The 71871-nt window shown below is 42.0% G+C and overlaps 2 protein-coding genes across 2 annotated transcripts; one reads left to right on the forward strand and one right to left on the reverse strand.

The window, feature by feature from the left end:
* Positions 1-1856: 1856 nt before the first annotated feature.
* Positions 1857-47282, forward strand: atrx (ATRX chromatin remodeler). Its single transcript, XM_047353190.1, has 34 exons — positions 1857-2080; positions 5183-5244; positions 5339-5388; positions 5499-5608; positions 5704-5784; positions 5946-6055; positions 6162-6229; positions 7867-10064; positions 10425-10494; positions 13027-13160; positions 13278-13445; positions 13515-13629; positions 13744-13846; positions 14093-14281; positions 16729-16870; positions 16958-17067; positions 17491-17637; positions 17721-17898; positions 19053-19190; positions 19492-19667; positions 19749-19866; positions 20685-20815; positions 21050-21144; positions 22389-22528; positions 22990-23143; positions 23249-23349; positions 24041-24149; positions 24236-24413; positions 25316-25507; positions 36049-36198; positions 43095-43211; positions 43693-43788; positions 43918-44046; positions 45696-47282. The coding sequence occupies exons 2-34, from the start codon at positions 5188-5190 to the stop codon at positions 45933-45935; spliced, it is 6294 nt and encodes a 2097-aa protein (XP_047209146.1). The 5' UTR covers positions 1857-2080; positions 5183-5187; the 3' UTR covers positions 45936-47282.
* A 3808-nt stretch (positions 47283-51090) lies between these two features.
* fgf16 (fibroblast growth factor 16) lies at positions 51091-59470 on the reverse strand. The gene is made up of 3 exons (XM_047352880.1): positions 58303-59470; positions 55126-55229; positions 51091-52401 (listed from the first exon to the last, which is right to left on the reverse strand). The coding sequence occupies exons 1-3, from the start codon at positions 58604-58606 to the stop codon at positions 52156-52158; spliced, it is 654 nt and encodes a 217-aa protein (XP_047208836.1). The 5' UTR covers positions 58607-59470; the 3' UTR covers positions 51091-52155.
* Between the last annotated feature and the right edge of the window lie 12401 nt (positions 59471-71871).

Below are 71871 nucleotides of genomic sequence, written 5' to 3' on the forward strand. Positions count from 1 at the left end.
CAGCATTTTTAATTCTAATATCTCTTCTCCTAACTGATGTTTTTTTGGTTTTTTGTTGAATACAACAGGATAACCAGGATATATATATATAAGTACAGGGGTTGGACAATGAAACTGAAACACCTGGTTTTAGACCACAATAATTTATTAGGATGGTGTAGGGCCTCCTTTTGCGGCCAATACAGCGTCAATTCGTCTTGGGAATAACATATACAAGTCCTGCACAGTGGTCAGAGGGATTTTAAGCCATTCTTCTTGCAGGATAGTGGCCAGGTCACTACGTGGTACTGGTGGAAGAAAACGTCTCCTGACTCGCTCCTCCAAAACACCCCAAAGTGGCTCAATAATATTTAGATCTGGTGACTGTGCAGGCCATGGGAGATGTTCAACTTCACTTTCATGTTCATCAAACCAATCTTTCACCAGTCTTGCTGTGTGTATTGGTGCATTGTCATCCTGATACACGGCACCGCCTTCAGGATACAATGTTTGAACCATTGGATGCACATGGTCCTCAAGAATGGTTCGGTAGTCCTTGGCAGTGACGCGCCCATCTAGCACACGTATTGGGCCAAGGGAATGCCATGATATGGCAGCCCACACCATCACTGATCCACCCCCATGCTTCACTCTGGGCATGCAACAGTCTGGGTGGTACGCTTCTTTGGGGCTTCTCCACACCGTAACTCTCCCGGATGTGGGGAAAACAGTAAAGGTGGACTCATCAGAGAACAATACATGTTTCACATTGTCCACAGCCCAAGATTTGTGCTCCTTGCACCATTGAAACCAACGTTTGGCATTGGCATGAGTGACCAAAGGTTTGGCTATAGCAGCTCGGCCGTGTATATTGACCCTGTGGAGCTCCCGACGGACAGTTCTGGTGGAAACAGGAGAGTTGAGGTGCACATTTAATTCTGCCGGGATTTGGGCAGCCGTGGTTTTATGTTTTTTGGATACAATCTGAGTTAGCACCTGAACATCCCTTTCAGACAGCTTCCTCTTGCATCCACAGTTAATCCTGTTGGATGTGGTTCGTCCTTCTTGGTGGTATGCTGACATTACCCTGGATACCGTGGCTCTTGATACATCACAAAGACTTGCTGTCTTGGTCACAGATGCGCCAGCAAGACGTGCACCAACAATTTGTCCTCTTTTGAACTCTGGTATGTCACCCATAATGTTGTGTGCATTTCAATATTTTGAGCAAAACTGTGCTCTTACCCTGCTAATTGAACCTTCACACTCTGCTCTTACTGGTGCAATGTGCAATCAATGAAGACTGGCTACCAGGCTGGTCCAATTTAGCCATGAAACCTCCCACATTAAAATGACAGGTGTTTCAGTTCCATTGTCCAACCCCTGTGTGTGTATGTCTATATATATATATATATATAGATATATTTAACCTGAGGTTAAAGTACACACAGGTGGACACTGTATACCTTTCAAGTTACTTCTAAAAGCAATTAGGGCCCTCTGTAGAGGTTCTTAACCAACCAAAAATGACAAAAGACAAATGGATAGGGCGTTTTTAAATAGCGATAGTAATGAAAAATATAAGTGTTAACAGCTTTTCTGTGTTTTCTATGTAATGGTTGAATAGAATTTCTACAGCAGAATAACAATAATGGTGCAAAATTGTAAAACAAAATTTAAAATAGGGGGACAAGCATGATTTGACTCACTGCTTAAGTATAGTGTTGGAGCATATATTGTGATAAAAGGACTTGCCATAACCAAGCAACACCATGAGCTTTGCTCTCCTTTTATCCTGTGGGTATTGGAATTGTTTGCCTCCTTCAGGCTGAACCAATCACATCCTCACATCCTTTGAAGCGGCCAGCAAATAGGAATGCTCGCACGGTTGAGACTAGATGCGCCATTTTACTGCGTCCACAGTCATCCGGCAAGATGGTCCCTTGCTTTGTTTCTTCTGAACGGAGCTATTTCATCTTTTAGCCTTAAAATTTTAGCTTCCCACACCATCGAAATTAAGCACATTGGACTGGACGGGGTTTCCAGGAGTAAAACCAAACCTCGCTGCTCTCCGTCAGGAAATGACGACTGCTGGAAGCAGGTATTAAGGTTGTTTGTGGTGTTTGTTTTAGACAAGCCGTCTTTGCATTGATTACTGTATTGGATTGGTTAGCAGCGAGCCTGGCCATAGTAGCCTTGGTGCTGGCTAGCATGCTAAGATGAGTGCTAACCGTTAGCTGCGCAGCCGGCAACGTTGAACTTCGCAGACATGGAGGTTCGAATGTTTACATTCAAACACCCGACATGTTGCTTAATACGCCAAAAAAACGGTTTAACATGAATTATTAATGAAATGCACCCATTAGCGCTGTAATGTTACTAGCTCGATGCTGTATAAGCTAATAACTATGGATGCTACACGGCTGTGCCCGGCTGCTGCGTGCAAAGCGCGGGTTTGTGCCATGTTATATCCACATAAAGGAAGTGAAGGCCTGGATGCTTGCATCCATGCCCACGCACAGGACCCTGCGAGCAGAGGCAGCTCTGCGATGATGCCAGTCTCAAACGAGGCAAATAAATTATGGTTTCAGTGCAAGCAGAGCGCTAAACACGCAAATTCACTTGACGTCACGATGGTCATGAGTTTCTGGGCTGTCAAAACTGGGAGATGATGTTGGGGACCGAAGAGCAGAAAACCAGGCCTGAGCCGAACACTTCTATGATAAAAATGAAAAAAAAAAAAGTATCTGGAAACTAAGCGCTAGTTCAACACACCTTACATTATGTTGACGGGAAACAAACAGTAATGTGCTCCTGTCTGAAGAGCTTTGTACTGAAAGACACAGAAGAGAGGCTCGCTGTTTATAAATGCAGGGAACATGAGGTTGTTACGAATATAGTCAAAATAAGAAGCAAGGGTTTTGACTCCATCTGCTATCAGAACAAAAATAAGCAGTTTCTATAAAATTGACAAATCTTGTCTAGTGAAATCGCCTGTGTCCAACTTCATTGTTTTTCCATGTGGACATTCATGAGAAAGGTATGCTGCAATGTGCTGTTTGCATGTTGGAACTGGTAAATAGTTTGTCAAGCAAGAAAAGGTATTTATTTATTATGATAATCACATGTACAAAGCATAACAACAAGACTACTTTAGACGCTTTAAAAAACATATTGTGCTCTATTGTAAAGCTTGATTTTTGTTTAATGCAAATTGTATATTTTTAAATGTTGCTTTTTTTTTGTAATTTTTCTCAAATACAGGTCCTTCTCAAAATATTAGCATATTGTGATAAAGTTCATTATTTTCCATAATGTCATGATGAAAATTTAACATTCATATATTTTAGATTCATTGCACACTAACTGAAATATTTCAGGTCTTTTATTGTCTTAATACGGATGATTTTGGCATACAGCTCATGAAAACCCAAAATTCCTATCTCACAAAATTAGCATATTTCATCCGACCAATAAAAGAAAAGTGTTTTTAATACAAAAAACGTCAACCTTCAAATAATCATGTACAGTTATGCACTCAATACTTGGTCGGGAATCCTTTTGCAGAAATGACTGCTTCAATGCGGCGTAGCATGGAGGCAATCAGCCTGTGGCACTGCTGAGGTCTTATGGAGGCCCAGGATGCTTCGATAGCGGCCTTTAGCTCATCCAGAGTGTTGGATCTTGATTCTCTCAACGTTCTCTTCACAATATCCCACAGATTCTCTATGGGGTTCAGGTCAGGAGAGTTGGCAGGCCAATTGAGCACAGTGATACCATGGTCAGTAAACCATTTACCAGTGGTTTTGGCACTGTGAGCAGGTGCCAGGTCGTGCTGAAAAATGAAATCTTCATCTTCATAAAGCTTTTCAGCAGATGGAAGCATGAAGTGCTCCAAAATCTCCTGATAGCTAGCTGCATTGACCCTGCCCTTGATAAAACACAGTGGACCAACACCAGCAGCTGACACGGCACCCCAGACCATCACTGACTGTGGGTACTTGACACTGGACTTCTGGCATTTTGGCATTTCCTTCTCCCCAGTCTTCCTCCAGACTCTGGCACCTTGATTTCTGAATGACATGCAGAATTTGCTTTCATCCGAAAAAAGTACTTTGGACCACTGAGCAACAGTCCAGTGCTGCTTCTCTGTAGCCCAGGTCAGGCGCTTCTGCCGCTGTTTCTGGTTCAAAAGTGGCTTGACCTGGGGAATGCGGCACCTGTAGCCCATTTCCTGCACACGCCTGTGCACGGTGGCTCTGGATGTTTCTACTCCAGACTCAGTCCACTGCTTCTGCAGGTCCCCCAAGGTCTGGAATCGGCCCTTCTCCACAATCTTCCTCAGGGTCCGGTCACCTCTTCTCGTTGTGCAGCGTTTTCTGCCACACTTTTTCCTTCCCACAGACTTCCCACTGAGGTGCCTTGATACAGCACTCTGGGAACAGCCTATTCGTTCAGAAATTTCTTTCTGTGTCTTACCCTCTTGCTTGAGGGTGTCAATAGTGGCCTTCTGGACAGCAGTCAGGTCGGCAGTCTTACCCATGATTGGGGTTTTGAGTGATGAACCAGGCTGGGTGTTTTAAAGGCCTCAGGAATCTTTTGCAGGTGTTTAGAGTTAACTCGTTGATTCAGATGATTAGGTTCATAGCTCGTTTAGAGACCCTTTTAATGATATGCTAATTTTGTGAGATAGGAATTTTGGGTTTTCATGAGCTGTATGCCAAAATCATCCATATTAAGACAATAAAAGACCTGAAATATTTCAGTTAGTGTGCAATGAATCTAAAATATATGAATGTTAAATTTTCATCATGACATTATGGAAAATAATGAACTTTATCACAATATGCTAATATTTTGAGAAGGACCTGTATATTGTGGAAGAATTTCATTTTCTTTACAACGTTTCAGTCTTAAAATAAAGCTCTGAAATCCCCGTCATTCTATAATTCTTCGTGGAACATATTATTATTCTTATTAAGTAATGGATGGTGCAGGATGTGTTTATGAACTGGGAAGCCAAACCATGACTGTGGCCCAGTGTCCAAAGATCACATTTGTTGCATCTGTCAAAGTGAAAGGGGAAAAAAATAATTTTCTTTTACCATACATTAAAGTTACTTCTGGTTCTTATTCCAGAATGCATTATGTTTTATTTTACCAATGTGATCACAGAGGAAACAATGTCTTGATTTCTCTTTAGGTAAAATGAGTCTGGCTTCTTCTGAATCAAACATAGATCAAATGGGAGAGAAAGGAGAGGAGGTGAGTGTGCGATTTGTGGGTCGCTACACCTGTTGTAAACATGCTAGTTTTCTTTGTTGCTAAAGTGTTAAAATAAATCCTGGTTTCTCTGCAGCCTGGGAGCTCACCAGAAAGCATGAAGCCATCGTCTTCTCACAGCAGGAGGTTAGGAGCTCTCTTTTTAACTGCGACCATTATTGCTTTTATTTTGCTGTTTAATGCTGATGGTACAGATGCTGCTGAAAGTTTTAAAGTTGCATGTCAACACTACTCAGGAAGCCCACCAGTGTGACAAGGCACACAGGACAGAGAGACTCAGATGCCTCGGCTGGCAGCGAAAACGAAAGTGCCACCTCTGACAGTAATACAGGCAGTGGATCTAAAGGTATGAGCCATGCAGTGTGAGTTAGCTTCGGAGCAAGTTCTGCTGAAGCTGGAATAAAGTCGGATCTTTACATTACCGCTCCTTCATTTTCTCAGGCACTCTAGTGATGAAACCAAGTGGGAATGAAAGCAAAGGTGCCATGAAGCTCAAAGTGGATTTCAAGCAGAAAAAAACAGGTGATTGTCTTTTTTCATTCAAATGTTTCAATAAGTGATGCATTAATGCTAGAAATGAAGGCAGACCAACTGTAATGTAAATAAGCATGAATATCTAAGTGGAGTGAGATGGTGAGAAACGCTGACGTGTTAAAAGTGACCGCTGCATTTGTTCGTCTCAGATGACACCCTGGAGAAGAAGGTTAGCTGCACAGCCTGCGGAAAACAAGTCAACCAGTTCCAGAAGAACTCTGTGTATGAGCATCCTATGCTCAAAGTACTTATTTGCAAGGTATTAAAATGTACCAGTCCTGAAGATATTCTCAATGACCTTCTAAAATGTTTATACTTTATATGTTTATGTTTTGGTGATTGCGTTTTTTGGTTCCCTTCTCTAGTCATGTTACAAGTACTACACAAGTGATGACATCAGCCGGGATTCTGATGGGATGGATGAGCAATGCAGGTGCAGACAGCCAACAAAACACTGATTTATGACATCCTGAAGTACAGAATTGCATGCTGGGGTTACAGTGCCTTGCAAGAGTTTTTATATCCCTTAACGTTCAGTATACAACCACAAGCTTCAGTGTATTTGATTGGGATTTTAATTCTTACACCAACATAAAGAAGCGCATAATTGTAAAGTGGAGAGTAACAGACGATCAACCTCTCGCTCTCTTGAACAAAACTCACCTAAACTCTCATGACTAAGAATCAAATCTGTTTAGATGTAAAGGAATCGGCGGCTGACGATGCAACATCTATCACAATAACCTACTCTGTGGTTATAGTTGAGCACAGAAAATGTGATGTAAGGTTACCAGAAACAAAGATGTTTTTAGTAGAAAGAACTTGTTGGTCAAATATAAGCCCAATACAATGCATTGAAATTCTGGTAATGTGATGAAGTGTCATGGAGGCGATCAGCCTGAGGTTCTGCTGAGAGGTAATGGAAGCCCAGCCTACAGGTCATCTGCATTGTTGGAAAATGAATTCAGCATCTCCATCAAGCTTGTCAGCAGAAGGAAGGATCAAGTGCTCTAAAATGTCCTGGTAGATGGCTGCCTTGACTTTAGACTTCAGAAAACACAGTGGGCCAACCAAAATCATCACTGACTGTAGAAACCTCATGCTGGACTGGAAGCAATGTGGATTCTGTTCCTCTCCTCTTGTCTCCAAGACTTTGAGGTTTTGATTTCCAAATGAAATGCTAACTTTACTTTTATCTTAAAAGAGGACGTTGGACCACAGAGCAACAGTCCAGTAGATTTCCTCAGCCCAAATAAGACACTAATGACATTGTCCCTGGTTCAGGAAAGGATTCGTCTGTACGTAGTACAGCATCAGTTCTCTCCTTGTGAAGCTCCCCCAATTTCCTAAATGGATTTTGTTTGACAATCCTCTCAAGGCTGCGGTTCTCTGTGTTGCTGGTGAACCTTTTCCTACCGTACGTTTTCCTTCCACGTGACTTTCTATGAATATGCTTGGAAAAAGCTCTCTGTGAACAACCAGGTTCTTTAGACAATGATCTTTTATGGCTTACCCTCGTTGTGGTCAGTGACCGTCTTCTAGTTATCTGTCCAGTCAGCAGGTCCTAGCCTACTGACCCTGGCTGAGAGACCATTAAGAGGCTCAGGAAACCATTGCAGGTGTTTTGACTTAACTTGCTGATTTGGCTTTTTCAGAGTATTCAAACGTTTCTCAATTCTTACTGAAATATTTTGGGTTTTCATTATCTGTAAGCTCTTATAATCAAAATCACAAGAAATAAAAGCTTGAAATATTTCACTCTGTGTGGAATGAATCTATATAAGTTTCACTCTCTGAATTGAGAGACAAAAAAAGGAAAGTTTTCCCAATAATCAGTTTATTTATATATATATATATATATATATTTTTTTTTTTTTTTATGTGTAGCTATATTTTTCCACGAAGCTATATATCTATGAAGGCTTAGCGAGAGGTTCTACAGAGTGTTATTTCTATAATATCGGTTTATGGTTTTGGTATATTTAAGTTTTTCAAAATAGTTTTAAACATAATGTGTCACGAAGTGTTTTGCTATTTGCCTTGAAATATTCTCAACTTGTTGGTCCTCAGATGGTGTGCTGAGGGTGGAAAGCTTATCTGCTGCGACTACTGCAACAACGCCTTCTGCAAGAAATGCATACTGCGCAACCTGGGCAGGAAGGAGTTGTCCGGCATCACTGATGAGAACTCAAAGTGGCACTGCTACGTTTGTCGGTCGGAGCCCCTCCTGGATCTGGTCTCCAGCTGCCAAAGCATCATGCAGAGGACAGAAGAAGCTGAAAGTAAGCAACGGAAAACCGATAAAGCAGAGGAGCGTGAAGGCAGGAAGGAGAAGAAAAAGTCATCAAAAGAGCCGAAAGGGGTTGCAAATGGAAAAGAGCACAACGAAGGCTTAGGGACCATGACCTTCTCTTATAAAAATCTGCAGATACCCAAAGATCTACTAAAGAAGACAAAGAAGCTTGTTGAAACTACAACCGGTTTGAATAACACTTTCATTCAGTTCATCCAGCAGGCGACTGACGACAAGGCGGATGCGACCATCAGGTATCGACATCTGAAAGCCTTTAAGGCAGTGCTGTCAGATCTGAAGAAAGCCCACAACGCTTTGGAGGAGGCTTTAAAGCCTGAGTTCAAAAACATGGAGCTGCAGAACGGTACTGAAAGGCAACCCGTCAGAAAGACCGGCAACGCTGTGGAACCTGCAGAGAACAATGAAATGGATTGTTCTGTAGATGCGGTTCCAGGAGTGGACGGAGAGCAGTATAATGAAGTCAAGCCGGTTTGTGAGACAGAAGAAGCGAATGAGGAGAACAAGGAGCCGCCTGATGATGAGGATTTAGTTTGTAAATCTGGCAAAACTGAAAAGGAGCTGGATGATGAAGCGGGTTTAATCTGTAAAGCAGAACCAGGGGAGATGGTTGAAGAGTCCCCTAACGAACAACACTTCTCAACGAAAGAGACTCCCAAGAAGCTTTCTATTGAAACGCGTTCAGTTGATGAAGCAGAAAGGATGGACGAAGTGGTGAAAGAGCAGCACAACCAGCAGGACATAAAGTCTGATGAAGCGTCCACAAAGCCTGAGGTGGAAGAAGACCAAACAGAAACCAATGTTCCCAAAAAGACACATAAAACCGAGGCCTTTGACAACGAGCCAATGGCCACTGCTGAAACATCTTTAGATCAAGACATCATGTCTGTGTCTCCTTCAGTTCCTGAGGAGCTTTTTCAGATGGTGGAGAGCCTCGCTGGTTCCTCCATGCTCCCACAGACCGAAACCAGTTCAGTGAAAGGCACTGATACAAAGTCAAATGAGGATCCTCCAGTAACCCATTGCCCCCAACCCAAAGTTAAGAATCTGATAGTCAAACTGACTCCTGTCCCAGTTGTTAAAAGTAGCGGCTCTAGGTCCAAAAACAAGGAAAAGGATGCAGAGCAGCCAAGCAAGAGCAAGGAAAAGGGTGACAATAAGAAAGACTCTGATTCTGGTGGAGCAGCGGAGACCGACAGCCCACAACCAACCCGTCGCTCCAGCAGAGTGAAGACCACACCTTTAAGGAAGCAGGGGGAAAATAAAAGCAAGAAGGACTCCTCTGAGTCAGAATCTGAGGGAGATTGCAAGGACAAGGCCAAGCTGTCAAACAAATCCAGTCACGCAAAAAAAGAGACTAAAAGTTCAGAAGATCTGCTAGAAGACTCTGACTCAGATGAAGTTCCTCCTGTTCTGCTGGAGAAAGCTGCAACAGGCAACAACAGCACAGATGAGGAACAGGAAAGCACAACGGCCAAAAGGCGTCCAGTCAAATCAGACACGTCCTCAAAGGACACAGAGAAGTTAACCAAGCGCAAGTGGAAGTCCGAAAGCTCCGATTCAGATGGAGGGAATAAAAACAAGAAAACATCCAAGAAGAAGAAGAAGAAACAAGGCAGCTCGGGCAACTCGGACTCAGATTCAGACATGGAGAAAGAGACTAGGAGCAAAGCTGGCACAGCTAAGAGGCGGTCTAGCCGGATCAAGAAACAAGAGGACAAACAAGGGGAGGAAAAAAACTCCCCTGACAGGAAGGCGGCTGATCGGAGGCGGTCCTATGAAAAGAAGCGGAAGGGAAAGAGCCCAAAAGCATCTTCTAAGCTGCAGTCTTCATCTGAAGAGGAGGAGGAGGAGGATGCTGGAGGTGACTCTGAAGAGGACAGTGACCAGCAAAAGATCAAACCTATTGTGGAGGATAATGTAGTTGGAGGCAGTGGAGTCTTCCATCAGTCCTCAGGTAAAGTTTACATCAGATTTCTCCTCATATACACAGACAGAGCCTTTCATCATCACTGCTCCCCTCAGGGCTTTCAGACAGCTTCCAGAACCATCTCTGTGTCTCAAAGAGCCTCTCTAGTTTGCCCTAAAACCCTTATCGGGAGATGTCATGATTTTACTTTGACAGGTTGTCCTTTTTATCCCCGCATAGTTTCCTATCTCTTAAGTAATTTCAGTGACTTCTAAGTGACTGATCTAAATTAACTTAATGTAAATATTTTAGAACCTCAGTATGAATAAAGTGCTGTTTGCAGCATGCAAGAACAATCATTTTAGTGCTTTGGGAAATAACGCTACTGTTTTGGGTTTTGTTGCCCAGGAGATGAGGTGGACACTAAAGAAGAAGATACCCGAGTTTTTGAAGACGACGACGACGACCCTGAAAACAGGTACGCGAAAAGATTCAATTAGACAGCTGGACTCCACTTACTGATGAGGTAACTTGGGAATCACTCAATTTTATGTAGGGGTATTAAAGTAAGGGGGCATGAATACAGATGCTCTCTGTAGAAGATGAAACCATAAAACATTTTTCTCTACGTTTTGTTGGTCTGTTGTATAAATATCAATAAAATGCTTTCAGGTTTTTGACTAAATCTGGAAACCGTGCAGGGTTGTGAATACTTTAGCAAGCACTGCTAATTAAGTCAAGTTTATTTATATAGCACCTTTCAGCAACAAGGCACTCAAAGCACTGTACATGAGGAAAAACATTACAATGATACAGAAAATCAAACAAAAACAAATCAAATGACATTAATAATCCTTGGGAGTTTACTGGTAAGAGCTGGTTCTAATCCAATCTTTCTAATAGAGGTAATTAGCTCATTAAGTCCTGTGTGATAAGGAATTAATCCTGTGCTAGAAGAAAAATGATAATATTAATCCTTGAGGTCGCTGGTATGAGGTAGCTGTGGTCCCATCATTGAAATAGTTACAGTCACTGAAGTCTAAGTAGAGAAGTTGGGTCACTGGTAGGTCCAAACTTTTGAAATACTAATAATGTTTGGCTGGTATGAAATTGTTGTAATACAATCCTTCTAAGAAATCTAAAAAAATATATGGTCATTAGTGTAAAAACAGCTGTAGTCAAATTTTCAAATGCTAATAATATTTGGCTTTTGCTGATGACCCTTCTGTGAAATCTGAAAATCAATGAAAAGTAATGAAATCACTCATTTAGGTAAAGTAAGATAGGAGGAAAACAAAATCATATTTCTGAAATGGTACCTTAAAACCTCAGCAGGGGTAAGCAACACACACATAAGTAAAGATTTAGCAAGGGTACGGTGGAATCTTGAGGGTGTGAATATATATATATAAGTCTGAGTTTATTTGCAAGAATTAGACTGTCAACACTGATAGAAGCACCATTATCCTTGAGAAGAGAGGTGGAAGTTTTATCAATCGGCCACATAGTCCTATCAGCACACAGCTGGTAGGGGAGTGCTGGGAAAGAGCGTCGTGTTTATATAACATCCAGGAGATATTTTGTCGATAACCAGTTAGCAGAAGTTGCCAAGGCCACATTGAGGAGCCAGATTTAGAAAAACAATAAATGTTGTGGTTCAGGCAGTTGTGAATTTCCAACCACCTCAAGAGTTTTACTGGTATGCCTCATTTGTGAATCCAAATAGCCAAATTTCTGGTACTTTCCGCAGATCTCAAGCGTACAACTTGTCCAAGATTATATCCTTTAACCTCTGAGTCCAACCGCTGCCAGGCTGAGATTCTGTTCAAGAATCTTGTCCAGCTTGTGATTCTGCTCTCTGAACATTTCAGTCTGAGTGTTGATCGCTCTACAGACTCCATCTAACATCACAGGCAGCTTTGGAAAGCTTTTAACAGCCGCCCACGTGTTGCGAATCACTCTATAAGCCAGGTAACAACCAACTCCAAAAAGCAGAAATCCTGTTATCAAAAGTCCAAATATGTACACATCTTCTACGTCTGCGACCGACATCATAGTCAGGCACACAATCTTCCACTGCTGCCAAGAATCCATTGTGTATCCAGAGAAGAACGTCCCGTCTGGACAAGAGGGTCTGCTTTACCATTGAAAAGAAAAAAATTTGATCAATTACGTTGAGAGTCCAGCTGACCAAATCCATAATTTAAAAGTTTGGAGGATATGCAAAGCGAGGCTCTGAGAAAAATACTGACAGAAAGCAGAAGCAGGGATCAGCTGGGAGGGAGAGAAAACGTGTGTGTCTTCCACCGAGAGCAAGCAGGGAAAAAGTAAAAAAATTAAGAAATCTGACTCCAAGCACCTCAGGTAGCATCTCTCCAAATGGGGAAAGCGTTTGCTCATTAAAGATATATTTAGTTGTTGTTCAAGTTAATTCAAACCAGCTAACATACGTGAACTAAAGGGCTTTGGTTAGTTTGTGGATTAAAGTACCATGTGGATGGGGACCCTCACTGTTTGAACCGTGTACCACAGTGTCTACGTTTTACCTGAAACTAAAAATGTTTCTTTTTATCGACATTTTACTTTTTGACCACATTTTCGGCCGTCATGTTACTGCAAATAAATTTCAGAAGCTGGACTTTTTTATCTGAAACCAAATCGTCAGAATTATCAAAACCATTCAATCCAGAAAGAAAGTAGTTTATTTTTTTGTTGTTTTTTGTCCGTACCACCCAGCTGTAATGTGATGCCAGTTAGAAACAGGAGTTAAATGAATTAAGTTTAGAATTAAGATGGCTTTTGATTTTAGACATGAGATAAATGGATAAAGAGTTTTGTATGGAGGATTTGTTGGGTTGTTGCAAAGTGAGCACGACGCCCATTGATATTGTGGAACAATGTGCACGGTTGACTCAAATTGCATCAAATTAAGATTTCTTTCTGGTTTTTTTTTTTTTTTTTTCTATTTTGTGATTTGGTTTGTGTTTTTATTTTCTCTTTTTCCCCAAAGAATTGCAAAGAAAATGCTTCTTGCTCAAATAAAGTCCAACTACTCTTCAGGAGCAGAAAGCTCCTCCGACAACGAAGAGGAAGATATGAAAAATAAGTCCTCCAAGAAAGCTAAGATGGAGAAAGAGGAGGAAGGTGAAGTATAACATGAAATATAAAAGTAATGTTCAAGGAGCCCCTCACCTTCCCTTTGTTTCGTTCTTTTTTTTTTTTTTTTTTTGTCTTTTAATGATTTTGTCTCGCTCCTGAAAGGCGATGAAGTTACAGAAGACTCGGAGTCTGACGTTGAAGTGAAGAAGCGCGGCAGACGCCATAAACTGCTCCGTCATAAACTCTCCCTGAGCGAGGGCGAATCTGGAGACGAGAAAGACTCGAGCAAAGAGAAGAAGAACAAGAGCAAGAAAAAGTCTGCACGTAAAGGTACATTCTGACTTTTATTAACCCAACTGGGAAGCCAGTAAGTGACTTTGTTGCATTGTTATAAATCAGTCGGCAGCGACGACACCGGCGACTCGGACTTTGAGAATTCAGGGTCTGGTTCAGAGTCGGGACTCAGTGAGGAGGTCAGCGACTCAGAGAAGGACACCAAGCGTCGAAAGACTAGGTGAGAAGAGGGGATCCCGTCCAGGTTGAAGCAATCCTTTACTTTACTTTTGTTCGATGAAACCCGTTTGCCCTTGGTGGACCAGAAACCAAGCTCCCTGTTGTGTTTCTGTAGATCTGCAAAGAAGAAAGAAGACGACAATCAAAGAAGCTACAACCAGCAGAAAAAGAAGCGACGCAGGATCAAAGTTCAGGACGACTCCTCCAGCAACGAGAAGGTATTTTAAAACGCAGTCTCATACACGTTGTCTTATTTCTGGAAGGATTGCTTTAAGGGGGAGGCGTAGTCAACTGACGTTTACTAGTCAAGTCATGCAGAGCTTCTAAACTACCCCTGCAGTGTGTTTTGAAAGTTATTGGAGACCACGAATGAATCTTGTGGTTTGCTCACCTACTGATCATAAGAACTAGCTCTTTCTGAGGGCTGAAGATCAGAGAGCTGAACTTAATATCCGTTTCCACAGAGTGGAGAGGAAGATGGTGATGATGATGATGAGGAGCAAGAGGGAGAGGGACGCAAAGGCCGGAAAAAGATCCGCAAAATCCTGAAGGACGACAAGCTGAGGACGGAGACGAGAGATGCTCTGAAAGAGGAGGAGGAGAGGAGGAAACGCATCGCTGAGAGAGAGGCGCTCAGGGAGAAACTCCGAGAGGTAAACATGGAAATGCTTGCTGATTTAGGGAAAACATGCCTATGTTGACGCTTAAACATGAGATGTGTACAGTTACCTTTACTGCAGATAACAAGGCTATGAGCCCAGTCACTTCTGTAATAGTATTAGAAGGTAAAACTAAACCTAAAACTATGGGGGAAGCATGAGAAAGGAAAACTGAGTATGGTCAAATATTAAAGTTTCGAACCTTTATTCTTTGTTTGATCATTTCCGACGTATTGAAAAATGAAGGACTTTTTAAAATAATTTATGTTTGAGTTGAATTTCTTGTTAGACTTTTTGTGTTAAGTGTCAAAATAAGGTGAGATCTTTCCATGCAATCCATGCAACATTTAGTAACTGCTCACAGTTAACTCCATAAAAGTTACAATAAATATCCTTATATCTTTATGTGTAATCCATGCAATAATTATTAAAATACACAGTTGAAGCAGTAGGGAGTGAAACAAGCATGTTTTCATATTCTGGAGCTGAGAGACTGGAGAGGCCTGTGTGGAGCCACATATTATCTGTCTTATCTTTTGCAGAAGTATAAACAACAAGTATCCAATGACGTCTCATGATTTTACATTCTTTCACATGTACTAAATGAAATTAGTAACCTTTGATTAACAAGTTAAAAGATGTATGATTGAAATGTGGGTAAGAACTGAGAATCAGCTATATATGAAAGAGATATAACGTTAATCATTTGTGAAGGCATGAATAAAAAGAATGAAGTGAGGGTTTTGTAACTGTGTTTTAAAGTAAATGCTGAAAGCTGAAGAATGGATTGTGTAATACTGTGTAAAGTTTAAAACTGAGCAGAAAGAACTGTAGGATGACTAGGAGTGACGAGAGCCAGCTGTATGCTGACAGCGACGGGAGGAAGGGAGGAAGGGACTACAGACCAGCTGTGTGGCTATTATCGGCATCTCCAAGGCTGAGAAACAGAATCAGTAGGTCACAGTGACCTTGACTAAAGTATTGATAGGTTGCGCAATAACTGAGAAGCCTAATAAGGGGCTGACTGGTGAAAGCATCAAGCACCATAAAAGCAATGCTGAAGGAGGGAACGGGGTTGTTTTCTCGCAGAAGACCAGCGAACAAGATCGGACGGAGAAAAAAAAGCTTAGATGGAAAAGGAACAGAGACACAGCCCCACTGATCGATTGCATTAAAAAAAGAGGATCAACCCGTGGGCCCAGAAAGGACTGTGCCTCAAGATTAAGAATCTGATTTCATCTAAAGCCTTACTATCCAGACAACAGAAGTGAACTTAATCGGTGAACAGCTGATTGCTCTACGTTTCAGGCTTCTGGAAGTCCTGAATCAACCTCATTTATGTCTCCGGGTTTCCTTCAACTCTTCAGCCTCTGGAAACCATCTTCGGAGACATATAACATATCAAAAACCAACCATTCTGTAAGGAATCCACATTGAATGTTAAATCATCTGGATCAGCACCATTTGTTGAGGCTTCAGATCTGAACTCCAGCATCCAATATGGAAAGTTCAAACAGTTTTTACATCTGGTGTTTGTTTCCATCTGATGGTGATGCGCAGAAAGGTTGCACTGGTTGTAATGCATCACTGCTACCACAAGGTGGCGACAATGCATTAGCTCAGTGGTTCTCATACTTTGATTTCACACATTTTTTTTTATACAAGTACAACCATTTTTTTCATAATTCCCATCCATTTGTACAGCAACTGTGAAGGAAAAATGTCCAAGTTCCATGTGGGAAACGTTTACAGGTTGAGTTTCTCACCAACATGACCCCAAAATCCAATATGGCGACCACCTGTTTAAAACACACTGTGTGCAGTAATGGACAGTTTCATTAGGACCTCTGGCTGCATGTATCTAATTAGTAATTGACCTCATCAGTGGGTACAGTGACTGGCAAATCCTGCTGGTTTTTAATGTTCCAGTAGATTTCTGTGCATCTGAACTTCACCTTTTTATTGAAATATTTTTAAAAAGCACCTCACTTTAAATACCCATCCTAAATATAACACGATAAATGGATTTAAGGTGTGTAGCTAAAGTAAAAACATCTCATTTTCTAGTCCACAGCTGCATTAAAGTTGGGATTTTGTCAACGTCTTTGTTTCTGTTGCTGTTTTCTTAGCTACTGTCATCAGTTTTTCTACACTTAGGCTAGGTTGGGAATGCCACTAGCCCTATAAATCCACCTGATCAGCTGATTGTGAGTGCTGGGACACGATGGCTACAACAGAAAAAGCAAAGGCCCTGTAGTTACTTCTTCTGCGAATAAGGGAAGTATATTAGTGATAACTTTACAGAAGCGGCCATCAAAATAATCCAAATGATCCCATTGTTCTGTTAGAGCGCCTTTTATTTTTATCTTTTAAAATCCAAAGGCCTTTCTTCATGAAATACATCATAAATTACATTTCTTCTTCCTCTGATCCGTCTCCAGGTTGTTGTTGTAGAAGAAGCCTCCCAGGTGGCCTGTCCCATCACAACCAAGCTGGTCCTGGATGAAGACGAAGAGACCAAGGAGCCGCTGGTTCAGGTGCACAGGAGCCTCGTCACAAAGCTCAAGCCTCATCAAGTTGACGGTGAGTGAATGCAGTTCGGACCAACAAGGAGAGTTTCAGCCCAACATGGAAGGATTCCCGCTGAAAGTGTCTTGTGTTCGGTTTCAGGTGTTCAGTTTATGTGGGACTGCTGCTGCGAGTCTGTGAAAAAGATCCAAAAGTCTGCGGGTTCTGGCTGCATCCTGGCTCATTGCATGGGTCTAGGAAAAACTCTACAAGTAAGAGATGGCTGCACTTCAGCTGTCAGGATTTCAAATTGTATTAAAACAGGATTCAAGTTGGAAGCTAGCATTAAGGATGCACAATATTTGAACATCTGCAGAATACCGATATGTTTGCAAACCCTAAAAACTCAATCAGTTTTTAGGGTTTGCAAACTAACAGTGATTTTGTTTGTTTTTAAGGGGTTGTTGGTTAAAGCTTTTTTTGCATTGAAAACTTGATTTGTGAGAACTTAGTTGGAGCATGTCAACAGTATATTCATGAAAAACAGCTTCATCTGTGACTTAACAGTTTGTACCCTCTTGTCTGTCAGCTGCTGCACAGAAACTTCTCCAAGTAATTTCTAGAATGGCTCCATATTGCAGATACACATGACAAAATACCTCCTTTTTCTGAATTGTTCCCATCTGGGCCTGTAGGTGGTGACATTCCTCCACACCCTGCTGCTTTGTGAAAAGCTCGACTTTAGCACAGCTCTAGTGGTTTGTCCCCTCAACACCGTTCTTAACTGGCTCAATGAGTTTGAGAAGTGGCAGGTGGGACTGAAGGATGAGGAGAGTTTGGAGGTAAGAGCTGTTTTGTTCCTGTTGACATCAGTCTGCCAAAAAGCATGTTTATATTTGATTTATTTATCCCCCCTCTCCCCCAGGTAACAGAGCTTGCCACAGTTAAGAGGCCGCAGGAGAGGTCGTATGCTCTCCAGCAGTGGCAGGAGTCGGGTGGTGTTATGATCATGGGTTATGAGATGTACAGGAATCTGACGCAGGGCCGAAACATCAAGAGCAAGAAACTAAAAGAGACGTTTCAGAAAACCCTTGTGGATCCAGGTACGGATTTGTAGTCTGTAAATTAAAATATCTCTTGTGCTTTTACTCTGGACCCGTTTCAGGTTTACGGTCCTTGATTATTGGATAACAAAATAGAAGCATTGATGTTGGGACTGAGGTGTAAAGTAATCTAAATCAGAGGTTCTCAAAGGTCCAAGTCAGATTTCTCAATAAGGTCAAATGTGGATACACTAGTGATGAATAAATTCCTTTAATTAAAATAGCTTAAAAGTTATGAACAGAAATGGCACTTTATGCCCATAAGCTGGTCTAATTTCTGACAGTAAAGCGTAGAGATCTCTTTAATTTTATAAGGAGCACTGATTTAAATTAGTTACTTTTCATGCCACAACAAATGCCTTTCTTTACATAAACGAATAGGCAAAATAAACTGAACTTAAAGTGCAACAAGATACTGTAACATAAAGACAACTGAGAAAAACCCAAATTTAGTTTTTTCTGGTGTCTAAAATTTCAGCTATTTATAGAAAATCACCTACATTTACTGGGATTAATTTAACGTTTTTGTCAAATCTACCAGTTATCAAAGTATTTTAGCTTTACCTATAAGACTAAAGGGGAAAACAAAACATCTTTAGATAAAATGAACACATTTATCAGTAATAAATGGTCTGCAGTAGTATGGTCAGCACCAGGTCAGCACTGCTAGGCCAACGTTAGCTTCCTTCCTCTTGGTTCTGATGTGACACACAGATAATTAGGCTTATAACACTTTCTGTGGAGTCAATTGCGTGTGGACAAGTTGTTCTCCTGCTTCATAAGCTTAATGCTTTGCATGATGTCACAGTTAATGCCGAGTGCTAGAGCAGCGCGCTGCGCTGTGACCGGGTCTCTCCCACACAGCTGAGCCCCTCCCGAGCCAGAGCAGCAATAACAAGGTGTAGTCACCATGTTTTACAGTGGTTCCTGTACCTAGTGCCACTGTTTGTCCATGTTTTGCACATTGTTGGAATCATAGTGGCCTATTAAAACGATGTTGCACCGGGTCCAGTTTGTTCTGGAAGCTCCAGACTTTACTGCTTTACTGTAGTGGGAAAAAAAAATCTGCTGTCTGATTTGTTGTTTGTTGAGCTTTTTGATCAGGTCTCTTTAGCATGTGTGAAGCTGCTAACGTATAATTGTCCTCGTGTCAGGTCCGGACCTGGTGATCTGTGATGAAGGTCACATTCTGAAGAACGAGGCTTCTGCTGTCTCAAAAGCGATGAATTCAATCAGGACGAGGAGAAGGATTGTGCTGACTGGAACACCTCTGCAAAACAACCTTATTGAATGTGAGACAGTTTTGTTTCCTTGGATGAGAATTTGAGATAAAAAAAAATAAAAATGGAAGGACTTTGCATGAGGGCGGAAAGTTTAAATGAGTTACAGCAGGTAGCGGCTCAAATTGAACCTGATGTTCCTGGAGGTCTGGTCTTGTTTTCTCTGACTGTACTGTACCGTTACCAGGAGCCTGTTGGAAGGGAGACTGATTTGATTATGTTTTTCTGGATGTGTCTCATAAAGTGCCTTGCCATAACATTTATAATGAAAATAAACTTGATTAAATGAAAATGTAATGTGTGCTCTTCACAGACCACTGCATGGTCAACTTTATCAAGGAAAATCTGCTGGGGTCGGTCAAAGAGTTCAGAAACCGCTTCATTAACCCCATTCAGAACGGCCAGTGTGCCGATTCTACACTGCATGACGTCCGGATTATGAAGAAGAGGGCCCACATTCTCTATGAGATGCTGGCTGGCTGTGTCCAGGTGAAAAGCTCTTAAACAATGGACTCAGCCTCTTCTTCTTCTTGTCTCCTAAAATAACCTTTTGTTTCTACTCCTGCTCAGAGAAAAGACTACTCAGCGCTCACAAAGTTCCTGCCACCCAAACACGAATACGTGCTGTCAGTCAGAATGACCCCACTCCAGTGTAAGCTCTACAGACATTACCTGGAGCACTTCACAGGTGAGAGCCGAGCTTAGAGCTTCTGAATGTTCAGGTATCAGCACGATCCTGCAGGGAGTCCTGTTTCTAATAAAAGTTCTCCTTAACTGATGTCACGTACTCAGAGAGGGATTTCAGACAAATACAAAGCCTTTCTGGACTCTCGCTTCTTCGTCATGCATTAAGTAGTTTAGTGGACTTCCCTGTCAGAATGTGGTCCTGTGTGTGTGTCAAGAGTTGAAGTGGCAGCTGGCACTGTGCCGCAGGCAGGTTTTGAGCCCAGTTTCCCACGTTTCTCCCTAATGAAGAGCTCTGGGAGAGAGGGGGAACAGAGGCTGTGGGGTAAAAGAAGGGGGGAGGCATAAAAAAGGAGAGAAATCTAGCTGAAGTAGGGGCCAGAGGTTTTACACCAAAACTAGAAACAAAGAACAGGAGAGCTTGGTATGTCGGGTGGGTGGGGGGCCTCATTAGGCTGAGATGTCCACTGCTGATTTTGTGGCTGTGGACCCTTTACAGTGGGGTCTTCAGGTCAATTTCAGCTGTAAATGGTCAATTTTGTATTTGTTAGAGTAACTTCTTGCTTTCCGGGGTCACTGTTTGTGGCTGTGAACAAATTGACACATCAATACTATAAATTAATTACTGTTATGATCGTTTTAAGTCGGGGGTGGGGGGTGAATGTAGTTCTTGGTTTGATTTACTTTAACTGACCAGTGTGAGATGCTGAAAGCTAAACATTTTCCTTCATCATCTGCGCTTGTGAAGCGATCGAGAGCATGCTGCTTGTGAGGCGAACACACATCCATCTTGCTTGTGCTTGTTTTTCCCCTTGCGTGCAGGTGTGGGGAATGCTCTGGAAGGGGGCCGGGGCCGAGCAGGAACGAAACTCTTCCAGGATTTCCAGATGCTCAGCAGAATCTGGACCCATCCCTGGTGCCTTCAGCTGGACTACATCAGTAAAGAAAATAGGGTACGGCTGGGAAAAGAGGAGCATTAAATTTTTTCATAATAAAAACTGGGAATATACGGGTACAAATGACACATGCACTATGGAGAAGCTGTAGAAAAAATGTCTTGCTGACGGCTCACGCTGCCCACGCATTGCTTCTGCTGCAGGGTGTTACTCTGATAGATGATGTCTGCCACTCATGAAACGCCGTATCAGCACATACGAAAGTTTTACACAAATCTTTTTTCGGTGCAGGGTTTCTTTGACGAGGACAGTATGGATGAATTCATTGCTTCAGAAACCGAAGAATCCTCCATGAGTCTGACCTCAGAGGACGAGAAGAGCAAAAAGTAAAGTCAGACTCCCTTTTCTTTCTCTATGCAGTCATGGTGGAAAAATGTCTGCCATGTTTGAAGTGCAGTTTTCTGTATGGTTTTGATCTCACCTGGTTATAGAGGAACCTTTTGCCCTCCCTTCCACTTACATTCATTGCTCTTAGCAGCCTCTTGTTGCACAGCACTCTTTCCGTTTGTAAACGTGCTGCTGCGTTTGGGATCATTGTTCTGTTTTATGACCAAATTCTGGCCCAGCTTTAAGCATTGGACAGATGTTCCTTACATTTTACTCAGGAATACCTTGAAATACAGAGAAATTGATGCTTGACTCAAAACAAGCCCATATAATCATAACTTCACCACCGTGCTTCACAGTTGGTGCAAAGCTTTTAGGATATGTTGCGTCACCTTTTTGTGAAAGCGCTCTATTTCGGCCTCATCTGTCTCATTGTCCCAGAGGTCTTGTGGTCTTCTGAACCTGAGTCATGCTGCCAGATTCTGTTTAGAGAGAGGGAGCTTTAACTCTGTCAGAACCTTCAGCCGAAGGCACCACAGCCTGAGATTTAGCTTGAATTGGCTGGGAGGGTTACCATGGATGGACATTTTTGACACCGTCTTTCACTATGGAGTAAATTATCATGATGAGAATAGTGATATCTCCTGATAACCAACTTTCAACTGATGTTTGTTAACCCCACAAACTGGCAGGGGGGCTGGGATTGTTGGATTTGTGGTGTAAATATTCTTTTTCTGTCAGAGATAAATCAGTACGGTAGCATTAATGTAACAGGCGTACTGAAGAAACCTGTTAATGTTTTTTTTTTTTTTTTTAGTTTGTGGAGCTCTGACTGTATTCAATAATTTCTAATACTTTTTATCGTCACTTTTATCATCATGGCTATAAATGAAACAAAATATTGTGCTAAACCTTTAGGTTCACATCACCCTTCTTGGTTTGAACATTCAGTACCAGGCTCCTACTTTCCACTTTAAATCCTGTGGAAGCCGATGGGGTGTACGTAGTTTCCTCCAAAGTGTTTTTTCTATTGCCGTTTTATATTTATTTATTGAATACTTGATTGAACTCATTGTGTGTTTTTGAGCATTTATTGTTACAGACTTATACCCTAGATAAGAAGAGGTGTACTTTCTTTTTTCCATGATTGCAAACAGTTTTGACCTCTGTTAGCTGGATTTGTGTCTTGGATCAGTGATTCCGCCTGACTTTTGTCTCTTCCGCCGCCCTGCGTCTCTAATAGAAAAAAGAAGCCAGGAAAAGGGAAGAAGAAAAACTCTGACGACTCGGACAGTGATGATGTGGAGGTCATCAAGGAGTGGAACAGCAGCTCTCGCGGCAGAAACGGAGAAGGTCGAAGCCAGCCCGACCCTGTTGAAGAATGTACGTTTCTTCTTGTTTGTGCCGTTTTGTAGACCTGGAAGGTAACGACGTCTTTTGGCACGAGATCTTGAGATATCGTGGTGAAATCTTTCCCCAGTGCTTCCTTATCGAGGTGCAGAGAGCGTGACCTTGTCTGAAGTTAATATCGAAGATGCCCACCATCCCTTTTTTAATCATTTGCCACAAAGTGTTATGCACACTTCATAAAAAAACAGAATATATAAACCAAATATTAGGTTAAACCTTGCAGATAGTGGTCTTTTAGGAATGCACTTCCTCCCCAGATAGTTCTATCAGTTGTTGAATAGCGTGAGATTTCATCTGCTTCGACGTCCATTGAGCCGCAGTTTATAGCTGCACCTCCAATGAAGATAAAGATGTTGTTAATGTCCGAAGTCTCCCGAGACATCTGGTGCGTGAAGATGCACCCGAACTATGATCTGTGTTTCTGCCCCAACCAGCCCGGGCTGCCGGCTCTGCGCCAGGGAGTCCCTGCTCTGCCGACTGGTACAAGGAGTTTGTCACGGAGGCCGATGCCGAAATCCTGGAGCACTCAGGAAAGATAAGTCTTCTCTTCGAGATCCTGCGCATGGCTGAGGAAGTAGAAGATAAAGTGTAAGGATGTTTGTGCTGTGTGGAGCTTAAAAGACATGGCTTTATTCATTCCCAGTGTTTTTTAGGTATTTTGAAATTTACATTGAAGTCCCTTTTTGTCCTCAGGTTGGTGTTCAGTCAGTCTCTCATCTCTCTTGACCTGATTGAAGATTTCCTAGAACTTTCCTGCAGAGCTGAGGATGATCAAAAACCTTCTCCATACAAAGGTAGCTTCAAAATACTCTCCTTGTTATTTCTGTTGAGCTTCATTAACTGGCCTTATGTTTGTTTATGGCTGCTGCTTCTATAAGTCTAAGGTTTAAAAACAATGTTTCTGCTAATGAGCTGCTCCTGACTTAACCATATTTCTGCCCATTACGGTTTAAAACTGTGTTCGACATGCAGAAATAAAGCGAACTTCAGAGGACGCTGAAGGATTGCGGCTTGTATTCTGCTGCGTATTGGTATGCTTATTACCTTTAAGCCCACACAGACGCACACATGCACGTTGCTGCTGCTGCCGCTGCTGTTGTTTTAAGGTCGTGTTTCTAATTAAACTTCACCAGCTGTTTTTGCTTTCATTTTCAAAATGATTAGAGCTTGACTTTTTATTTTGCAAAAAAAATGTTTGCTCAAGGGTTTGTAAGTCGTAATGAAAAGATCAGAGTGGCGTAATTGAAAACATGCTTAAGTGCTGGTTATTATGGCTGGTGAGGGGAGTCGGTTGGCCATCTTCGAGACCAAACATTGCATTTAAACCAACACGGCCATTTCTCTGCTCTGATTATACCCTCATCTTTTTTTATTTTATTGTTTTACTTTTAATTCGACAAGGAAAAGCCCCTATTGATGGCAGTTTTCAATGGTGCTTGGTGAAAAAGGGAGATTTGATTTCTAATCGAATATTTGCTTGTGAAGGTGAAGGGAAATGGTTCAGGAACATCGACTATTACCGCCTAGATGGCTCCACCAATGCTCCCACCAGGAAGAAGTGGGCCGAGGACTTTAACGACACCAGTAACACGAGGTGGAGTAGCTTTTTTGTTCTTTATAAACACTAAAACACAAAATGACTTGTTGCTGTAATATTCTTTCTGCCTTTGTCCCACCCAGGGGACGCTTGTTTCTTATATCAACGCGAGCTGGTTCGCTCGGCATCAACCTGGTAGCCTCCAACAGGGTGATCATCTTTGACGCCTCCTGGAACCCCTCATACGACATCCAGAGTATCTTCAGGGTGTATCGTTTTGGCCAGGTCAAGCCTGTTTATGTCTACAGGTTCCTTGCTGAGGTGAGCTGGTTTTGGTCCGATAATAAGTCTTCTACCTCTACGCTAGCAATGCGGTATTAAGGCTAAGAAGAAGAAGCCGTTTAGCTCGGACTTAAGAGGCATTCAGTCATAAAAAGACTCCTTAACCCACGGAGTGACTCAGTTTCAGACTAGTAGTTTCAGACTTTACCATCTTGCTGACTCTTTAACTTAAAAGTTTTATGAAGCAATAAACAAGAAGTGTCACCAAATATATCACAGTCATAGAGAGCCTGATTGCACTTTGCTCAAATAATTAACAAACCTTTAATGCAGTCCAGGCAATTATTGGCAATAAGCTCATTGCATACAATATTATTGCATTGTGCAACACTAGCATAATTTAGCACCAACAAGGTTCTTACCAAGAAGCTATTTGCTGAACAGTTGGGACGATGATTGACTGAAGGAGAGTGCATCTCTCACATGTCAGATCTTTATTTTGTCCTTCCTAGTGCTCACATGCTGTACGGACGGAAAAATGGGAGAAAAGAATCCACAAATTATATAACACTAAAAGACCCCTCAGAACCACTTTAGAACATTACAAGAAAGTCTGACTGCTTAATGATATATTATAAAGAGGTTACAGGTTGTTTAAAGCTTTTGCGCAGTGCTGTAACTGCGTCACGGGGAAGTATCTTTAGGTTTTCCATCTTGGTGTTCTCTTGGTCTAAAACGGGGTTTTTTAGCGTCTTGTCCAGTAAATTTCATTTCCCAGGCCGTTTAGATTAGGAACGGATCAGTTTTGCAAAAATTGTATATTTTCAAGATCGTCACTAATATAGGGATACAAAACAATAGTAGCCTTCTTGTTAATTCAAATGAATAATTCCTTCCTCTCTGATATAGCCGTGTTTCCTGTTTTTGCCCCTTTCTTTCAGGGTACAATGGAGGAGAAAATTTATGAGCGGCAGGTAACCAAGCAGTCTCTGTCATACCGGGTTGTGGATCAGCAGCAGATTGAGAGACACTTCACGATGAACGAGCTGGCCGAGCTCTACACCTTTGAACCGGACATGCTGGATGATCCTTCTGAGAAGAAGAGCAAGAGAGCTACTCCGATGCTCCCAAAGGTAAACAAGGCATCTTATATTAATCAGCTCAGACCTAATGTTTTCCTTCTGACTGGACCAAAATAATTGCAATTAAGTTTCTCTTGTTTTTTTAAACCTAGAGAACACGAAGGACTTGCCTCCCTTCGTTAAAAAGTTGTTTTTTTTGTGGCATGTTCCCTCGCTTGAAGTTGAAAACTTAAGTTATAAACTGTGATTTTAAACTCTGCCAGCTTGTGTCGTAATCAACCTTTCAGGGAGATTTCTCCTATTTTTGGTTTCCTTTCATACCCCTGCGCTCAGCTCGTCTCATTGTAACGCAGGTGCTCTGTCACCATTTGGACCTCCTGTGGTTTAATAGGAACACACAAACCTTACATGGGCCATTCAGCCCTGCACAGCTGCATAGAGCTGTGTGTTTACTGTTATTTACTAAATAGTCTTCTCATTGCAACACGGCTGCTTCCCTCCTATAAACTTGCAGTCCTCTCTCTGTCTTTTTTTTTCCTCCTTTTTATTCATTTCTTGAGGTCTTTACCTTCTGTTGATCCTTGAGCGGCTCCCATCTATTTCCACACGTTCCCTCTGCAGTCTCTGGTTTATTCAGGTCTTTTTCTGAAGTGGTTTTACCTCTGAAATCTGTAAACAGAACAGATAAAAGAAACACTCTATATCCAGCCTGCTGGCTTTTTTAAATGGACTGTGAAACAGCCTGTCAGTTTTTACAAGAAATTTGTTTTTCATTTAGACGATAAAAAGATTTTTGCTGTGGCCTATTATCTCATCCCTGGAGGAACCAGACCCTAACATGTCAGCTGTCTTCGCATTAGTTTAGGTGGCCATCTGTTATAGTTGTTTTCTTCATTTAAATAGGCCAGTTTCATATTTTAGGCTGAAAGGTTGCTCCTAGGTTCTACATCCAAACCTATCCACCAAGGTGTCATCTCATCCGTAACGGTTTACGTGCTGCTTCCCAGTTGTACATGTATCCATGAAGGTAGAGTTGTAACAGCAGAGGGTCTACTGCAGCCTCGCCAGCCGCCATCAGGCCTTGTGTAACGCACACTAATGCATGCAGAACAGACGCAGGAAGCATAAATCTTTAATTTTAGCTTTTGAATATCAACTTGTTAGTGATTAACAATCACTGGAGCTTTTTACCCATAATTGCCACAAGTCTTCAGATCAGTTTGCAACAGCTGGTTTAAAAGAGCCTATTTCTAGCTATGAAAGTTCCTGTTAATTTGTTGTTTTGTTTTTTAAGTGATACTTGGGTGTTTTGGCTATTTGTTGTTCTTTAAAGTTGCTGATGGGTGGGTACTTTTTTGCAGAGGGTCAGTTTTGCTTATCAGTGATGGTAGGATGGGGCATGAAACAGACAGGTTTGTGCGATGGGGAAGAAAGAGATTTACAGGTATGTCTACATTCTGACTGTCACCAATGGGTTTGAATCACTACTAAAAGGAACAGGATCCTGGATATAAGGGACTGAAATAAGTTTCTGATGTCCTCCTTAGAGATGAGGGATGAATTCAAGATGCTTCCTGAGCACCTCTTTTTAGAGGTTTTCTGAACCCAGGGCTAATCTAGAACTTGTTGGAGGGTCTATATTCCCTTTTTGGCCTGAGAATGCCTAGAATGACCTGGAGAGGGTTGAAAGAAGATGAGTGTGTGGGTTTCCCTCCTGGAGCTGTCACCTCCACAACCTGTAACTAGAAGACTATGGATGAATAGAAGTAGCAGAGGCGATGAAGAGACCTGCTGTGGTTTTTCATAATTGATGTATTATGAAGGTTCTGCACTTTCACAAGGATTATATTTTTGCCCATAACTTTGGCCACTGTCAGGAATCTCGGAGTGTTTATAGACAGTTCTTTAAATTATTTGAGAAGCAGGTGTCCACATTTGTCAAGACCTGTTTTTACTAATTACATCAAATTGCCAAAGCCAAGTCTCCTTCTAAAGACCTCAAAACTGCCTTAATTATGGCTAAATTAGACTACTGCCACTCCTTATGCTTTGGACTAGAGAAACCATCACTCCATCGTCTGCAGGTAGTCCAGAACGCTGCTGCACGGCTGCTAAAAGGTACCAGAAGCCATGACCACATCTCTCCAGTTTTAGCAGATGTATAATGCCTGAGATTCTTTTACTCATTTTTAAATTTTAAATGGCTTGGCACCCAATTATTTAACCGTTCTTACCTTTTATAACCCAAGAAGAGCACTGAGATCCTCTAGCCAGATGCTCTTCCTGAAGCTGAAGGCCAAATTAAGGCATAGAGGGGACCGGGCCTTTACTGTGGCAGCTCCCAGTCTCTGGGATAAACTGCCCGTTGAGATTCGTATTGCTGAGTCTGTACAGTCTTTTAAATCGCTCCTGGAAACTCACTACTTTACATCGGCTTTTAACTCGAGTTCAGTTTGAGTCCATCAGAGCAGTTGGCTTGTGATGATTCTATATTTTAGCTTTTTATTCTGTTTTTATTGTATATGTTGGTTTTTTGGTTTTATGTCCGTTTTCTGTAGTTATTTAGTTTGTATTTACCTTCATGTGACGCGCTGTTGTTAAATGTGCTATATAAATAAAAATTGACATACCTTGTTTTTTAGTCTTGTAGTTGTTCATGTATCCATAGACTTTTAGTTAAAAGCCTCGTCTCATTCTAGCAGCTCAACATAACCTTTTGCACCAACTGGAACTCTGCAGAGGCTGTGAATGTATTAAGATGCATAAAATGCCACACATGCTACTGCATTTAAGCATAATATTTATAATTCTGGGATGCAGATGTGTTCAAACAAGTGATAATAGGCAAGAAGAGGTCATTAAACTGCTGCATGTTGTAGGTCTACTGTCATTTATGTGTCGGTGTATTGAACTCAGAGAGGCTGATGAGTCTTTTTTTAACAGAGTGACCCGTTGTTGCCAGCGGGGTAACTGTACTGTGGCAGCAGGACTGCAGTACAATGGAAAGAATTTGCCATCTGGGATGATGTGAAGATGAGTCAGAAGGAGAAAACAGTTCGGCACTCAACTTTTCACACCGAGGAAGTGCAGTTATTTCATGGAAAGTACTGATTTCTTTAACAATCCCACCACACAGACCACAAATGCAAAACCTCTTTTTTTTTCTTTTTTGCCTGATCTATCGCCTTTGTGCCGCCAATATTCAGGTGAAAAAACTCTTTAAAGGTTAATTTTTCCCCATGATGTACGTTCCTTGTCTGCCGTGGTTATTTCAGCACCTGTTATCCCACTTCCTTCCACCTCCTCCTCTTTACTCGTGTTGCCTGTCCCTCCACCGGTACCCCACGGCATCGTTTTCCCGCCATCTTTAAGAGCATCTGTTGTTATGACTTTGAACATTATCTGCCTCTGCCTCTGGCCTTCCCTGCATGATGAAGGGTCATTATTTTAAACCCCCTCTTAAACATGTCTCTGTGCTCTTCAGAAAATCTAATTGGAGACAAAGGAAGCAAGTGCACTTCCCCTTAATGACAAAGAAGGTACTTGTTGCACAGACGTGAATCCCAACCAACCCTCTCTGAGATTGTATCCTCCCCCTCTTTGTGTTCGTCATTCTTGTCGTTTCTCATCATCTGACTTGCAGCCACATGCACAGTGAGAGGGTACAGGAGGTGGTCTTTGGATGATCTCCCAGCCTTTGCAGATTTTGCAGCATTGTATGCTGTCAGGCGGCTTGAAGCATGTGAATGTGTCCTTGCTCTCAGCAGGTAATGGCTGCAGTGGTCATTAGGCTGTGACAGGAACACTTAAAGGCTGTGGGGAAGCTGAAGTTGAACAGTAGTGCAGACCGGAGCAATAAACCACACCATGTTTGGCCCATTATAGGTAGGAAGTCAATGTGGCCTTAAAGAAAAATCCTTTCAACAATATATAATTGATCAGTGGGTCATGGGAGGTATTTTGTGATGGCAATACTGTGAATTAGTTTTAGACATACTCACCTGTAGCTAACCCAGTCCAATTCTAATGGTAAAACAATTTCTTATATATCCCAGAATGCTTTTTGCCACCTCTCAAAAAACATGCCTGATCTTGCCGTGTTGCCGGTGAAGAGAGAGCACTAATGATAACAGGAGCAAAAACCAGAGCTGTCTCAGGCGAGAAAAACCAAGAGGTGTTGTTGGCTCATTTGCAGTTTTATGGTCTCTTGGGAAGTTTGTGCAGACACTGGTATGGCTCCAGATTTAATGCTAAAACCTGTTCTGAGTTGGAGCTTAAATCAAACCTGCTGTCTTTACCTGAAGCACCCTCTGATTCACTGTAGAAGTCATGGTGGACTCTTAGGATGGTGAGCCTGCCTGGTCCTACTGCAGCAAACCATGACACTTCCACCTCCATGAGCTTCTTTTACTGGAATGCTGTCTTTGGTTTACGCCAAACATGTCCTCGGTTCTGGTGTCATAATTCAGTTTCACCTTAATATGTTCAAAGTGCATCATTCCAGAAGTCCTGGTCTTTGTCTACGTTTTCTCCGACTATCTTCAGTCTGGCATTCATGATTTTCTCAGAGGTTTCTTCCTTGTGAACCTCCAGTGGAGGTTGCAGTTGTCCAGTCTCTATGTGATTTCAGGCAAGCATTTTCACATGAACAGCAGCAAACCCCCCATTGGAGGTCGCGTGATGACATTTTATTGTTTTTGAAGATTTCCTTTAGTATCTTGCTTGAACAGCCAGATCTGGAGATGTTGGAGCTTTTTTTTTAATGTCCTCCACTTGTAGACTAGTTTTCATACAGTGGAACAGATTATATGAAGTTCTTTGGAGACCTCTTTAAACGCTTTGGGGGGCTACAGCCTTCTCTCCAAAGGCCTGAGCTTGTTCAATCTTTCCATGGTGTTCCCTCTCTCATTTCACCTGTCAGGATTACGCCAAATTATGTGTCTGAGGTTGAAACCGGAAAAAACAAAATCTCCCTGAAAATGCTGAGCAATGATGTTTTAACCATGTGCATCTGATGCCAGTGTTTGATTTTTAGCCATTTTAATTTCATTGGGAATAAATGTGGAGGTGTACTTATTTATTCCTCACCAGAAATAGATGTTTAAATAAAATTTTAGACAAATTTTTCAATGGCCTTCTCTTCACTTTTTCTTTTTTCTGTTACGTTGCTGTATTGATAAAGCCATAACTCTAAAGACGCGAGCAGATAATGTTCTACTAGATGATGCATTGAGATGCTGGTAATTTCAAAGTACAAGTTTTTAAGTGTGTTGATCAAAGTAGGACGCTGATAAACATAGGATTTAGAATGAGACTATTTTTAGACGGCCTCTCTTTTTAAATGATGTATTTGAGATGGGATTGTTTGATGTTTTAAGTAGCTAGTGTGTTACCATCAGTCTGGTGGTTAGTTATGGTCTTTCTTTAGGGAATGGCCAGAAATTTGGATGTTTGAGACAAGATGAGATCTGCTGTGAACCTGGACAACAAAAAGGCCCATTTTCACAATTTAAAATGGTTAAAACAGCAGACATTTGATGTCTAATTATCTCTGGTTTTCATAAAAGCTTAACCTACCAATACTTGTTTTAGATAATTCCTTCTATTTAAGATCTGTATTCAAGATGGCATGAGGATATCATTCAAAATATTATTTTCTAGCCCTTCTTGTTATTTGTGGAGTGGTCTTTTGTTATTTATCCAAGTAGCAAAGGTAATCTCATACTAGGTTGTAGTATTTTAAAATAAGATGAAATGACCCTCACAATAAGCATCAATCAAACAGCAGGATGTAGATCCTTAGCCTAACTCAGATATCCAAACGGCTGCCGACATTTCCGAATCCAGCATGTTCTATCACAGAGGTAGAAACCTCAAAAGAATAAAACTGAGCATTTTTTTTTTTTTTTTCTTTTGCTTTTGCCAAGTCTCGCTCTCTTGCAGTCTGAATGAATGAACCGCAGACATGTCTTGACACCTCAAAGGCTAACCTTGTTTCTTGTTCAGTTTGTAGCATTGTTGTCAGTAGTAGTGCTTAGCTGTGGTCCGTTCACCGTTTGGACAAAGATCTGGATTTTTATCTGGCTCCGAATCCAGCATGTTCTATCTCAAAGGTAGAAACCTTATCAAGTTTTCATCAGGCTAAAAATGGTTCGATTCTGGTGACCAGCGAATGAAACTAAAGATGTGTTCCTTTCTGTGTGCATCTTTAGTTTGTGTAGATTAAGATTGTGTCAGAGATTTGATTCTTGTTACATGGATGCTTAAGTCCACCTCTGTCTTTCTTGTTTATTTCACAACCAGGAAAAAAACACCTAAAGTATGCGTAACAACTTTGATATAATGTTGAGAAGGTCTTAAAAAGTCACCATTAAGTCTTGTCGAATCCTTCTGAATCCCTTCAGACCTACCAGCAACTCCTCTGGCTGTAAAGGTGGGCTCTTACAGAAGTAGACCCCCATAATGCTGCTAGCTGAGGCTTGTTTGTAAAGAAGTGCGTTTTGCTGTTTGTAAGAGGTTGTGAAATGCATGATTGTGTGTCTTTGTTAAATGACTGACAGGTGGATAAACCCAGGGCCTGGAGGGTGTAAAGACATTGTGGCTTTGAGTTCATGGTTGTCCTTCTGAAGCTAGGAACAGCCCTGATGGTTCAGAGGATTTGAGTAAGAAACTGGTAATAGCAGCCCAGTAGAGATTGTGCGTATCACTGGTGTGCTGCTGTACAATGCATGGCTTGCTCGTTAATAATCTTGGTTATTTATTGTTTCAAACTCTAAAACTGGTGTAAAGTTTAAGAATTTACAAAATAAATAAGATTAATGATCTTTCCAAATTAAGTCCATGTGTGCAATCACTCCATTAGAGCCATTGTACACAAACAAATAAAGGGAACACTTAAACAACACAATATAACTCCAAGTAAATCAAACTTCTGTGAAATCAAACTGTCCACTTAGGAAGCAACACTGATTGACAATCAATTTCTCATGTTGTTGTGTAAATGGAAAAGACAACAGGGGGAAATCTTTGGCGATTATCAAGACTCACTCAATAAAGGAGTGGTTCTGCAGGTGGGGACCACAGACCACTTCTCAGTACCTATGCTTTCTGGCTGATGTTTTGGTCACTTTTGAATGTTGGTGGTGCTTTCACACTCGTGGTAGCGTGAGACAGACTCTACAACCCACACAAGTGGCTCAGGTAGTGCAGCTCATCCAGGATGGCACATCAATGCGAGCTGTGGCAAGAAGGTTTGCTGTGTCTGTCAGCGTAGCGTCCAGAGCCTGGAGGTGCTACCAGGAGGCAGGCCAGTACACCAGGAGACATGGAGGAGGCCGTAGGAGGGCAACAACCCAGCAGCAGGACCACTACCTCCACCTTTGTGCAAGGAGGAACAGGAGGAGCACTGCCAGAGTCCTGCAAAATGACCTCCAGCAGGCCACAAATGTGCATGTGTCTGCACAGACAGTTAGAAACTGACTCCATGAGGATGGTATGAGGGCCCGACGTCCACAAATGGGGGTTGTGCTCACAGCCCAACACCGTGCAGAACGTTGTCATTTGCCAGAGAACACCAGGATTGGCAAATTTGGCACCAGCACCCTGTGCTCTTCACAGATGAAAGCAGGTTCACACTGAACACATGTGACAGACATGACAGAGTCTGGAGACACCGTGAAGAGAGATCTGCTGCCTGAAACATCCTTCAGCATGACCGGTTAGGCAGTGGGTCAGTAATGGTGTCGGGTGGCATTTCTTTGGAGGGCTGCATGGCCCTCCATGTGTTCGCCAGAGGTAGCCTGACTGCCATTAGGTACCAAGTTGGTGGATGCTTTAGTCCAGGTCTGGGAGGAGATCCCTCAGGAGACCATCCGCCGTCTCATCAGGAGCATGCCCAGGCGTTGTAGGGAGGTCATACACAATACTGAGCCTCATTTTGACTTGTTTTAAGGACATTACATCAAAGTTGGATCAGCCTGTAGTGTTTTTCCACTTTCATTTTGTGTGTGACTCCAAATCCAGGCCTCCATTGGTTAATACATTTTATTTCCATTGATGATTTTTGTGTGATTTTGTTGTCAGCACATTCAACTTTGTACAGAACAAAGTATTCAATGAGAATATTTCATTCATTCATATCTAGGATGTGTTATTTGAGTGTTCCCTTTATTTTTTTGAGCTGTGTATTTTGATGCCCAATATTTTAATTTTTACACATTGTTTTTGAAGCAGGAGAAACAAATCAGAGTTGACTTGGCGCCCTCTCTCTATGGATCTGCCCACCCGCTGTCTCAAATTGATAGGCTTCACTGTGTTCACGTTCATGAGGATTACAATAGTGTAGGTCAGGTTACCTACATCATTAGCGCTCCCTCTGGACACACACACAGAGCACTCCAGGATAGAAGATGGACCGGACCACCCCGGAGCTGGTGGAGATTACTTGGGTATCCCAGAATGCACTGTTTACCAACGCGAGCGCGTCATTTGACCTGCAGCTTCACTGACCCATTAACCCGTCAACTGTCAGAAACTCGTCTCTTTCATGCCTTTAGATGAAAACGCTTTCTACGCGCAGAACAGATCGCAGAGTTTAGATGGGAGCGTTCTTGTTGAATAGATAATGTAGGGACTTGTTCTTTTAGTGATATGAAGTACTTGCTATGTCTTTCCTGTCTGATTTCCCATGGTCAAAGTACTACACCAATAAATACAACTTGAATAAAATCTAGTGCAACAAATTACCTTCAGACATTGTGTGATTTTGTCCATGGGTACATCCAGCTGTTCTGTGAAGCCAGAGGTTTTTAGAAAAGATTAGTGAACACCCAGTATCATCAGGACCGAGGAGCCTAGCAGACAGGTCAGTGAGAACACAGGAGACGTTTAGAACAGGTTTAGGTTATAAAACATCCCGGGCTTTGCACATCTCAGAGCTCTGCTCAGGTATCATCTGAAAGCTGAAACAGTATGGCGCAAACCTAGCAAGCAATGGCAGCCACCTAAACTGACAGGGTGGACAAGGAGAGCATTATTTAGAGAGCCTGATAAATCTGGATGAATTCAGATGGTTTGCACATAAACCTGACATTGTTGAAATTTTCTACAAGCCATGTGGGGGACATGTGGAAGAAGGAGCTCTGACTTTGAAACACGATGGTGGCTGCATGATGCTGTGGGGATGCTTACTAAAGAACCTTACTAGAAGAAAACCTTTGGAGGTTCACCTTCTAGCAACCAAAAACAGACACGTAGAGCTTCAACCGAATGGCTCGGATCAAAGCATAATTGTGTGTTAGAATGTCCCAAATGTGCAGACCTAAATCTGTGGCAGAGCTTGGAAGTTAATGTTTAGAAACTTGCAGTCAAATCTGACTGAGCTTGAGCTATTTTTCAAAGAAGAATGGGTAAAATGTCCTCTAGTGTCTAGATGTGCAAAGCTGGTAGACCCAGCCCAAAAGACTTGTACCTGTAATCGCAGCCATGGGTGGTTTTACAAAGTATCAACTCAAGAAACCTGCATACGGATTTAGCCTGCCACACATTTCAGTTTTTATTTAAAATTTATTAGGCTCAACGTCTAAACTCCTAATAAAATCCTTTTAAAGGTTGTGGTTGCAAAATGACAAACATGCCTCACTTTTGTATTGCATGTAGGTTGTCGGCCTAATTATCAAGGGTGTAAAATGGGATTTACGCGGCCTGTTCGTCATTAAAAACACCGTCCATGTTCCATCGTTAGCCATGCTGGTGGCGTTGACTTTGTATTTGCTTTGACCTTCTACTCTCCTTTTTCTGGTAAAACAAATCGTGCCTGTTATCGTAATCGGACCATCAGACCCCTCTGTGCTTTTATGTCCTAATTAGAGGGTAAAGCCGCAGTGAAATCCCTCGCTGTGTGCTGCTTGGAAATGTTTGGTTGTTTAAGGGTGGCCCAGTTTTGTCCTGATTGAGCGTGATGGCCAGGAACCATAAACACATGTCACTGTGGAGCACCTACCTCCTAAGAGGAGTTGCTGTGTGTGCGGGTGAGAAGCTCTGCACGAAGCCCTAAAAGAGATAGTTTTCATGCCGACCACCCCCCCCTCCCTTTGGTGGATCCGGTTTCACTCTGTCTAGTCTGGTGTTTATTTTAAATTTATTCATCACAGGTTTGCAATCACTGCTTAATTTCTTTGGTTGATGTTCCAGTTTTCTTTAAAGCCATTAGCGTTCATGATTTTTGTTTTTTAAACCAAATTCACACGCTCACTGCTCAAAGTAAGACAAAGAAGGGCAGGAAACGGGTGCTGAAGCCTCCTTTGACCGGTCGGGGTGGAGGTGAATGAGCCAACCTGACACTGACTGTTTCAGTTTAAAGTAAAGCTAAGCTGTTAAAAGGAAAAGTGAATGTTCTGCAAAGAGCGTAATTTAAACCATGTTGTCTTAAATTCCCTCTGCTATTGTTTTCAATAACAATGCAGGCATGGAAACTGGAGTTTCAGAAAACTGCTCTCTAATTTGTGCCTGGGATTGTTTTCTTTATCTTGAACCCTGTTGGATTATCTGACATTGGACACGTATGTCTAATCCTGCTTCTGCGTTCTCTGCAGGATCCCATCCTAGCGGAGATGCTGCAGAACAATAAGGATCAAATTGTGTGTTATCATGAGCACGACTCCCTGCTGGACCACAAGGAGGAGGAAGCCCTCAGTGAGGAGGATCGCAAGGCGGCGTGGGCCGAGTATGAAGCAGAGAAGAAGGTGAGTAAGGAGAAACCACTAACCAAAACATCAGCAGGTACATTCACAGGCTTCCAGTGTAGGATGGCCATGAATGAAACTCAGTTTAGGTATTTTCTTGGTCTGCATAAGTATGGAAGAATGAAATGTAATATTGAGAACTTTTTCTATTATCAGAGTCTCACCCATCCATCCCTCATCCATGTTTTCACCCGTCTTTTTTCTGTTCTGGTTTCTTGCCAATCATTTGTTGTTCCTTCCTACCTACCATCCATCCATCCATCTACAGGTCCTTTTCAAAAAATTAGCATATTGTGATAAAGTTCATTATTTTCCATAATGTCATGATGAAAATTTAACATTCATATATTTTAGATTCATTGCACACTAACTGAAATATTTCAGGTCTTTTATTGTCTTAATACGGATGATTTTGGCATACAGCTCATGAAAACCCAAAATTCCTATCTCACAAAATTAGCATATTTCATCCGACCAATAAAAGAAAAGTGTTTTTAATACAAAAAACGTCAACCTTCAAATAATCATGTACAGTTATGCACTCAATACTTGGTCGGGAATCCTTTGGCAGAAATGACAGCTTCAATGCGGCGTGGCATGGAGGCAATCAGCCTGTGGCACTGCTGAGGTCTTATGGAGGCCCAGGATGCTTCGATAGCGGCCTTTAGCTCATCCAGAGTGTTGGGTCTTGAGTCTCTCAACGTTCTCTTCACAATATCCCACAGATTCTCTATGGGGTTCAGGTCAGGAGAGTTGGCAGGCCAATTGAGCACAGTGATACCATGGTCAGTAAACCATTTACCAGTGGTTTTGGCACTGTGAGCAGGTGCCAGGTCGTGCTGAAAAATGAAATCTTCATCTCCATAAAGCTTTTCAGCAGATGGAAGCATGAAGTGCTCCAAAATCTCCTGATAGCTAGCTGCATTGACCCTGCCCTTGATAAAACACAGTGGACCAACACCAGCAGCTGACACGGCACCCCAGACCATCACTGACTGTGGGTACTTGACACTGGACGTCTGGCATTTTGGCATTTCCTTCTCCCCAGTCTTCCTCCAGACTCTGGCACCTTGATTTCCGAATGACATGCAGAATTTGCTTTCATCCAAAAAAAAGTACTTTGGACCACTGAGCAACAGTCCAGTGCTGCTTCTCTGTAGCCCAGGTCAGGCACTTCTGCCGCTGTTTCTGGTTCAAAAGTGGCTTGACCTGGGGAATGTGGCACCTGTAGCCCATTTCCTGCACACGCCTGTGCACGGTGGCTCTGGATGTTTCTACTCCAGACTCAGTCCACTGCTTCCGCAGGTCCCCCAAGGTCTGGAATCGGCCCTTCTCCACAATCTTCCTCAGGGTCCGGTCACCTCTTCTCGTTGTGCAGCGTTTTCTGCCACACTTTTTCCTTCCCACAGACTTCCCACTGAGGTGCCTTGATACTGCACTCTGGGAACAGCCTATTCGTTCAGAAATTTCTTTCTGTGTCTTACCCTCTTGCTTGAGGGTGTCAATAGTGGCCTTCTGGACAGCAGTCAGGTCGGCAGTCTTACCCATGATTGGGGTTTTGAGTGATGAACCAGGCTGGGAGTTTTAAAGGCCCCAGGAATCTTTTGCAGGTGTTTAGAGTTAACTCGTTGATTCAGATGATTAGGTTCATAGCTCGTTTAGAGACCCTTTTAATGATATGCTAATTTTGTGAGATAGGAATTTTGGGTTTTCATGAGCTGTATGCCAAAATCATCCGTATTAAGACAATAAAAGACCTGAAATATTTCAGTTAGTGTGCAATGAATCTAAAATATATGAATGTTAAATTTTCATCATGACATTATGGAAAATAATGAACTTTATCACAATATGCTAATATTTTGAGAAGGACCTGTATGTCCATCCATGTCCATCCATCCGTCCATGTCCGTCCATCCATCCGTCCATGTCCGTCCATCCGTCCATCCCATGTCCATCCATCCATCCATGTCCGTCCATGTCCATCCATCCATGTCCGTCCATCCATCCGTCCATGTCCATCCATCCGTCCATGTCTATCCATCCATCGATCCGTCCATCCATCCATCCATGTCCGTCCATCCATCCATCCATGTCCGTCCATCCATCCGTCCATGTCCATCCATCCGTCCATGTCTATCCATCCATCGATCCGTCCATCCATCCATCCATGTCCGTCCATCCATCCATCCATGTCCGTCCATGTCCATCCGTCCATGTCCGTCCATCCATCCATGTCCGTCCGTCCATGTCCATCCATCCGTCCATGTCCATCCATCCATCCCATGTCCATCCATCCATCCATGTCCGTCCATCCGTCCATGTCCGTCCATCCTTCCATGTCTATCATCCATCGATCCATCCATCCATCCATCCATGTCCATCCGTCCATCCATCCATCCATGTCCGTCCATGTCCATCCATCCATCGATCCGTCCATCCATCCATCCATGTCCATCCATCCATCGATCCGTCCATCCATGTCCATCCATCCATCCATGTCCATCCATCCATCAATCCGTCCATCCATCCGTCCATGTCCATCCATCCGTCCATGTCCATCCATCCGTCCATGTCCATCCATCCGTCCATGTCTATCCATCCATCGATCCGTCCATCCATCCATCCATGTCCATCCATCCATCGATCCGTCCATGTCCGTCCATGTCCATCCATCCATCGATCCGTCCATCCATCCATCCACGTCCGTCCATGTCCATCCATCCATCCATCCATGTCCATCCATCCATACATCCATCCATCCATGTCCATCCATCCATCCCTCCATCCGTCCATCCATGTCCATCCCTCCATCCATGTCCATCCATCCATGTCCATCCATCCATCCATCCATGTCCATCCGTCCATCCATCCATGTCCATCCATCCATCCATCCATCCATGTCCATCCATCCATGTCCATTCATCCATCCGTCCATCCATCCATGTCCATCCATCCATCGATCCGTCCATGTCCGTCCGTCCATCCATCCGTCCATGTCCATCCATCCGTCCAGGTCTATCGATCCGTCCATCCATCCATCAATCCGTCCATGTCCATCCAACCGTCCGTCCATGTCCATCCATCCATCTGTCCGTCCATGTCCATCCATCCATCGATCCGTCCATGTCCATCCATCCATCCATCCATCCATGTCCATCCATGTCCATCCATCCATGTCCATCCATCCATCCATCCATGTCCATCCCTCCATCCATCCATGTCCGTCCATGTCCATCCATCCATCCATCCATCCATGTCCATCCATCCATCCATGTCCATCCATCCATCCATCCATGTCCATCCATCCATCCATCCATGTCCATCCATCCATCCATGTCCATCCATCCATCCATCCATCCATGTCCATCCATCCATCCATCCATCCATCCATCCATGTCCATCCCTCCATGTCCATTCATGTCCATCCATCCATCCATCCATCCATGTCCATCCATCCATCCATCCATCCATCCATCCATGTCCATCCCTCCATGTCCATTCATGTCCATCCATCCATCCATCCATGTCCATCCATCCATCCATCCATCCATGTCCATCCCTCCATCCATCCATGTCCATCCATCCATCCATCCATGTCCATCCATCCATCCATCCATCCATGTCCATCCCTCCATCCATCCATATCCATCCATCCATCCATCTATCCATCCATGTCCATCCATCCATCCATCCATCCATGTCCATCCATCCATCCATCCATCCATGTCCATCCATCCATTTCTTTGCCCTAACCTCAGAATAGACTTTTGTTTTTGATCCTTATAAATTGTATAAAAAGAACAGAACTCTGAGAAGTAATTTTGAAGCTTGTTTTTAGAACTTAATCTTTTTCCAGTGTTGTTGTTGTTGAAAACACTGACATTAAAGTGGGAGGTTGAGCGGACTGAGGCCCTGTTTTTGTTTTTGGATCTTTGGACCCGTCATCACCCGCAGCAAGCAGATGATGGGATGATGCTGTAAGATCTTCTCCACTGGTGGTTTTGGCTTTGCTTTGGGTTCAGTTTTTGAAATCTCTAAAGTTTACTAAGTAGTGTCAAAGTTAGTCAAGTTAGACAGATGGTTAGAATCTCCTCCTGCACATACTGTACTCTGTCTCCATCTTTCTCCTTTCCTTTCCTGTGGGGCAATTAGCTGGGTATATTTGGAGAAGTGCATGAAGGTGGTAATGTTGTACAAGGGCAAATCTTCCCCCTCCTCGTAACCCTAGATTCCAATTCACCCTAATGATTATTTTTCCAACGCACTCTTCTCTCTTCTGTCCTGTGTGTCCATAAGCGCCTTTTTGCTTCTGAACGTTCTGCTTTTCAGCAAACTGGAGGGTTCCCAGGGGCAGGAAAAACCCAGACGCTGGGGTGAAACCATTAATATTCCCATCACCAGCATCTCTCTCACTGTAAAGATCCACATATCAGAGTTCCTATGGAGTCTGGAATACTACAAAAATCGCTTTCCTTATTTTCCATGTCTTTTAAATTCTGTACTTTATTTCTTCTTCTGTAACATATTAGATAAAAGTTTTAGTCTCTAAAAATATATATAAATTCGATTTATTTACAATCGAATTCCCTTTTCTCATCTGTGATTTCACCTCAACACAGCTCTAGTTTTTACACATTGGATTTCATTCTGGGTTTATCTTACATTTAATAATCTGACTTTTAGGCCTTAAAGTCTTAAAATATGTCCAGAATTTCCACACCAGGTCTTAAATTGGTTTGTTTATTCATGGCGTCTTCCAACAATTTCTATAATTTCAACAATCACGTTTGTGCTTATTGCATGCTGAGGCAACTATCGAATTAAATTGTGAAGTTGTCCACAAGTGGTGGATGAGGTTTATTTTGAAAGCAGGGGTCTTAATTGGCTAACACCCTGATGTTACAGACATAAAGATCTTGTAGAAGTTGTGAATTTAGCTCACTGATGCTTGAAGAAACCCTGGCCTAAAGGCATCCCTGATCCCAACCTGTGCTTAATGAAGCTGTATTTAGTGCAGCATAATTCAGTCCAGATTTTCAGTCTTTGGGATAGAAATGAAAAAGAATAGCTGATGTGAGCTAGTCCAGCTGGCAGGAAAAAGAGAAGATAAGGTGTATTAGCCCTTTACCACTCTGCTGAATCAGAAGCCAACTTGAGCATCATGTTGCTTTATGATCTGTTAAACATATAGATAATAAAACCCTGATAGGTTAATATTTTCTAATCAAATATGTAAACCGTTGTAAAAACTGTGGCATTTTGACCTGGGAAAAGTGTCAGAGCTCGGAGAAATGGCCGCTCTTTATCCTCTACAGGCTGTCCGCCAGAGGTTCTTTCATATTTTTTTCTGGTTTTGAATTTACGAGAGCAGCAACTGTAAAGAAACCCAACCTCTGTTAATGTGTTTGAGTGTATTGTTCGGCTGGTGCTGGCGAGAAAAAGCCACATGTATAATATCAGATTTACCTTCTGAACAAGAGGGGAAAACCAAGAATGTGATCTTGCACTTAAAATGAAATTGAAGCTATGAGCCCCTTTATTTCTCCAACATATCTTAAATTCAGGAAGGCACATACCAAAGATGATAACAAATAATAATTTGAAAATCTAGTCTAGATTTTTTCCTTCCCCTAATAAATCTATGAGCTATTTTGCATCTTGGGATTCAGCTGAACCTCCAGAACAGCTTTGTGCTACAAGTGAAAAGTGTGCAGATTGGGGTTGTTTGGAGGGTTTGTACTGTTTAGATTTGCACACCTGTCTCTGACCAGGTCCAGAGGCCCCTGTTGGCCCCCGTCTCTCACAGACACACACACAGACACTCAAACACACACATGCACCCTACTACATACCGGATGGCCAGATTACAGGGCATGGGGAAACCATCTGCAGCTGAGACTCAATTACATACAAACATCGGCATTCTGCTGGCCTTTACTGAGACGAGACTGTTTACTTCAGGTCACTACACACACACACACACACACACTTAATGCAGCAGGAGCTGCCTGATACTGGGAAACTTGTTGCTCTCACCGAATGAATATTCCGAATTTTATGCTATAACCTTTTCTGTCTCCAGATGGATTTTGGAAAAGTTGCAAAAGACACCAAAAAATCAGGACATCCGATTTTTGTAATCCTCTCTCAGCCACACATTTTGATGATTTTATTTCATCTTTAGATTTAAGACAAGGAACAAATGAGCGTTCTTGGCTTGTATGCAGCTCACCTCACAGTCTGTGACCTATTCATCAAGGTCATTTTGATCAGGATTTGTTTCTCGTTCTGATCCGTGTCATTTAACAATAAGCTAAATAGTACACACTTTCCAAGCCTGGATAAAGGTGAGGGGTTGGAAATGAGTCAGGAAACTGCATTAGTAGTTCTCAACACATTCAGATTCATATTTAAATTTCCCACAATGTTATTTGTCTCTCCTGCACCATCCTTCACAGTTCCATGCAGATGGTCAACGATGCGAATCATAACACATCATTCAGCAACTACTAGTGACTTTACTGAGAGGTCAGCAAGAGCGTCTCACAAGGTACAGATGAAAAAATTTAGTATATCTGCAACAACTGTCAGGAGGGACGTTTAATCGATGACCCTTGATCCCTGCTTATGATCAGCGCTAATAAAAACCTTAGTTAGGAGCTGAGGGTTCAGACTGACACCACAGAGACCAGAAACCACCCAATAAGGTGGGACCTGAAAACCCTGGTCTGATTATGAGCGAATCCTGTGTGAGAAAGGCACAACACACAATTACCTCCTTGTTAACCACAGTGCTTGAAAAGCAGTTGGTCACATGGTGCCTCTGGTTCTTCTGAACACCTGTCTAATTGGTAACTTCATCCCTCCTCCTGCCTGTTCCTTGTATCTCTCAGGGCCTGTCTATGAGGACCAACTACGCTTCGTCCTACGCTCAGCCAGACATGGGCACCTCCAACTACTTCTCCTACAACATGGCAGCTTTGGCCACCATGAGCAACCAGCAGCTGGAGGTAAGTAATGAGCCCCATATGCCTCCCTCTCTGTCCCCCCAGCCACATTCCTCAAACCCCGCTCCAACCCAGCTCCTAATTGTGACACCAGTCCACCAGCGGCCGACCAGTTCATAATGCTGCATGTCTGGGGCAGCAGCTATTAATACGCAGTCACTGAGGGTGCGGAGATCCACGCAGTGAAGGCAGTTTGGTATTTAATGTGGATCTAAAATGCTATAATACTTCCTTATACTCAGGGTATCATGTTGGGACAAGATCTTTTTGTTTGAAATTGCTGGAGGTGTTGAGACAGAACAACACAATAAAAATGCTAATTTGTTGTAGGGGAGCATTTACTGTTGGTTTGCTATTTAAAAAATGTACTGATGCACGTGCTCCATGATTGGCTTCACAACACTGAGACATCCACTCTGAGCTGATGTGAAAAACTCACCTGTTTCCAGTTGAATGTTTCATGTCTCTTCCGCTCTTCATCCAGGACCTCATAAACCAGGGACGGCAGAAAGTCATTGAAGCAACCAACGCGTTGAAATCCTTAGCTCGGGAGTCGGTGGAAGACATCATTGCCAGAATAGTACGTTTTAAAAGCTGCACCTGAGGTTTTAAAGCAGTCCTCAGCCAGTCAGAGGATCCATTTTGATTACAAGAATATTAATCGAAAGCGGTAATTTTCTAATGGTTAGTGAACCCTTGTCCCCTGCAGTGGAAGGACAACCCAACGCTCACAGAGAGCCAGGTCCAGGATTTGGCTCTGAGGCACCAAGCCACTGTGGAAATGGAGCTCAAGCACAGGGAAGCCATTTATAGAGAGGTCCTCACCAGGCAGCAAACGGTAAGAACTGTTGCATCGTAGGGGTGGGCATTTATCGTGTATCGTGAAAGATTTCTTCTCAATTATCGTGATGAGGATAAATTCCAAATAATGATGTTTGAAATTATTGTTGGGATTGTTACTAATTTCTCCACTGTCTGTTTGACGCGATCATCAATTAAGATCAATACATTGGAAAATGCAATTAAACGCAGTTACTGTGTGCAGTTTAGTGATAAAAATCACACTTCTTCATGTAACTGGTATCCTAAAGAAGCGTATTTCAGAATGTGAATATTTTTCAAGAGCAGTATTTGTTTGTGGCGCATTGATTGCTGTGACATGCAGTCCCAGCCACACAGTTACCTAAAAAACACTGGAAAAAATATAGTTTTTTTTTTTATAACTTTTATCGCACAATAGTACCATATAATATCATGATAGAATTGAAGTTAGGAGAATAACCCTCATTATAGTGTTTATTAGGCAAAAATGATGACTGAAAAGTAGATCCTTTAAACAAAACTGAAGGTTTTTGTTTTTTAAGGCATATTTTGGTAATCATTAGAGACCCCTCAGAGTTACCTTGCCCTCCAAAGGTGTTCACAGGCAAACACAAACAACAGTGTATTTTATTTATATTTCGTGTGATAGACCAACATTAAGTGTGGCATTATTGTAAAACAGTTTGTTTCCCAGAAACATTTAGAGAAGAAATCTGGGGGGGAAAAAACGGTTATGCCTTTGTTTTTAGCCTAGCATCACTTTGTCTAAGAAGTCATATATTTATCATTTGAGACCACTTGTTCTCAGCAGAGTGAACAAACAGGATTGTGAAGACCAAGGAACACAGCAGACAGGTCAGCAAGAAAATTGTGGAGAAATTTAACCCAGAGTTTGGTTCTAAAACAAGTTTGAACGTCTCATGGAGCTGGTCAGTCCAACATCTGAATATGGAAAACGTTTATCCCAACCTACCATTCAGCTGTTCACCTAAACTGACTGATCGGCTGGGGGAGGAAGATACTAATCAAGAGAAGCAGCCAAGGTCGGCATGGTAACTCTGGAGGAGCTGCAAAGATCCAACGCTTAGGTGGGAGAATATGTTGCCAGGATAAATGTTCGTCCCTTCCACAAATTTGAGCTTTAAGGAAGCAAGGCAAGAAGAAAGATGTCCAGTTTGCAGCTAACAACAAGCTTTGCAGGGCACACAGCAAACATGTGGGTGCTCTGAGTAGATGAGACAAAAAGCTAAACTCTTTTGGCCTGCATGCAAAACGATGTGCCTGGTGGAAAGCTACCACTGCACATCACCTCACCATGAGGCATGTTGGTGGCAGCATTATGCTGTGGAGATTCTTCCCTTAAGTGGGCATAGAGAAGCGGGTCAGGGCTGATAGGAACAAGGAGAAAGCTAAATACAGGGCGATCCTGTTGCATGATGGACAACAACCTTAAACATCAAGCACAGAATTTACCTTTCTAGATGTGAGAAACTCAGAGACCTGCTCCAAAAGACCTGCAGCTGTAACTGCTGCAAAATGTTGACTGCAAATGTATGATAAACTTCTCACATTCATGTAAACGAAATGTTTATGGCATGTGTCATCTTCTCTCATCTTCATATATTTCCGACACATACACTGAAGTCTCCGTCTGTGTTTCCCCAGCTGATGATGTACGTGCAGAAGCTGATCACCAACAGGAAGGTGCAGGAACAACAGCTGGCCATGGCCAACCAGGCCACCTACCTGAACCAGCTGGCCCTGCAGAACGGTATGATGGCAGGCGGGATGAACCAAATGAACCTGCTCGGGCTTTACCAGCGGCTCCACGGCATGGGCGGCAATCAAGGCGGTGGTGGTGGCGGCGGCGGCGGCAAGAACCCTGGCCCCTCACAGGGCATGTAGGTCAGATCGGGCCCTCCACTCTCTGGCTCCCTGCAGCGCCCCCTGCTGTCTGTGGCAAACTCTCTGTGAGACCACTCAGAGCTGAAATGTGATGAAGTAGACCGCTGTCTGCTGGGGCCTCAGATTGAATAGTGTTGTGCTGTGATTCACTGAGAGACAGTAAATATAATGTAAACATGACTGTGTTAAAGGTTTGTTCAAATGTGTCACAGAAGAAAAAAAATGTATATAGCACCGTTTATGTTATTCGAGTTCTGTAGAATCAGTTTTCGTGTATTTGACAACAAACCTGTTGTACCGTCAATGCTTTTTAGCATTGTATTGTTTTTCCCCTTCAAAAAGGGTTTCCTGGTTATTTAAACTCTTTTTTTTTGTTTTTTTGTATGGTTTTAAATGCCTACCGACATTCAAGTGGGACCAGAACCATTGGTTACAGAACTACAGGAGAAAATAAGCTCTGATTATTAGCGATTCCTCATCAGTTACCTGATGAACTAGAACAGCTGTTGGTGCTGCAAAGTCCCCCTCATTTCAGGACGAGGAAGAAGCTAAAAAGAAGTCAGCAAAAAGATAAAAAATAAGGCCTTACATAATATACTAAAAAAAAATCTCTGTAAAAACTTGAGATTTGTTGTGAATATTTTCTATTCTGCTTTTAAGTGTTTACATTAGTTGTTGCTGAAACTGTTAATGGAATGCTTGTGTCGTCCAGAACTGCCTGCCGGCTCCGATGACCTCTTTGTAACATCATTCTTATTGTTACGTGTTGCTTAGCATAGCACTGTGTGTTCCTGCTCATTCATTTATGTGTTGTTGCTGTTTATTTTGTTTCACTTCTGTTGATTTGGCCCAGTTTGGGTGGGTTTGCAGGGTCTCGCGAAGCACAGCCTCTCAAGCTGGGTGTCACAGGGCCCAAGCTTTGCTCCAAACCTGTCTTTGACATTTCCAAGTATCACTTTCCGGACGGACTGGACAGGATCAGCGAACGACTGGAATTCTTATTATACGCGGCTGATTTTGTGCGGTGCTTTGTGAGTAATGCTCTCCTGGACGCTGAAGTTTCACCAGGCGGGGCCCCCAGATGACTTGTATTCTACTTTGGGACATTCTTTCTTCTAAGAGCTTAAACCGGTGTCGCCATTCAGCAAGAGGAAGGTGGACTTTTCTCACCAAGAGACGCCTGTTGCACAAGCTGTGTTTTATAAATGTAGAATAAGTTACTTCGCCCCTTTTTATTGAAGAATGTTCTCACGTTTGCAGATACACCGATATGTTTTGCCATTAATGAACTGCTATAATCTTCATAAGTATTTAATATAACATTTAATAAAGTGACCAAAACAATGAGCAATGTGTGGGAGTCCTGCTTATAGACTCGGACAGCTGTCTACAAAATCGCCCTGGAGGGATGTTGGCGTTGCAGTTTGAGTGAGTTACTTGTCGTTTCTGTTCGTTCACTTAGTTTAATTTATTTAAAATGCACAATTAGTGTCTGATGGAGAGGTGCAAAAATCAATAAGAAACCTTGTTTGTGTATAACATAATTTAGGTTTTCTTGAAGTATCTCCAGGGTTCCTAAGCATTCTTGAAAAATTCCATTATCGAGTTGGGAAAAATTTTAACCTTTTTAAATCGTATTCTATTATCTAACAAGTCCAAACATGAATGAAAATGAAATGGATTCTTCTACATTTTTTTAAACTTGCACCATTTGTCTTTGAATTACCACACACTGATAAACACTTATTCAAACATTTAAAAGGACAATTACCTTGCTTTTTTTTTTTTATCATCTAGACCTGTTAGATTGGAGTTTAACTTTGTGCGTAGTTTTAAAACTGGGTCTGGTACATACAAGCACTGAGATTTAATATTGAAACTTTTACAAACGGAACTTTGCCAACTGTGCTTTAAAGAATCTGAATTTAGTATAATTCAGTCCACAGTTGACAATCGTCTTAGTGATTTTAAAGGTAATGTGACAGAAAATAAATCGGTACATTTTTACCTTTGCTGGTAGATCGGAAGCCAACCTTGGCATCCTCTTGTAACATGATTTATAGAATATAAGAATAATAAAACCCATTCGCCCCAGTCTCAAGCCTGCTCCAGCCTCCAACAGGTGTCCTTCCAGAATCGCCCTGTATTCATCTCCACCTGAGCTGTGGATCTCTGTAGCTCCTCTAGTGTTACCATTAGACTGTTGCCCAGCCTGTCTGTTCAGGTGGACGGCCATATCATGGTAAGTATATAGTTCTTGGAATGATTTTATATCGTGGCCCTGCTTTAATCTGCTCCACAGCTTTATCCCTGACCTGTCTGCTGTGTCCCTTGGTCTTCATGATCCTGTTTTTGTTCATCTTCTCTATTTAATGTCTAAAGGCATTTGTTTACACAGGATTTTATTTAGAGGTATTGGAATAAAGGGTAGAGTACAAATGCATTCAACACTTCAGATTTCTGTAAGAAAAATCAGCCTTGTATCAATTTCCTTTCATTTTACAAATATGCACTACTCTGTGTTGGTCTGTCACATTAAGAGCAGCTGCTCAGGTTGCTTTGCCTTGGACTGGCCCACCCTCAGAGATGGACTAAGCAGCCATCCTTTCTTTCCCCTTTTCAAAAATCGTAAATTGACCAATCAGAGCAAAGAGTTTTAAAGACAGATTAAGGAGGGTTTAAGACAGAAATTGGCGAGAAGTGCCGCAGCAAATTATGTAGAAATAAGTGAAAGAAACGTATTTACAGACATTCCAGCATTTAAACCTGTTTTATTAGCGACACCCTACATCCTGACACACTGTCCATTTATTTCACACTTCAGGCTCCGAGTCCTTTCTGTCCCGCTCTCTCCTCCTGTCCATCTTTCTTGTGTTTTTTTCCCCCTCGCCGGGTATTGTTTTCACTTCTGAGTCTGCCAGGGTTTTCCCCTTGCATGTCTTTGACTTTTCCATTCCCTCCCCCCCCCTGGGAGAGCTTGTTCTCACAGTGTACTCATATCTGCCAGTAAAGAGAAACATTACAACTATTGCAGATGTTGAAATGTTGATCCCATCCTATCTCGACCCCAGATCACCACCAGCTCCGGTCCGTGGCACATCCCTGCTGGCTGTCGACGCAGCGGGCAGCTGCTTCTGTCCATTCAGAATAAGAAAAGAAAATCTCTGCGGTGTTTGAGAGGCCCCTGCAGTGGACGGCCAATCACTGTGCCTAATCCACGCTGATGTGTAAAGCCAATTAGAAGCTGGGATCCAGTTGCATAAGGAATCTGATTTTGTACGGTGGATGTATCTTGACCAGAACTTGTGGAGACAGAAGGAGCCTGTGTGCAGCGCTTCATAATAGGACTTTGACTTGTTAAGGGGTTTATGAGGCCAAACTAGCAGGGAATTGTAGTGGGAAACAATCTAGTTCATGATCTTAGACTTGTACTGACCATTTGGTTTTTTTTAACAGGAATATGCATGTCTTTCATGGTCACTAGCTCAAGTACTTCTGCTTTTTGTACACCACAACCAGGTGCCATTCATAGCACCAGATAATAGGGTTCCTATGCTGTCTTGAAATTCCTGGAACTGTGAATCTCTATAAGTTCATGCATGCACCTGTAGATGGTTAGGGACAGGTGTTACACCAGGAGATGGAACAGATACAGACGAGGAGGAACTCTTGGATTTTTAGATCATAAACCTGTTAGAAAAACAGCAGAGAAATATTAATTCCTCTCTTTACATTTCTTACTTATAGTGGTGTGAAAATGTATTTTCCCCCTTATGGATTTCTTGATGTGTTTTTGATTATTTATTTTTTTTGTTGTTGCATGTAAAACATTCTGTGAACACAAAATGCAGTTTTCAAATTATGATTTCATTTATTGAGGTAAAAGCTGCCCTTAGCAACCTGGCCCCATGTCAGAAAGTATCTTCCCACCATGTCTGACAGCTGGTTGTACTGCGCTACCCTTGGTGGAAACGACTGCCATCAAGCGTTTGTGATAACTGCTAATGAGTCTACCTCAATGTGGAGTGATGCAAAAGCCCACTCTTTTGCTTATTCCACAGCATCTTAATTGGATTTAAGTCCAGAGTTTAACTAGACCACTTCAAAACCTTGATTTTGTGTTTATTTTATTTATTTATTTTGAGCTATTCAGAGGTAGACTTGCTGGTGTGCTTTGGATTATTAAGTACGCTTGACTATAGTCTCAAACTGATGGCTGACCATTCTTCAGGGTTTTCTGGTAGAGAGGAAATTCATTTTTCCATCAGTTACAGCAAGCCATCCAGGTCTTGAAGTAGCAAAGCTGCCCCAAACCATCACACCACCACCACCATGTCTGGGTGTCAGTATGGTGTCCAGATGTACACCTTCCAAAAAACGTCCCACTTCTGTGTCCTCATTCAGCAGAAAAACATTTTCCCAAAGGTCTTGGAGATCACCGAGATGCTTTTCGCAAATGTTTTGTGTTGTTAAACCATGAACTCTGACCTCCAATTAGGCAAGTGAGGCCTGCAGTGCTGTAGATGTTCTCAGTTTTGTTGTGACCTCCTGGATGTGTCAAAGAGTAAATCTGTAAGACCAGCCATTCCTGCGAAGGTTCACCACTGTCTCATCTTTTCTCTGTGGATAATGAGTTTAAATGTGGTTTTGCTGAAGTCCCGAAGCCTTAGAAATAACTTTCCCTGCTGATAGATATCAGTGATTTTAGATCGGTGGGACATGATGTGTTGCTTTTTGAGATCAGTAAGTCTACTTCATGTTGTCAGACAGGTTCAATTTAGGTACTTTCTTGATCATACAGGTTTGGGAGGGAGAGGGATAACTTTTCAGATAGGGCCAGGTTGCTTAGGTAGCTTTTATTTCTCTTAAATTAAATCATGTGAAAACTGCTTTTTGTTTTTACTCACATTCTCTTTGTCTGATATCAAAATTGTTTTCATGGTCTGAAACAGGGGTCAAATTCTGTTTTTATAGCACTGTGGTCTGGAGTTTTCCATGACCCTTGTTTACATATAATGTGAGCAAAGTAAAAGCATTTGGTGTAATTATAACATTATATTTTTGTATTTATACAGAAAAAAATAGCCCAAAAATGCATTGGAACCTTGAGGTCATTGCCACTGGTTGAGAATAAATTGGAAAAAACACTAACTCATATCTTATATATTTGGTTTTAATTGGTACATCACACTTTAATCCAAGCAAAAATAGTCTCTCACAATAATTTCTCCATAGCAGGACAATTTTATTGTCATGTTTGTTGCAGTCCTTCAATCTTTTGTTTCTCTTTTTTGCCTCATTTCAGTAGCTGTCCAAATATCTTCACGTTCATTACAAAATAAACTCTTTGCAATAAATAAATATATAGATTTAGATTTATACTTAATATGTAGAAAATAAATATATAGTACATCTCATAAATAGGAACACCCATATGTACACCTCAGACGCTTGCATTTTCTTTCTTTAATAATGTTCGCAGCACTTTGAACATTACATGTCGCCAGCCTGTAACTGAACTTATCTGTTATTCCTTTAAACCGCAGTCGGTGAAGTGCTTACGTCCCGAGCTTTACTTTCATTTAAATGTGATGAATGTGATGTTTAGGTTCAGACCAGACCCACAGCTGGGACTTTGGATGTTTGGGTAAGTGCTTCATCAGTCCTACAGTCATTAACAAAGATGTTACCCTTCTTTTCCATCTTTGAAGTTCAACTCATTGTAGTTTTTAATTGGCGTACTGATTGTGAAGTACCTGATTATAACAAAAATTTAGCAAGCCTAACCTTTCTTATATGTGATATTGGAAATATGTGCAGGACTCCTAAAGGGAACTTCCTGAAGCTCTCATAGCCACCAGATTTAGTGTTTCAGGTTTGTGCTTTAACAAACACAAGGAGCCCCCACTCCGTGTGCCGTCACTCGAGTCTCTACACGAAAAAACCCTGGCATCTTGATTTGGTTTTCCTGCTCAGTCCTCCACAGAGGAAGCGTTCCCCTTTTCGCTGAAGTCCAAAGCCGAAGCAGATGAGAAACATCCAGGATCGAGCTTAATGTTTATGTCCTGGTCACATATGACCTCAGCAAGAGCTCAGGGGTAAACAGCTCTGCCCAAGATCCAGAATATCCACCAAACCCCCCACTCTAGTCTTTCTCCTCTTCCTCTATGTTTATCTCTGGGAATCCAGATGTAACCAGTTCTCCCAGTGTGAGCGCTGGTCACCTGTACTGGAATACGTCTCTGTACTCCTGAGGGATCTTCTCGATCTCCACCGGCCGCGGCAAGAAGTGGGTGAGTTTCTGGTGTTTCTTAGTCCTGCTGCCCTCCCTAGGCGAGCCATCCTTGTTTAACGCCACATAGTAGAAGCGCCCAGTGTCTGTGTGCTTGTACAGGGTTGAAGCATAGGTGTTGTACCAGTTCTCCTCAAACTGCTCCCTGAACACGCATTCTGCTGTAAGCTTACTCTGCAGGACAGAAAACAAGAGGTTAGCCTATGAGGACAGACAGAAATGACGTCTATAGTGCTTCGTAAAGGTATTCACTTCTTCACCTTACAACATTTACATAAATTTTACATTTAATATTGGCCCTGAGTGAATGTTTGAGACATTCTGCTGGAAGGGAAACCTCTGCCCAAGTCTTAGGTCGTTTACAGCCTCTGAAAGTGTCCATGTATTTAGCTCCATCCATCTTCCCATCGAGTCTGACCAGATTCCACGTCTCTCCTGACGAAAAGCTGCCCCACAGCATGATGCTGCCACCACCACCTTTTACCAAGGGGATGGTGTCCCCCAAAAACGTTTAACTTTAGTCTCATCTGACCAGAGCACCTTCTTCCACATGTTTGCTGAGAACTGCAAACTGGACTTCTTACGGCTTTCTGATCTCCATTCTTCTAGAACAGCTACAGTACATTCTAGCCAAATACTGTCCTGTTGACAGATAGTTCCACTTAAGCTGTGGATCTCTGCAGCTCTTCCAGAGTTACCATTGGCTTCTTGTCTGATTCTCTGATTAATTCCCTCCATTGCATGACCATAAGGTTAAGAGTGAAGTTGTGCCATTGTCTTTTGAATTCGATTCAATGATAGAACAGAGCTCTATGAAGTCGTCAAAGTTATAACTTAATCCTTTCTAAAACATCTCCACAACTTTCCCCCTGACCTGTCTGCTGTGTTCCTTGGTCTTCATGAAGCTGTTTGTACACTACTGTTCTCTGACCGAACCTCTGAGGCCTTCACAGAACGGTTGGATTTATACTGAGATTAAATTGCTAGTTGACTGATGTCAATTTTATTAAAGGGTGTTGGAGAAAAAGGGGGTTTCCCAAATGTGTGCTTACACTTCACATTTTTATCAGTAGAAAAGAACCATGTATTTTATTCCTTCTATTTCATAATTATGCCCCACTGTGTTGCAGTAACTTATAAAATCCCATTTAGAAACAGTGAAGCTTGTAGTAATAACTTAACAAAATATGAAAAAGTACAAAAAGTATGAATTTACACTCCTGATGGGTTTATGTCTGACATACATTGCCTAAAAAGCGACAACAAAGCAGTACAAGCTAATCTGGTCCGGGGCTCATTATGAAAAATGAGGGTAAGTCATTAGATGCAGCTTTTCACTTTACGCTCCACACTCTCTCCTCAGACCTGCTGACCTCTCTCTGTGCATGGAGAATCATTTCCCTCCCTGTGATGCAACAAGAACAGGCAGCATGCCATGACAGACACACACACTGAAGGTTTTAGTGCTCACTGACAGAGCAGCATGAGCAATAGCTGCAGGTCCAGCAGGTGAGAGCAAGCCGGCTGAATTTAAAGTATGAGGAACATGACAGACATCCTAGCAGCCTGTCTCGGCTGCCCTCTTCCTCCCATCAGGTTTGCATATGCTGGTTTCTGCTTTTACGACTCTGCACTTCCACAAGACTGTTGAAGCAATCTCGATGATTGCCTTTCAGGCTGTGCTTGGCTGCTCTGTGCAGGAAGGCTGTTGTCTGTAAACACAGCCTGAAGGGCACATGACTGGGCCAGCTCCATCTTGACACACACACACACGCACACACACACAAACACCTCATCGGATCAAAAGCTCATCAAGGTCTGGTGCTTGTGGGACGGAAACACCCCTCTACCTGTTCAGCTTCTCCCTACCATCCTTCTCCACCTCCTGGCCTCTCACATTCAGACAGACATGTCTACATCTCCCCTTCTGTCAGTCAGGTGTGCAATTACCCCTCCAAACCACCACCTCCCACCTACACCCACCCTCTCCTCTCAGGGTCAACCCCCCAGGATGCCAGACTCTGATAATGTGCAGTAACAATATCTGCACTTCCAGCATAATGGCCTGCTTAAAGTTAGCCTCTTTTCAAAAACGCTGAGAACGCCAGGGCCACCCCACAAGGGGCCCCCAGGTAATGCCCCGGGACACCTGATACAGGATTGCGCTCATATACTTCCCCTTCCATTGCTTTTATCTCTTCCCTTCCCTATCTCTCTGTCTCCAGGTATGTGTGAGAAAGTAGGATGTACACCGAATGGAGAGGTGGAAGCTTGAACAAATATGCATCTAAAGTGACTTCTGCCTCTTCTTTGTGAAATACCTTGGAATATTTAAAAACTAAAGGAACACACTGGGTCTGTATCTGAAAGCTGTTTCCTCCTTGAACCCCTGCAGACAAAGAGCAAGCATAAAGAGAAAGGAACACACTCTTGTTTAGTCTTGTTGTGGTTTTACCATCAGTCACATGGGACCTTTGATTAAAAAACAGCTACATTCCCATTTATAAAACTAGACCGAAGAAATGAACGAAAGGCCCTTTTTAAAGAGGTGATAAGAACATTGGGGTGTTTAACACCACATCGTTCCTAGACAGCCTTGAAAGTCTTATGGATAAGGATGGAAAAACAAAATAGCATATGGAAAAATTGTGTAATTTTAGATATTACATTTTCCATTTTTCAAACATCCATCCATCCAGTCATACAGTTTTTACAGGTTTTTGCTACGTCTGGACCGAATCACTAAAAATATATGGCATGAATATTTATTGAAAGCAAAGTATGTATGCTAAATAAAAGTGTTCTAAAACAGATCAGGAACCCAGATGGAAGTCTTGGTTTGCATGGAATGAGATCCTGAGATGTTGATAATTGGGTGGAGGAGTAAAAGAAACTCACTGATCCATAAAGCTCTCCTTTCTCATTCATGCCCAGGTAGAGTCCAGCATCCACCCCTCTGATGCTGACCAGCCCCACTGCCAGGCTGATGAATTCCAGGATACCTGAGGTCAAAAACAAACACACTAATATGTCAACAGAAGCCCACAGACCCACTGTAATAATGTAGGGAGCAGCCCCATAACTACAAGCTGTTTCTGTTCTGTACACTATAAAACTGATTGTTATTCACATTGTTTAGGTTTTAATTAAGCACATTAATGTGGTTAAAAATTCTGAAGTTCAAGCAACATTTGTTTTTGGTAACTACAACAACTTTAGTAGAAGTTATTTGAACATGTTGGTTCAGTCAACCCTATTCCTGGTAGAGAACTTTAATGCTGATATGTTTATGGAGTTTATTATGAATTAATATATCAACATCAACTTAGTAAAGTTATCAACTTTACTAAGTTAATAATGTAATCATTAGAGTTTTGGTTGGTAAAGCTTATATGTTGAAGTAAGAATTTAAAATTGTATCCAGCTTTATCTAGTTTGGTGACAGCACCAATGCTAAAGTCCAACTTGCTAGCAAGCATAGCGTTTTATCCCTGAGGGAGGCATTTCCATTCAACACACACATCTTAGCTCAGGTTGTTGGGGGAAACGGTTTAAATGCCATCTTATTAGCAAAGATTTGAAAGTGTCATTACTATTTTAGTAAGATTTTATGCTTTAATTAGTTTAGTGACAATGCTAATGCTAAAGTCATTCTTGCTAGCAAGGTTAGCTTGTTAAATGTAGCTGTTGGCAAATCTTAGCTTTGATTGTCAGAAATAAAGGTTTTCATGCCACCTGCACCTAGTTATAACAGGTTTCAAACATTTCTTTAGTGACAATGCTTGCTAGGTGAGCACTTAATCCTGAGTCAGCCACTGACAATGAACAACACATCTTAGCTGTGATTGTCAGCGGACATGCCTAAGTGCAACGTTGTTGGAACAGATTAAAACATATTATTGCTACATCAGTAACATTGTGCTTTAGTTGGTTTAGTAACAGTGCTATTGCTAGTGAAACTTGCTAGTTAGCTTTTTAAAACTAAAGGCAGGCATTGCTAATGAACAGTTAGAATATATTTTGTGTTTCATGCATTAATCACAAATAGGTTTTTATCTTTTGTTTCCTTTTAACATGGAGGACAAGCCAGATGGCCTCTGAAAAATAGGGAGGAAATTCTGGTCTTTTGTTTAAATAGAGCTTTTATGCTTATTTTTATGAATTGTTGATTGTGCAGTTGTTTTCCACATTGGTTTAAATAACAAAATAGAAATTGATAAATAGTGCCTGTTGTTTGTAAAGTGTATGTTAGAAACTAGCTAATTCATCTGAGTAAAAAAAAAAACAAATCTGCAAAAAATTATATTAAAGTCTTTTGGAATTTAAATAACCTTTTGTAGGAAGTACTCTTTAAAACTGGTAGGAAGTTTGTTTATTTAGGTGTTCCTTAAAAGTCAAACTTGATTATTTTCACTCAGATACATTGATTAGCAGCTACATAAATAAAATGTATTATAAAATTAACAATAATTTGTTAGGCTTAATTCTAAAAATTTTTTTTTTTTTAAATCAGTGTAACGTGTTAAAACAATGAGGTGTTCAAAGGAATCCACAAGCCAATTGTTCAGATTCAGAATCATTAGAAGAAGAATACTTTATTAATCCTGGTAGCAAATTATCTTGTAATAGTTGGTTAAAATGTTACGATAAAATGGGTGTAAATAAGTGCAAAATAAGGTGCCTAAAATCTGATCCAAGTCGAAACAACATAAGTAAAACGCTCTGTTTAATACTTTAAGACAGTAATCCTATTTTCATTGATTGCACCACCGTTTCATTAGCTGCCTATGAGTAACATATTTCTGGTCTATCACAATGACATGGTTTTCTGTAAAGTCCCAGGGACTGCTAACACAGCTGGGGGGAAGACACTTTAATGAAGCTTGTAGATGGTTACAGTGAATTGAACTTCAAAGGCAGGGAAACAAGTGGTAAAATTAAAAGCCACTGGTGGTTGTGATGCAGAGGTTAGTCAGAAATGATCCAGCTGGCTGTTGTGACTGGCAGAGGCCATCTCTTCCAGCCACCTGGCCTCCATCTCCTCGACCTCATCAGATCCCAGAGGATGACAGAGATCATCCCTCTAATTTTTTTTTAAGAGCGTGTGTTTCATATCCTTCTAATCAAAGCCTCCTCTAGCTTGGCGCTTCGAGGACGACCTTGCATTTTCTTTCTTTCTTTTTTCTTTTTTCCTTTAAGTGTAAGTGAAGCCAGACAGAGACAAACACGCGGGACCACCCATCCCCTGTAAAACACCGACTTGTTTTTGGCTCAAGCATGAACATTAAACCGTAGCTTGAATTCCGCGGTGGTCACGCTTTAATTCGGAGTTATTCTGTCCCGCAGCGAGCGAACCGCCCGGCCCGCACCTGTGACACATGCGGCGCCGGGACATGTGCGCGTGTCTCTGCCCTGTGACCCCGTGCACCCGACACAGACCTTATTTCACAGGTGACACCCGGGCTTTGGCCCCGCGAGAAAACAACAGCTGTGGCTCAAAACGTGGCATAGTCTGCCTATTAACGGGCTGGATTTATCAGAGGGGTACAGGCGCGCGCATTTGTTGGAGCTGGTTGCCAAGGTGACGCGCACACGCCCGCTTGTCTGCAGTTGCTTTAAGACACCTGCGCCCGGTGCGCGCGCGCACAGGGGGTTTCTAGAAAATGCCGCGCGGCGGTTCCTTTACTGCGCGCGGATTGGACAGTGACGCACGAGCGAGTTCACCGGGGAGGATGCGCCGCAGGAAAAAAACGCTCCACAAATGAGACTCGGCCTGATCTGAACATGGGATTCTTTTTACAAGGCGAAACGTATAAATCCTGATATTTACTAAAACTTTGTGACGTTTCAAACGACACGGCCCTCAATATTTGAATATAAAAATGCAGTGAATAAAAATACCAGAAGGTTAAATAAATTAATAAGCAAATAAAAAAAATATATATATGAGCATGCGAAAATATAAACAATATAAAATGAGCACTTTAACTGATGGGGGAAAAAAAAAAAAACTTTAAACAATATTAAACTGTGCTATTCTCTTCTGCAAGCACCCTGAAAGCTAAAGAAACTCACCAAATCTGCTGTGGTCCTGCCTTGTCCCATGCACGGTGCCGTTGGGGAATATCTCCAGCTGAAAGCCAGTCCTGCAGTAGAGCTGCCGCCGCCTCAGGATCCCCTTAAGGTGGCCGAAGTCTGTGGGCGACCCCTGCTGCAGCCTGCCTTCGATCTGCCCCAGCCGCTCGCTCAGCCCCGCCGGAGACTCAGGCAAGGGTGCGCTTCCCAGCGCGGGGAAGCTCTGTAAATCCAAGTCGAGCGTCCCCAGAAAACTCCCGACCTCTGCCATCGTTTGCACAGCTGTCACATTAAGCGGAGGCATTTGAGATGTATGTGCAGCGAGTTACCGAGAGACGGAGAAAAGTTTACACACAAGTCCGGTCCATGCACGCAGGAAAAAAGAGCGTCCCCGGTGCGCCGTGCTCCTCCAAAGTAAGGGAAGTCCTCTCAGTTTATTGATACTCCTTTGCTATAATCATGAGTTTGATATCTGTGTTTATCAAATGGAAAGACTCTAATATATACATACTCCCCACGCATTCTCACATTGGACACCCAGATTCAAGCCACGCCTGGCTGGCATCCCTTCTTAAGCATCAGTTTGCTTTACTTAATCTTCAGTTTCAGACCAACTTTTACAACTGATGATCCAAATCAGATTAAAGCTTTTCTGAAGAAATAAATTATTTTATGATCCAATCACTTTAATCCATGTGCAGAAATTTCTTCAGAATATATCGTCTTCCCTCTTTGCGGTTTTCCGCTGTCTGTTAAAACCGGAACGCCCTTCCAGTGGCAGAAAGACCTGGCAACACGCTGCGGTCCATTAAACTGCGCTGCAGATGCAGAAGTGAAAACTATCATGGTTAAAACACACATATAACAAGTGGCTTCATCTATTTAACCATTTACTTCAGCAGCCGCTTCAACCACTCAACCAGTCCCCTCTTAATGTTGGCTTTTGGATCAGAATCCTGGCAAAATGGGAAAAAAAAAAGTAAAACCGCAAAAGTAACATTTACACTAAATGGTAATCAAAGTATCCTGTGCACACGCTCACAGTAATCCAGCCTCTTGCATATAAGATTGAAGGACCAAGCACTGCAAGTTGTAGCTTTTCACGGGAGTGTTTTCCCCACCTCTTCGCTGGAAGCAGGTGCTTTCTTGTCCTCTCTGCACAAAGTTTGCAGTAAGCTCCAGCAAGCCAGCAGCTTAAACCCCTGACTTCTGCAAGGAGGTGGGGGGAGGCAAGGAAAATCCAGACTTTGGTGATGTGTTGAATTTAATCTGACTGTGCAGAAATATCTCCAATGAATTTACATAGCAAAAACACTGAAAGTGCCTTGCTAAAGTATTCAAACCCTTAGAACTTTTTCACATTATAACACATTACAATCACAAGTTGCAATGTGTTTTCTAGACATATGATGTAATGTACCAGCACAACAGAGTGCATGATTGTGAAGTGTAAGGAAAAAGAGATGGGGCTCTTGCAGCTTCTATCAGGTATCCACCACCATGTGTCCCAGTGGAAATGGTTTGTTTAGAGTGAGGTGCAGTGTCAGTTTTCTGCTAAAAAGTTCCACTTCGGTCTAATTGGTCCAAAGCGCCTCCTTCCACATGTTCGCATGTGGTCCCTATCTGGCTTCTGACAAACTGCCAATGAGATTTCTCATTGATTTCTTTTCTTTACTCTTTCATAAAGGCCAGATTTGTGAAATGCACGGCCAATACTTGTCCTGTCAACATATTCACCCACCTCTCCAACTCCTCTGGGGTTTACATGGGCATACTTTTGCACAATTATGTACTTCTTTATGTTAATCTGTTGCATAAAATCCCAATAAAACACATTAGAGAATGTGTTTGTAACATGACAAGATGTAAAAAAAAAAAAAAAATCAATTTAAGCTGACATTAGTGCACACATTTTAAATAAGCTTAGAAAAGTGTCAGGCACATGAAACCTCAGAGTAAGCATGTTATTTAAAAGATCATTATGAAGAAGTCAAGTTAATTTTGTTAGATAAAAATGTTTGATCTGTGCCATCACGCACATGAAAGAGAGCACCATAACAGGACTGATATAATAATCATAATTTATGACTGATTGGGGATTTTTGCTCTTCTGTGCACATTGGGACAACAGGTCCCAACTTGTGGTTGTGGAGTTTCAAAAAAACAGGAGAAGAAAAACACAGCTGTTTTGTTGAGACCTTTATTTCTTTCTGTGTGTTGATCCGAACGAAAACAAACTCCAGGAGTGTTTTAATTAGTTCACTGCTCCTTGGATATCAGTGACAGCGGGTCCTGATGGGAGGAGGGAGTGATTACATCAACAGCACCATTTAACTATTAGCGTGTTATTTCAGACCTCCTTCAAGCTGCTTTCAGAAACCCCCGTCCTGAGGGGGAGTTCTCACCTCGGAGATGCTCATCGCGGGCTGCTGCAGCTTCCCTGCAGAGAAACGTGGATTTATGACAGTGCCTCGCTGCCTGAGAAGTCTGACAAATAGCGAGCTTAAGTGTGTGTGTGATTGTTTTGATGTCACCGTCAGGTTTTAGATGAATTTCCTGACTTCTTGTTTAGGGCTAATTTATCAACTTTTGTGGAGGTGCTACAGTCTATTCTCAAGCAGATGTTAGTGGCTCAGAGTGGAATACACAGTGATGGACCCTCCAAAGCATGCAGGCCTTTTTCACTGCTACTAATTATGCCACTATAAATCTTAGGGGTGTGTCACAGCTGCATTGAAGTCAGAGGAGTGACGGTGGCTTTCAGCTGGTGCGGTATATGAAAGGTGGTGGGGGTGATGAATGCCCCGTGGGCCTCCGCTTGATGAATTGGACAAGGGGTTGACGAAGAGTCACCAATGGTCAGGCTTTGTCTAAAAAGACACCAGGGCCCTCGCTGCTGAAGAGGATGAAAGGAGGATTCGTCTCAGCTGTAGGTTGGGAGAATTAAAGAAAACGCAGAAGAAGGAAAAGAAAGAGCAAGTGAAACAGAAATTGGAAAAGGAAACCCTTCTTCCTTCTGATTTTTGCTCACTGCCCATCTAGGTTATGCAAAACATAAAACTCATCTTGGCATGCAGAATTTGAAATTCTTTGTTATCATAGTAGCTATTACAGCTGCATCTGTTACTGGTCAGTCATATTTAATAGACAACATGGCAGATATATAGCTGCAAATAAAAAAAAGGAACCCAGAGTTAAACTGTTCCCATATGCTGAGAACCTGCGGAGGATCCAGGGAAGATAATAACCTTAAGCGCATGGCCACAGCTTTGAAGTTCCTCTCCCATGAGTCACTGTGAGTGAGTTCACACTGAAAATGAAGTTACACTTGCATTGGGAACTGGGGACTAATAGGAGCCTCACCTGTTTGTTTGGATTAGGCAAACTTCACATGTATCCTCCTCAGAGAGAGGATCCAAGGTCTGCCTGGAGAGACCGAGCCAGGACAGGCTGAGTTGATTCAGTTATAAGGCATGGAGGAGGAGTTTGTTGTCGATGTAAAGAAACTTCTCAGCAGGTTGGGAAAATGCCTTCTAACCAGCTGTGACTATCTTGAAAAATGTGAACACCATCATTTTCAACCACAAACTTCCATGTATTTTATTAGGATTTTATATGATAGACCAACACAGTGCAGCTAGAATTAAGTGGGAGAAATCGGATACAAGCACACTAAAATTATGAACAAAAATCTGCAAATGTGGTATGCATTAGTATTTATTCCCCCTACTCTGATACCCCCTAAATAAAATCCACTTCCTTTAGAAGTCACCTAATTTGTAAACTGAGTGAAATATTGCCTCTCTTACTTCTTCATGCTCCAAATCTGGACTGTATGTAAGAGAGAAAAAGCCACAAGATGTTGTTTGCAGTTTGCCACAAACCCTAAGACACACATCAAATATGTAACAGATGGTCAATTGAAATCAAAATTGAACTTTTTGACCTACATGCAAAACTATATTTGTGGTGGAAAACTAACTTTACATGTAAACCTGAACCACAGCAACCCATTTTAAACATGGTGGTAGCAGCATTATGCTGCAGGAATGTTTTTTTTTTTTTTAATCAAAGCATATTTGTATGTTAGAATGACCCAGTCAAAGTGCAAACCTAAATCCAACCTGTGAATCTGATGCAATAGTTGAAAGTTGTTGTTCAAGGACACTTGCCATCCCATCTGATTAAGGTTGGGTCTATTTTAAAGAGGAAGGAGCAAACATTTCAGTCTCTAGATAAACAAAGCAGGAAGAGACACCTAAAAAAAACCGTGCAGCTGGAATTGCAGTGAGAAGTGGTTATATAAACATTTTATTCAGTGGGTCTGAATACAAATGCACATCATTTTTTTCAGATTTTTATTTCTAACAGACTTTGAAAACCACATATCCTTTTTCTTCTACTTCTCACTTATACACAATTTGTGTTGGTCTGTTCCATTACAAAATGTGACCTCAAGGGACATAAAAATAATTTTTCCTTCTACTCTGATTTGTTTCCCTACTCTTGCGTACGGAAGCTATTCCCACAGCATGATGCTTCCACTACCATGTTTTAAAGTTGAAATGTTGTGCCCAGGATTGCACAGTTTCAGTGTCCAGTCAAAAAGTAGTTTTTTTCTGTTCACTTATGTTCTCTAAAACTCCCCAGAACAGCTGTCTTTATGGTGGGATTAAATTACACACCAGACCTCATAAATCACCTGATTTATGAGGTGCAGTGGGTTTAATTTAGGCGTATCAGGGTCAAAGGGGCTAAATACAAATGCAAACAACTCCTTTCAGATTTTTTTTGTAAAACATGTAGAAACCTTGTATTATTCTCCTTCCATTTTACAGCTGTATATTTATTAATTTGTGTTGGTCCATCACATAAAACTTTGACATCAAATGCAATGAAGTTTGTTGTTGTAACCTTACAAAATGAAAAAACGTTGAAGGGTAGTGGACACTTTTGTAAAGCTTCATGGGCTGTGTCCTTTTTTGTTACGTTTGATCAAGGCAAAAGAAAAACTTTATCAAAACACTTGGCTCCATCTGCCATAATAGCAAGAGGAGAATCAGTATCTGCCATTCATCTGAAATTAATGCCCAGTTTAGAAGAAGAACTCTCGCTTTTCCTAATTCCGTTTCTCCTTATCATCAGATCTGGGATCAGGTACTCGAACCCCTCTTAGCCTTGGTCTTAAGAAGGCAGGGGGTAAAAAAAGGGCCAACTCAGTGTCAACGGCTACCACCAGGTTAACAAGGCTACTAAAGGGGTCAGAACCCCTCTCCACGTCTGCCTGATAGCAGAGCTGCACCACTTTGCATAAAGACAGTTGCAGAGCAGAGAGAGAGAGGGAGCATATCATCTGTTCTTATTTTACCTTTTGTCAAGCAGCATGTGGAAAATGATCTTCACTGTGAGTTATTTGCAGAGCTGGATTCCATGTTATTTCATTCCCAAGCAGAGACATAACAGAGAGGGTCTCTACTTTCACGCAGGTGGTCCTCCAGCCTTGTTCAAGGGCGCCGTGTGCATTGGGGCGGGGGCTGGGAGGGAGGGAGCTAGGGAGGGAGGTCTGCGAGAGGGAGACACAGACAGATGCATGCGAATTTAGGTAATGGTGTAACATTTCAGCGCCTGCTTTACTTGGCCGGCCCATGTAAAGATAGTGTTAATTAATTTGTTTGCTTTGCTTTTAAGCACCAACAAATGGAGCCCTCCAGGTTTAGTGAAGCCACTTGTGTGCAAGGAACAGGATCTAAAACCAACATTTGTTAAACAAATTGCTTGCACATGTCCCTGTAATAGGGGGAAAAAATACTTGTCATGACACCAACATAGACGTTCTCATTTTAACTCGAATAGAAAACTTTAGCAGAAATATTTGAACTCTATCTCCAAGATTTTGATTTAGCAGTTAATTATCCGTACTCCAAACTTGTGGTTTTGCTCTTCTCATCAGACACCTGACTTGAACTGGAGCCATTTTTTCTAGTTTGAATGTCCCACTCTGATGGATTTTTTTTTTTTAAAGCTTTTCCTTTTATGGAAGCCACTTTACGAGTGGCGAATGCACATCTGTAATGCTGTTCAGGGTGTGATGCTGGCATGAGCCTCACCAGTTCTTGCTTTAGGAGCGACAGGTCACTGATGAACGGCCAGACTGACTCTCCACCTGTCTGTCCAACGGCTGGTGCAATGTCAGCCTCACTTTCTTAGCTCCGCAGGGCTGCAGTCTGAAGTTTCGGAGCGTATAAGCGGGATCAGGAGCTCGTCTGATGAGGGAACAGGCCCGGAGAATGGGACTATTTTTCTTACTATAACAGAGCAGGAGTCTACCCTCAAACAGATGTTAGGAGCTCTTTGTAGAGGCATTGGCACTGAACCTAACTCTACCTATCTACACAGCTATTTACATGGCAATCCAGCTGCTCTGTCTTTTTTACTCTTCCTCCACCCCTCTCTGCTCGCTCTGCCCGTGCCTTTAACCCATCCCCCTCCCACCCCCTGCCCCAAAACTTGCCTTTTGAAATCAAATACCTGCTCTTATATAAACTTTGATCAATCAAAGGCAGTAATTTGTTTAGCCGGGGAGACAGTGACATACTGGTGCCGGTTTGGTTACTCACAGAAGAAAAAGGCCAGGCTTCCCGTCTGAGAATGTCTTAGGGGTGACTCAAACATTTACCCCCCAACGTTTATATTTAGCTGGTTTCTTTCTGCAGAAGAGACAAATATATCCCAAATATTTTAGGCCTGCTAATTTGATTTATTGTCAAATGTAGTTCAAGCAGATGTGGGAGAGAATTTATAATTAGAACTATTCCAAGAAATACAGTTTATATTTGCTTGCTAGCTCACATAGGGATTATAGGGTTTATGGCAGAGGTAAAGGATTTCAACAAATATGAGGGATCGAGGGTAATGATCGACTAATCACATTTATATATTTACTTCACTGGCTGCTCAGTTAGCACTATGCCTTGCAGCAAGAAGGTCCTGGATTAAAATCCTGGCCTGGTGTCTTTTGGCATGGAGTTTGCATGTTCTCTCCATGCATGTGTGGGTTCTCTCCGGGTACTCTTGGCTCCACCTACAGTTCAAAACTATGACTTGTAGGTTGATTGGTTGCTTCCCGTAGTGTGTGCAAGCATGGTTGTTTGTCCTATGTTGCATCTTTTTCTACATGTTAAGTAATCTCCTCTATGTGGCTTACAGTGAGCTGGAACTTTGGGACTTTTTCTGGCTTTCTTTCAAAAATATCTTTCTTCTTATCACTCTTCCAAAAAGGCCAGATTTGTGGAGTGAACAACTAATAGATGTGATGTTGACAGACTCTCCCACCTGAGCTGTGGATCTCTGCAGCTCCTCCTGAGTTACCACGGACATATTGACTGCTTCTCTGACTAACTCTCTATTTGCTTGTCCTGTCAGTTTAGGGGGACGTCGATGTCTTGGAAGTTTTGCCGTTGTGCCATAACCTTCTCATTTTCAGATGGATGGAAGTGTGCTCTGTGAGATGATCAAAACCTGGAATATTGTTTAATAACCTAACTCTGCTTGGAACGTCCACACAACTTTCTCCCTGATTTGTCTGCTGTCTTTCTGTCTTCATGGAACGGTTTATTCACTAGTGATCTCTAACAAACCTCTGAGGACTTCAAAGAATAGCTGAATTTATTATCCATGGATTACATTACACATGGGTGGATTCACATAGAAAACCCTTAATAACCAACCTCTATCATACATCAGAGATCCTATTGTTCCATACGTTCCTAACAGAGCACTTCGTTCTCAGACTGCAGGTTTACTGGTGGTTCCTAGAGTCTCTAGAAGTAGAATGGGAGGCAGATCCTTTAGTTATCAGGCTCCTCTCCTGTGGAACCAGCTCCCAGTTTTAGTCCGTGAGGCAGACACCCTGTCTACTTTTAAGGGTAGGCTTAAAACTTTCCTTTTTGATAAAGCTTACTGTTAGAGTGGCTTAGGTTATCCCGAGCTATCTCTGTAGTTATGCTGCTATAGGCGTAGACTGCTGGAGGACATAATGAACACTTTCCCTCACTCTGCTACATTCTCATACTACTCTCCAAGTTTGCATTATTTAGCTTTATGTTGTCTTTCTGTTTTTTTAATTGTATATAAGCTATATCTGGCCTGGCTCTGCCTTTAGCTGTGACACCTTCCTGGAGGGCGGCATCGGCCAAGCTGCTACTGCCAATAACTTAATGCTCACCTACAGATGATACACTTGGCCCTGTCTTTCAGTGCTTAACCCTTTCTCTCTCCTAGACATAGCTACTGACTGAGCTTTTACTGTGACTAACTGTAAGTGCCCTCTTTCATACTCTAGACTCTAAACTGGCTCAGAGTTGATCTGTTTAGCTGTGTTTCTCTCCTACATGAAGCTACTAAAGGAACTACTACTGTGATTAACTTTACTTTTCTTTAACACAGAAAGTACACCTGGATCCGTGTTCTGTGTTTTTTGTGTATGTATTCTCTGTCTTCTCAAACCCTCCAGTTGGTCACAGCAGACGTGCGCTCATGCTGAGCCTGGTTCTGCTGGAGGTTTCTTCCTCTTAGACGGGGAGTCTTCCTTTCCACTGTCAGTAAAAGCATGCTCGGTATGAGGGGTTGCTTCATACCGAGCATGCGATGTACAGTATGAGGGATTGCTTCAAAGTCAACGACACAATACCAGCAACTGCCCACTGTCACTACATGCTCATTCAGGACGAGTGAATGCTGCAAGTCATTGATGTGACGCAATCTGTTTGGTTTTCTAGGATAGAAAACTATTTAATCAATTTGAATAATAAACTGAACCTGACTGCATTGGACTTTATGATTTAATTATGACTTTATTTTTTTGGAAAGTGAATTGAGAAACTCAAAATAAAAAGTATTGAGCAACATTAATTTCAGATTTTTATAAGTCCAAATCTTCTATCCTTCTTTAACTGCACACAAATGCACAACTTTTTGTTGGTCTATAACATAAAAAGCACATCAAAGTTTTTTACACGCCAAAATGCGGAGAACCACAATGCATAATATTTTTTGCAATCACCCTACACACTTTAAACCAGGACAGCTTGTGTGCTGACCCTCGGCCTCATTTGTCTCCGATTTATCAGGCTTCCTGTGATCTCTGCCATTTGCAAATCTGTTGACAGAAGTGTTGTCAGATGGCTTAGTGAATTTTAAAAGCTTAATTTGTAGGACAAATATCACAACCATCTAATTAAATACAGAACTGTTTCTAGAAAGTCAGAGTAAATAGAGTTTTGTACCCTTTGGACAGAGTTGTGCAAACAGAATACTAGGCATAGATGCTATCCATTGACTGATTAATGCAACATTTTAGCTTTATCATCCCTAGAAAAACAGCCACAGTGAGTTTTGTGATCTAGAAGAACACAGTCTTCTCACTCTGCCATGGATCTGGTCGTTATTAAGATGCAGCTCAGTGGCTGCATCATCATAAGATGACAATTAGACAAGCAACCTTCATGCAAATGAAAGGAAATGAAATCAAAGTCCGCTGGGGCCCTGAAGCTGGCTGACTCGTCAGTAGAGGGTGCTGATGGGTTTTCCCCTTAAAGAGCTTCAGCCAACATCTCAGATTGCCTCAGAATCATGCGATGTCACGCCATGACAAATGGAGATACATTAGTTAATTAAAGTGGGGAGTTCAAAACGGGGTGACGCAGGTTGTCATTTTTTCCCTCCCCACATTCCTCACAGTCACGATGTAAAAGCAGAGCCAGGTCCAGCTCTGACTCTCCTGGCGTGATTGGTCAACTTCTTTTCTTCGTTTCTGTAATCAAGGCCGCTTCAGCTACAGACGTCGTTTTTTTTGGTGCTTTTCTCCCTGCTTTTCCAAGGTTGGTTGTTGACTTAAGTGAACACTCATTTGATATGTTCCTGTAGATAATTTATTGTCTCAAAAGAATTATAGTTAAAGGTCGATTGTGTAGGCCTGCACCTAAACAAATAAAATCCTTTGACATAAGCAGTTCTTCTAAAACAGAAGCATGTTAAATGATTTAAACTCATTAGTCGTAAATGAAAATACAAAAGGAAACCAAAATCATCTGTGAATTCTTAGTTGGAGATTTGCATTTTGGGGGTTAAAATGGAAACAAAAGTAAAGGAAACTCTGAGTTCTCTTCCAAGCCAATTTAGCATCTCTGACTTTGATCTTATTGGGTCAAATTGTTATTGGGTTGAGACAGTTTCTGGCTTTACTGCCAGAACTGAGACTGGAGGCAGAGACAGGTGCACAGTGTTCATCACACCTGATGGAGGAGTCTGAGGGCCAAGATGTTCTAGACATATTGGAAACGTTTGTTAACAGATGGAGACATGTGCTGGCAAACGTTCCCTCGCTTTGTCCAGAAACAAGGGAGGGAGGAAAAGGAGAGCAGGGGGGAAAGGAACATTTAATTTTAAATGGCACAATGATTCAGAGATAGAAAGAGGAGTAGGGAGATGAGACATAAATCAATCAAATTTATGATGTGCATGCCTGGGGCTTACAGGGCCCTGAGAAAAATATTAACATCTCCTGAACTTTTTCATCTTTTGTCCTGTTACAATCAAAAATGGACAAAACGTATGTTAGCAGGATTGAGTGTGATGGACCGACACAAAGTAGGGCATAACATCCCTACAGCAGGATGCAGACAGCATCATATTTCATGGTTAGTGGTGTTTTCAGAGGGATGCGCCAATGTTCCTCCTCATTTAGCATTTTAAATTCAGTTCTGTTCAGTTTATTTATATAATGCCAACTGACAACAAATGCCTTCTCAGGGAACTTTACAAAAAAATAATCAGTTCAGTCCATTCACACCTACAGATTCCAAGTCAGCCACATTCCTTATAATGGATCCCAGTTAACAAACAATGTAGCCAGGTTCAGTTTATTGTTCAAATTGGTAAAAAGTTTTCATGTCGAAGGAAACCCGGCAGATTGCATCGAGTTAATGACTTGCAGTATTCACTCCGCCTGGGCGAGCATGTAGCAACAGTAGATTATTGCTTGTATTGTGCCATTGACCTACCAGGAGTGCATCCTATGTTTTTACATGTAGGCCAAAAGGTTCAGTTTTGGTCTCATGTACCCAGACAAGATGGCTTGGGGTAACTTCCAAACGGGACTTCTCATTACTTTTTTCCAACAGTGGCCTTTTTCTTGCCAGACTCGTGGAGTGCAAGACAATTTTTTGTGGCTGGATTCGCCAAGATGAAGTGCTAATCTCTGCAGCTCCTCCATAGCTACCGTGGGTCTTCTGTCCTTGTCCAGCTTGTCATCATAATGGGACAGAAATGTCTCAGTAGGTTTGCAGTTTGAGCATACTCATTCCATTTTCAGGGGATGGATTGAACAGTGCTCTGTGAGATGGTCGGAGCTCGAAATATTCTTTTATAAACTTTCTCTGCTTTAAACTTCTCCACGATCTTCACTTCCTGACCTGTTTGCTGTGTTCCCTGGTCTTTATGAAGCTGTTTGTTCTTCAGCAAACCCCTGTGGCCTTCACAAAACAGCTGGATTTATGCTAAGGTTAAATTACACAGAGGTGGACTCTGTTTACTAATTTGGGGACTTCTGAAGACAATAGGCTGGACTAGATTTTATTTATGGGTCTCAGAGTAAAGGGGGGGATGCATACAAATGCATGTTACTTTTTCCTTACACTTCACAATTATGCACTACTCAAAAACAGAATTTTCCTGGTTGTATGAATATTTTTGCGAGCTACTGTGAGGATGATGTAATAAAACGAGTTGAATCTGCAGCTGCAAATTGTGCAAAACCACAAACAGGTTGAAAGATTTCCCCACATGACATCTTTTCTGATCCAGTTTCTGTCATACCTTTCAAGCATGTCTTAGTCACACATGTTCCTCCCTAGTACATTTTCCTCTATCAGCTTCATTCCTCCTGTAAGGTCACGTAGCTACAGCTGGCATCAATATGTTAGGGGGCCTTTTCTTTCTGTCTGAGCCCCAGTGCTGGAAAGTTACATTCACCTGGGTAATCAGTTTAGAAGATAATGAAAACAGAGATTGTTTACAGAGATTAGGCACTTGGAAATGGGGTAATCAGTGCTTTGGAAGGGCACTGACGGCAACGTGCTGGATCTGTGTCTATAGAAACCAAGCAGCGCTGATGCAGCCCTCCTTGCCTCGATGTCATCATAGATAGAAGATAGAGTGCCTTATCCTTCGCTGCTCTCCATTTGGTTCTCCTTGCTGGAACGAAATCACTCAACGTTTAACAGATGCAGCACCTGTTGGCCAGATGTGTTTGAGTAATGAATAAAATATAGTATGAAGTAAGCATTTTTGACAAAAATGTTCTGAGGAAAAATTAATCACAGCCTTGATTTCTTCTTAGCCCTGTTGTTAATGCCCTGTTATGATGTACGTGACAATGGATTTATAGATTTACATCAGTGGGATGAAGCTGGATTACTCCAATTCAAAGACGACATTTCACACTTTCATAGGCATGTGGATTAAATGCTTATGCTGACATAAACCACATTATAACAGAGACCCACTGTCATTTTCTCCTGCTTCGTGAACGTAGGTTTTAATTTCTGCAGGTCAAGTTATGTTGTTTCTTGGCTGAACTGTTAAATCAGAGACAAACGAGACTGGGGTTCAACCCAAGGGGGTTGAACCCCTCGGGTTGAACCTCAGAGAAGCCATGAAAGTAATTATCAGTATCTCATAACTCATGCACCGAGGGGGAACATGTGTTAAGGATTTGGACTAACAGGGTTGCCCCCTTTGCACCAGACAAACTTCACTTGTATCACTGTGCTTACTGGGTGCTAGTGTGACTGTGAATTTATCAATATGTCATCTGAAAGAAAAAGATCTGTGAGAAAGATGGATAGATGGTGGAGTTTCCTCGAAGAGGACAGAAAGCCTGATGTGCCAAGATAAAAGGTAGAGCCGCTCGATTTGGCTCGTTCAAACAACTCCTGGCACTTCTAGAAACATCTACATTTCCATCCTTTGCATTGACCATATAAAGAGTGCTTTAGAGAGAAAGTATTTGGTCCTTTACAGATTTATTCTGAGTTTGCTTTGATCATGAGACAATTTTTAAAATCAAACACAATCATACCAAAGCAATTTTCATATGATTATTCAATTCATTAAGGGAAAACAGAAGCTATGCAAACCAACCTGGCCCGATGTGAAAAAGTAAATTAAAATGTAATTAATTAAAGTAATTTCTACCTAAACCTAATTACTGATTACATTTTAAATAGTCAGACACCTGAATGCAACTGTTTTGATTGATTTGGTTACACATGTTTTGCTTATAGCCTAGTGACCTTTGATGTTTAATAATGTGGTAAATTTTTAAACCAGTCTTCTGGTTAACTGATTTCATTCAGCCACAGTAGAGGGTTTTCCATCATGAATGCCACAGCATTTCGATCAGATTTACGTACAGACTTTGACTATGCCTCTCTAAAACCTTTGCTTTTTTGTGTTGGTTTCAAAAGCCATTCTGAGGTGGACTTGCTGATGCGCTGCGAATCATATACA

This window comes from Girardinichthys multiradiatus, chromosome 23 (assembly GCF_021462225.1).
Source record: "Girardinichthys multiradiatus isolate DD_20200921_A chromosome 23, DD_fGirMul_XY1, whole genome shotgun sequence".
Taxonomy (NCBI): domain Eukaryota; kingdom Metazoa; phylum Chordata; class Actinopteri; order Cyprinodontiformes; family Goodeidae; genus Girardinichthys; species Girardinichthys multiradiatus.

Coding starts and splice junctions, on each gene's coding strand:
- atrx (XM_047353190.1), top strand. CDS start 5,188: ATGAGTCTGGCTTCTTCTGAATCAAACATAGATCAAATGGGAGAGAAA. Junction 13,630..13,743: donor ACCAAGCGTCGAAAGACTAG/GTGAGAAGAGGG, acceptor GTGTTTCTGTAG/ATCTGCAAAGAAGAAAGAAG. Junction 23,144..23,248: donor GAGGAAGTAGAAGATAAAGT/GTAAGGATGTTT, acceptor TTTTGTCCTCAG/GTTGGTGTTCAGTCAGTCTC.
- fgf16 (XM_047352880.1), bottom strand. CDS start 58,606: ATGCCTCCGCTTAATGTGACAGCTGTGCAAACGATGGCAGAGGTCGGG. Junction 55,230..58,302: donor GCAGGACCACAGCAGATTTG/GTGAGTTTCTTT, acceptor TTTTGACCTCAG/GTATCCTGGAATTCATCAGC. Junction 52,402..55,125: donor AAGGAGAGCTTTATGGATCA/GTGAGTTTCTTT, acceptor TCTGTCCTGCAG/AGTAAGCTTACAGCAGAATG.